We start from the raw sequence: 72089 nt of genomic DNA, 5'->3' as shown, positions 1-72089 counted from the left end.
CTTTATACCACCAGGTCTGGTTACATAACTTGCAGGATCCATTGAAAAAATAAAAATACCAGACTCCTTGTTCAAATACTACTAAGAATTTTAAGACAGTGAGAACAGAGCATTAAACAAAATGCATAGCCTTTCTAGGTACAGGTTCCTATGTGTCTGCTCAGACTGTAAGCCCATGAAGCTAGCCCTCCATAGTAGTTATTACCACTTGAAATTAACCTCTTAATCACACTTGTTTAATCTGACTCACCTGCTAGAATGTGTACTCTGTAGAGCTCAGATCACAATTGTCATAGTGACTATTATATTTCACATGTTTTGAACATCCTCCAAAACCAAAATTATTTTCTTTTCAGCAAACAAATGCAGACAGGCAGAGAGAGAAGAATTCTATCTCATTTAACCTTTTTTGTTCTATCGACAGATTAGATAAGGTCTACACACATCAGGGAGGGCGATTTGCTTTTTTCATTCTACCAATGCAAATGTTAATCTCATCCAGAAACACTCTAATTGACACACCCAGAATAGTGTTCAACCTAACATCTGGGCACCCTGTGGCCCAGTCAGCTGACACATAAAATTAACCATTGCAAACTTGTTTTTGTTCCATCACTAAGTTGTGTCTGACTCTTTGCAACCCCATGGACTGCAGTACCCCAGGCTTCCCTGTCCTTCACTATCTCCCAGAGTTTGCTCGAGGTCCATTGAGTCAGTGATGTTATCTAGCCATCTCATCCTCTGCTACACTCTTCTCCTTTGGCTTTCAATTTTTCCCAGCAACAGGGTCTTTTCCAAAGAGCTGTCTCTTCACTCAGTTGGCCAAAGTATTGGAGCTTCACTAGTCAACCATACATATCTCCTTAAGCTCCAAATAAAGATAACAACAAGAAGGGTGGTAGCCAGGTTGTTGTCTTGGTAAATGGAAGTCAGTAATGCTAAACCCATGCATAATCTCCATCCTTGTTATCATAGTCATTTTGTTCATGAGTCCATTGGATGTAATAGACGTGGCTGGGGAAAGAAATTGACTTGTATCCACAGAATTGGTGATGTTATCTACTTGATTATTAAAGTCCTTCTCTGCTGAGGTTATTCTCCAGTGACCATTCACATGAAACATAAATATCTTTACATATCTGACTGCTCAGAGGGGAATATTCACATACCTCTTTCCCAAATTTTCTTGTCATCTATTTTCCAGTCCTGAAAGAGGCATCATAACTTGACCCTAATCTTGGATTTCCAGTCATCAGAACCATGATAAGTAAATTTTTATTGTTTATAAGCCACCCAGTATGTGGTATTTTGCTACAGCAGCCCAAAGTCAACCAAGAATTCTATAATCAGTTAAACTGCATTTCAAAATGAAGGAAATCTGGTCGTGGTTTAGTCGCTAAGTCATTTTCTGACTCTTGGGACCCCATAGACTGTCGCCTGCCAGGCTCTTCTGTCCATAAGATTTTCTAGACAAAAATATTGGAATGGGTTGCCATTTCCTTCCCCAGAGGACCTTCCTGACTGAAGAATTGAACACCGGTCTCCTGTATTGCGGGCAGATTCTTTATTGACTGAGCTATGAGGAAAGCATATTCACTGATTTAAAAAAAAAAAGCATTGGGTATTAGAACAGTTATCACCCAATATCTAGAGGAAATTGGTTCCAGGAGCCTCCATGGATACCAAAATCTGCTGATACTTGAGTCACATAAAATGATGGAGTACAACGAATGGACTTGCCCGGTAGTTCAGTGGTAAAGAATCTGCTTGCCAATACAGTAGACACAAGAGGCACAGGTTAGATCCTTAGATCAGGAAGATCCCCTGGAGGAGGAAATGGCAACCCACTCCAGTATTCTTGCCTGGAAAATTACAAGCACAGAGGATCTGGTGGACTGCAGTCCATGGGGTCACAATGAGTCAGACACAACTGAATGACTGAGTGCACACATGTGTGCACACACACATGTACACACACAGAGAGACAGTAAAATGAATACATTGGGACCTTTATACCTGTGGGTTTTCATTCTAGGATTCAACGAATTGGGGTTTAAGTTTCCATTCACAATTGGCTGAATCATTGATTGATTAAATCCTTGGGTGCAAAACCCAAAGATATGAGGTAATATGTGTCAAATGGGGAGCAGAGAGGTAGTAGCATTGTTTCTTAGAAGTCTGATAACTTTTATTTAAATCAATTAATTTAAACTTCACTCGTGCCTTAATAGCCAGGCTTTAAAATTCAAATATAATACTGTCTTATAAAACTATACAAAAAGACTTTGAATATACAAGCAAAGTTGTGCTTCTTCTCACTGCAGATGGTGACTGCAGCCATTAAATTAAAAGACGCTTACTCCTTGCAAGGACAGTTATGACCAACCTAGACAGCATATTCAAAAGCAGAGACATTACTTTGCCAACAAAATCTGTCTAGTCAAAGCTATGGTTCTTCAAGTAGTCATGTAAGCTCCAACAGGAGAAGGGAAAGACAGAGGATGAGATGGCTGGATGGCATCACCAACTTGAAAGACATGAGTTTGAGTAAGCTCTGGGAGTTGGTGATGGACAGGAAAGCCTGGCATGCTGCAGTCCATGGGGTCGCAAAGAGTCAGACACGACTGAGCAAATGAATTGAACTGAGAAATCTGTTAAAGAAAATTAGAGATAACCAAGGGAACATTTCAAGCAAAGATGAGCTCAATAAAGGACCGAAGCAGGACCTACCAGAAGCAGAAGATATTAAGAAGAGGTGGCAATAATACAAAGAAGTACTGTACAAAAAAGATCTTAATGACCTCGATAACCATGATGTTGTGGTCACTCACCTAGAGCCAGATATCTTCGAGTGTGAAGTCAAGTGGGCCTTAGGAAGCTTTACTGTAAACAAAGCTAGTGGAACTGATGGAATTCCAACTGAGCTATTTCAAATCCTAAAAGATGATGCTGTGAAAGTGCTGCACTAAATGTGCCAGCAAACTGGAAAACTCAGCAGTGGCCACAGGACTGGAAAAGGTCAGTTTTCATTCCAATCCCAAAAAAGGGAACTCCAAAGAATGTTCAACATTGAGCTAATATCACATGCTAGCAAGGAAATGCTCAAAATCCTTAGAGCTAGACTTCATCAATACATGAATCCAGAACTTTCACATGTACAAGCTGGATTTAGAAAAAACAGAGGAACCAGAGGTCAAATTGCCAACATATGCTGGTAGAAAAAGTAAGAGAATTTCAGAAGAACATATACTTCTGCTTTATTGACTATGTGAAATGCTTTGACTGTGTGGATTACAATAAACTGTGGAAAGTTCTGAAAGAGAAGGGAATGCCAGACCACCTTACTTATCTCCTGAAAAACCTGTATGGAAGTCAAGAAACAACAGTTAGATCTGGACATGGAACAACAGACTGGTTCAAAATTGGGAAAGAAGTACATCAAGCCTATATATTGTCACCCTGTTTATTTAATTTCTATGAAGAGTACATCATGCAAAATACCAGGATGGATGCACAAGTGGAATCAAGATTGCTGGGAAAAATATCAACAACCTCAGACACACAGATGATACCACTCTAATGGCAGAAAGCTAAGAGGAACTAAAGAGTTTCTTAAGGAGGGTGAAAAAGGAGAGTGAGAAAGCTGGCTTAAAATGCAACATTCAAAAAACAAAGATCATGGCAACCAGTCCTATCACTTCATGGCAAATAGATGGGAAAAAAATTGAAACAATAACAGACTTTTTTTCTTGGGCTCAAAAAATCACTGCAGATAGCGACTGCAGCCATGAAATTAAAAGACACTTGCTCCTTGGAAATAAAAGCTATACCAAACACAGTGTATTAAAATGCAGAGAGACCACTTTGCCAGCAAAGATTCCTATAGTTAAAGTTATACTTTGTCCAATAGTCACCTACGGATGTGAGAGTTGGAGCATAAAGAAGGCCAAGCACTGAAGAATTGATGTTTTCAAACTGATGCTGGAGAAGACTCTTGAGAGTCCCTTGAACAAACCAGTCAATCCAAAGGAAATCAACCATGAATATTGATTGGAAGGACTGATACTGTGAAGTTGAAGCTCTAATACTTTGGCCACCTGATGCAAAGAGCTTACTCACTGGAAAAGACCCTGATGCTGGGAAAGATTGAAGGTGGGGGGAGGATGGAACAACAGAGGATGAGAGGTGGGATGGTATCACTGATTTGATGGACGTGAGTTTGAGCAAGCACTGGGAGTTGGTGATGAACAGGGAAGCCTGGCGTGCTGCAGTCCATGGGATGGCAAAAAGTCAGACACAATAGCAACTGAACAACAATTATACAAGTTGTACAAAAATTATATACATATTAGGTATTAATTTTTGTATAGCTTTTCATCATCAATGAAAGTGATTAATACAAAGAGCTAATTTACTACTTGATAAATTGGTTTGTGCCAAAAAGTAAATCATCTTTATTATTAAGCTTACACAATGTTATTTTTTCTCATAGCAAGACATTCTCAATGAAGAAGACCATGTATTTTTTTAAAAATCTTAATGGCCGAGAGGAGCTACTCCACATTCAAGGTCAGGAGGTGTGGCTGTGAGGAGATACCCCTCGTCCAAGGTAAGGAGCAGTGGCTGTGCTTTGCTGGAGCAGCCCTGAAGAGATACCCCACGTCAAAGGTAAGAGAAACCCAAGTAGGACGGTAGGTGTTGCAAGAGGGCATCAGAGGGCAGACACACAAACTATAATCTTCAGAAAACTAATCAGTCTAATCACACAGACCACAGCCTTGTCTAACTCAATGAAACTAAGCCATGCCATGTGTGACCACCCAAGATGGGTGGGTCATGGTGGAGAGGTCTGACAGAACGTGGTCCACTGGAGGAGGGAATGGCAAACCACTTCAGTATTCTTGCCTTGAGAACCCCATGAAAGTATGAAAAGGCAAAATGATAGGATACTGAAAGAGGAACACCACAGGTCGGTAGATGCCCAATATGCTACAGGAGATCAGTGGAGAAATAACTCCAGAAAGAATGAAGGGATGGAGCCAAAGCAAAAACAATACCCAGTTGTGACTGGTCTGATGCTGTAACAGCAATATTGCATAGGAACCTGGAATTTTAGGTCCATGAATCAAGGCAAATTGAAAGTAGTCAAACAGGAGATGGCAAGAGTGAATGTCGACATTCTAGGAATCAGCTAACTAAAATGGACTGGAATGGGTGAATTTAACTCAGATGACCATTATATCTACTACTGTGGGCAGGAATCCCTTAGAAGAAATGGAGTAGCCTTCATGGTCAACAAAAGAGTCTGAAATTCAATACTTGGATGCAATCTCAAAAATGACAGAATGAACTTTCTTCATTTCCAAAGCAAACCATTCAATATCACAGTAATCCAAGTCTATGCCCCAACCAGTAACCCTGAAGAAGCTGAAGTTGAATGGTTCTATGAAGACCTACAGGACCTTTTAGAACTAATACCCAAAAATGATTTCCTTTTCATTATAGGGGACTTGAATGAAAAAGTAGGAAGTCAAGAAACACCTGGAGTAACAGGCAAATTTGGCCTTGGAATATGGAATGAAGCAGGGCAAAGGCTAATAGAGTTTTTCCAGGAGAAAGCACTGGTCATAGCAAACACCCTCTTCCAACAACAGAAGAGAAGACTCTACACATGGACATCACCAGATGGTCAACACTGAAATCAGATTGATTATATCCTTTGCAGCCAAATATGGATAAGCTCTATACAGTCAGCAAAACAAGACCGGGAGCTGACTGTGGATCAGAACATGAACTCCTTATTGCCAAATTCAGACTTAAATTGAAGAAAGTAGGGAAAACCACTGGCAACCAACTCCAGTACTCTTGCCTGGAAAATCCATGGATAGAGGAGCCAGGTAGGCTGCAGTCCATGGGGTCGCTAAGAGTCGGACACGACTGAGCGACTTCACTTTCACTTTTCACTTTCTTACATTGGAGAAGGAAATGGCAACCCGCTCCAGTGTTCTTGCCTGGAGAATCTCAGGGACAGGGGAGCCTGATGGGCTGCTACATCTGGGGTCACGCAGAGTCAGACACGACTGAAATGACTTAGCAGCATTCAAGTATGACCGAAATCAAATCGCTTATGATTATACAGCGGAAGTGAGAAATATATTTAAGGGACTAGATCTGATAGATAGAGTGCCTGATGAACTATGGATGGAGGTTTGTGATATTGCACAGGAGACAGGGATCAAGACCATCCCCATGGAAAAGAAATGCAAAAAAGCAAAATGGCTGTCTGGAGAGGCCTTACAAATAGCTGTGAAAAGAAGAGAAGTGAAATGCAAAGGAGAAAAGGAAAGATATAAGCATCTGAATGCAGAGTTCCAAAGAATACAAGGAGAGAAAAGAAAGTCTTCCTCTACAATCAATGCAAAGAAATAGAGGAAAACAACAGAATGGAAAAGTCTAGAGATCCCTTCAAGAAAATTAGAGATACCATGGGAACATTTCATGCAAAGATGGGCTCGATAAAGGACAGAAATGGTATGGACCTAACAGAAGCAGAAGATATTAAGAAGAGGTAGCAAAAGAATACACAGAAGAACTGTACAAAAAAGATATTAACGACCAAGATAATCATGATGGTGAGATCACTCACCTAGAGCCAGACATTCTGGATGTGAAGTCAAGTGGGCCTTAGAAAGCATCACTACGAACAAAGCTAGTGCAGGAGATGGAATTCCAGTTGAGCTATTTCAAATCCTGAAAGATGATGCTGTGAAAGTGCTGCACTCAATATGCCACCACATTTGGAAAACTCAGCAGTAGCCACATGACTGGAAAAGGTCAGTTTTCATTCCAATCCCAAAGTAAAGCAATGCCAAAGAATGCTCAAACTACAGCACATGTGCACTCATCTCACACGCTAGTAAAGTAATGTTCAAAATTCTCCAAGCCAGGCTTCAGCAATATGTGAACCGTGAACTTCCAGCTGTTCAAGCTGGTTTTAGAAAAGGCAGAGGAACCAGAGATCACATTGCCAACATCCACTGGACCATGGAAAAAGCAAGAGAGTTACAGGAAAACATCTTTCTGCTTTATTGACTATACCAAAGCCTTTTTGTGGATCACAATAAACTGGAAAATTCAGAAAGAGATGGGAATAACAGACCACCTGACCTGCCTCTTGAGAAACCTATATGCGTGTCAGGAAGCAACAGTTAGAACTAGACGTGGAACAACAGACTGATTCCAAATAGGAAAAGGAGTATGTCAAGGCTGTATATTGTCACAATGCTTATTTAACATATATGCAGTTAAACGCTGGGCTGGAAGAAGCACAAGTTGGAATCAAGATTGCCAGGAGAAATATCAATAACCTCAGATATGCAGATGACACCACCTTTATGGCAGAAAGTGAACAGGAACTAAAAAGCCTCTTGATGAAAGTGATAGAGAAGAGTGAATAAGTTGGCTTAATTTCAACATTCAGAAAATGAAGATCATGGCATCTGGTCCCATCACTTCATGGGAAATAGATGGGGAAACAGCAGAAACAGGGTCAGACTTTATTTTGGGGGGCTCCAAAATCACTGCAGATGGTGATTGCAGTCATGAAATTAAAAGACGTTTCCTCCTTGGAAGGAAAGTTATGACCAACCTAGATAGCATATTGAAAAGCAGAGACATTACTTTGCCAACAAGGGTCCGTCTAGTCAAGGCTATGGTTTTCCCAGTAGTCATGTATGGATATGAGATTTGGACTGTGAAGAAAGCTGAGCATCGAAGAATTGATGCTTTTGAACTGTGGTGTTGGAGAATACTCTTGAGAGTCCCTTGGCCTGCAAGGAGATCCATCCAGTCCATTCTAAAGGAGATCAGTCCTGGGTGTTCTTTGGAAGGACTGATGCTAAAGCTGAAACTCCAGTACTTTGGCCACCTCATGCGAAGAGTTGACTCATTGGAAAAGACTCTGATGCTGGGAGGGATTGGGGGCAGGAGGAGAAGGGGACGACAGAGGATGAGATGTATAGATGGCATCACCGACTCAATGGACATGAGTCTGAGTGAACTCCGGGAGTTGCTGATGGACAGGGGGGCCTGGCCTGCTGCGATTCATGGGGTTGCAAAGAGTCAGACATGACTGAGTGACTGAACTGAACTGAATATAGTAATAGTCTGTGATCTGGCAGCTGGTCTTTTGACCCCACACTGAATACATGGCATGAAAGTGAAAGTGAAGTCGCTCAGTCGTGTCCAAGTTTTGCGACCCCATGGCCTGTAGCCTATGAGGCTCCTCTGTCTATGGGATTCTCCAGGCAAGTGTACTGGAGTGGGTTGCTTTTTCCTTCTCCAGGGGATCTCCCCAACCCAGGGATCGAACCCGGGTTTCCAGCATTCCAGGCAGACACTTGAACCTCTGAGCCTCCAGGGAAGCATGAATACACTGCATAGAAATCCATTTATAAAACATAAATTATATTTTAATAAATGTTAAAATTTATTATTAGAAAAACAGCATGAAAAATTAAACCATATTTATTGATTTTTTTATGTATTTACTTCTTATTTGAACAATGATAGTCTAATTAAATGGACCAAAACTGAATTTTATTTCTTCAGAAAAGTTAAAAAAAGCAATGTCATTCTATCCAGGTAAGTGAAATTTAAGCCTGAATTTTCCATTTTTTAACCTGTGATCAATTTATTTTTATATGTGAGCCCTCCATAAATTATAGGTCCTCTTGGTTCTGATCGTTCACATGTTTTATCAATGAAGGTATGAAAGTAAATACTCTCAAACCATTCTGGAACTAGCTTATATGATTTCTTACTATAATTTGACCACACATTGTTGTTGCTGTTCAGTTAACTCAGTCAAATCCAGCTCTTTATAGTACATTTTTACTGAATCATAACTATAATTCTAGTCCTAAGCTCTCTCTGGGATTTTAAAGAGGAATAATGTATGGTCTTTGGCCACAAGAGGCTATCATCAAACTCTAATTACAGAATTTTACAATAGACAATGTGGATATGGTATTGGAGAAATATGTATAAGAAGCAGTGTGACTTTAATAATTCTATAATTGTGCAGGTGTGACCAGGTGCACACATGAACGTATGTAAAGTGTGAACAGTAAATATGTGTGACACAATTAGAAAATTGAATGGTATATTAACATGCTGATTGTTACAAATGTGCTGACATTTGATAAGTTCAGTAGAGAAGCTTCCAGAAAGTGTTAAGAAATGAAGAATGCAAATTGCACTGGAAACAGAATTCAATACGAAATGTTGGGTGAATTGTGAGAAAAGAAACTGGCCTCATAGTAATGAATAAGGGCTTGTTTATGGAGTAAACACAAAAGTTGTTTTTACATTTTACTAAACAAAAACCTGGCTATTATAAATCTACCCCATTAATTTACCCAATTCTTACCAAATGCCAATACTTTATTAGATGGTTATTATTATTTCATCACTGATTTCCACTTTTTAAAAATATGCAATACTATAAAAGAAGCATGTGAAAATTGCTGTCCTACTTCCCCAAATTGGACAAGTGAAATTCTATTTTTTTGAGATTCAGAATTTAGATAAAGAAATTATTTAACAAAAATTTAAGGTCTATGGCTGCTATTTGGCATGGGACAGGTGTTGGGGGTTATGCAAACTGAACCATGTGTAAATAGAACCAAAAAAGTTTGTAGAATAAGAAAAATAAGACATACAGAGGGCTAGCATCAGAAATCAGCAGTTTTTAGAGATCTTTGGACCATAGAGAGAGACTGAGTTTTCAACTTTTTAAGATGTGTTTGTACATTTCTATTCTATTTCAACTGATACCTTCTGTGAACTGAAATAGAGCTTATAAAAATTACCTTTAATACTAAGCTACCAATTGTCTTAATACTTTTAATTTCAAAATATGTTTCAAATGTAAGCCTTCTGTTTCTTTGTATTACTTGCATTTGGGGCATTTTTACATGTTTAAAACTTTGAAGAAATATGTTGTGTTCCTTAACATTTTCTATTGTTTTTACATTTTAGAAGTGCAAAGTTATTACTCAGTTTCATTTTAATACTGAGAAAATTTCACAGAGACTGTGGATCTAGTTTGTTATACAGTCACAATTTTTATTACTATGAATAAAGAATTGAGGATTTACAGTCACACTGACCTAAAATACCATGAAACTAGACCAAGAGTCCCATTATATATGAGATATAGTAAAATATAAAGATATGCTTAAATATGATATAATATTTAATATTCAGAATTCAGATTGTCCTCAAACCATAAAAGAAGCTAGGCATCAGTGGGATCATTCAAGGTTTCAATACTAAAATAAATAAACTGCGACTCTATGTTTATGAAATATTACATATTTCACCTCTTGAACAACTTGCTGTTTCAACAGTCAGTATCAAAAGACCAATTTCTGATCTAAGCAAAACACGGGGCATATGCAAAGAAACAGTACAAAATTTCTTTAGTCATCAACTCTAAAGGAGTAATCTAAAAATGAATTAGTCTGATAAAGGGATAAAAGGAATTCTTTGTCATCATAAAGTTATTTCAAACAGGTGTGTTTTATAATCATAAGAAGCAGAAAAGCAATCTTCAATGGCAAATTCTCATTTTCACCCCAGAGGAACACGGGGCTAGAACACAAAATATAGGAATTTTGGCAGGAAGAAGTCTTATTAAAGCATCTTATGCACTTCCTGTGGTCATTATATCCCTATGACACCCTAGTTTCTTTATTTTATTATTGTTTTAAGGCACATTATAGGGACAACAAGATAAGCATTTGCAAGACTATAGCTGTCTTCTGTGTGGCAGCAAACTACATTATCAAGCAGCCACGGGTGTACACCACATGAAGTGGTAAAATGTGATTTGTAGAGATTTTATGACAAATCTGTCACCATAAGGCTCCATCCCAGGTTGTGCCCTCCATCTGTTCTACAGGCCTTCATTTGGTTGCATCTAAAGGAAAGCAAAATATCTTCATTTTGAAATCTAAAGGAGTAATCTAAAAATGAATATAGTCTGATAAAGGGAAAAAAAGATTTTTCACATTTACTGTGCTTAAAATTTTAATAAAAGCTGTTACTTATCAAATTAATTTTAATATGCTTCTACTTATATATTATAATGTAAAGACTGACTATCATTCCAAATCAAAGCCAACCTCATTGGCTGAAGCTAAGATTAGCAATATCCTCTCCACTTGATAAATCTGTGTATTTTTGTTTAAATTTCTATCCTGCTTCTTCAGTGGAAGAAAAATTGAAAGTAAATTCACCTTCAGATATTTAGGGAGATTGTTTCCTATAATATAACATATTTCCCTGCCATGATCATTGCATTGTGAAATTCTAACATTTTTAGATAGATTAAATTTTTGGTTGAATGTAATAAATAGAGAATAGATGAATGAACCAAAACAAAATCACATAGATAGACAATGAATATTAAAAAGCTAGTTATTATTCAATGGCAATTTTGTTTTCCTGGCTTTAGATATTGACTACATTTAAGGGTTAAGGTTGTTATTTGGACCTCTTCTATTTGCTGAAAATGGAGTCATATAACCAGTGATGTCTTCATCCTTTATCTCCCATCAAATTGTATTTATAGCTTAATATTTCTTTTTCCTCAGTTTACCCATAAAGTTACCATACTGAGCTAAATTTTATTTTTGAAAAGCATAAGAATTAATAGTTTCATACTCTGATGCTCATTCATTTACATGTATTATATGTATGGGAGATATCTCTTGAGATTCACCTAGATTTGGGGAGATGGTAGTTATACATAAAGGGCATGCCAGTACATTAAGCTTGAATTTGGATACCGACTTCAGAATTTTAATAGCCAAAGGCTTGATTTGCATAAGAAGATAAATATAGCTAACACTTTTAAAAATACAATTTTTCCCTAGAGAAATAAAAAGACTCAATTTATCTTACTTTAAAAGTTAAAAATGCAATATTTAATAAACATTATTATTGTCCAAGTTTTTAAATGTTATAGACAGTAATTAGATTGGAATAATAGAAATAGAAAAAATAAAGGCAAAGAAATGTCAGTAGAAATAAAAAATACAGGTACAACAAGAAATACAGTTATATATCAATTCAGAGGACAGAAATTACATCAATAATGTGGACAGGGAGAATTTAATATTAAGAATTGCTGACTAATATAAAGAGATTACTAAATAGGATAAATAAAACTTTCAGGAGTACAGAAACAGCAGATATATAAATTTGTTCCTAGCTCTAGGGCTGAGGAAAAGTAAAGAAGAAAGGAATTTAATAACTTATTTTATGGACTTTCCTGGTGGTCCAATGGTTAAAAATTCACCTTGCAATGGAGGGGACCCAGGTTCAACCCCTGGTAGGGAACTAAGATCCCGCTTGGCGTGGAACAACTAAGCCCATATAACCCAACTAGAGAGAGATTCTGAGCACTGCAACAAAGATCCCAGGTGCCACAACTAAGACCCAAGGCAGCCAAATAAATAAATATTAAAATAAAGTAAAAGAAAACTTATGATAGAGACAGACTCAAGGCTGGGCTGAAGTGTGGGAAAGGGACACAGACTCTAATGACAAGTAAACTAGCTGACAGGTGTGGGCAAACCTCCAGGTGGTGAAGAAACTTGTGCAACCGTGTGAGCTGTAGCTGGTCCACAGCAGAAGCCTGCTGGGTGCAGAGAAACCCATTAGAGTATTTAGTCTTCAGATGGCTCACAAGGGCCTCTGAGGTTAACACTACCAGGCCATTTCACCAACATCCTTACATTAACATTCCAGTCCACTGCCTGTCAGGTGGAAAACAGCTCAGCCTCTTCACTTGCTTGACCTTTGCAATTTCCCTCTAGGACCCTTTCTTGAAAAAACTGAATATCAAAATCATGTGTCAAAAGATTAATGTCCAGGTCTAGTAATCACATATGAAGCATATGAAGAAAAGATTGATCTGAAGCTGGCAGTTAATAAATTGATAACACTTACATTCTATGCTGAATTCAATATACACTTTCATACAAAAGTTTGAACTTCCATAAAGCAACAAAAGCAACTTCATGTTTCTACCTAACAACATACAGTTATTCCTTATACAAAGTATGAAATTCTCACCTTCTCCCAAAGTGAGAGGACACAAAATCCTAATTGTCATTGGATCCCATCACTGACTATATTACTTAGCACTCCAATCCAGTCATCATTTCACTGAATATTTGTTACCTAAGAAAAAATGAGAGCTTGAAAACAGAAAATAAGGTCAATGCTTTAGAAGAAGCAGTCCTGCTTATAGGTCAAGAAATTACGAATTTAAAAATTAAGTTGTCTTTAAGGTGCCATGCTGAATTTAAATGGATGTGCGTTACACCTCTACAAGTGAATGATTCAGTACATTCTTGGGAAAGCATTAGGAATCATATTTTAGGCGTCTGGAATCATTCAGATTTTAGTTATGATATTTCTAAGTTACAGGGGCTTCCCTGGTGGCTCAGAGGTTAAAGCGTCTGCCTGGAATGCGGGAGACCCAGATTCCTGGGTCAGAAAGATCCCCTGGAGAAGGAAATGGCAAACCACTCCAGTATTCTAGACTGGAGAATCCCATAGAGGGAGGAGCCTGGTAGGCTACAGTCCATGGAGTCGCAAAGAGTCGGACACGACTGAGCGACTTCACTTTCACTTTCAAACTTTCAATAATATTTCTATTTAACAATATTAGCAAAGAATAAGAAGAATATAGGCAATACATGTAGGAAAACAAATATGTATAGATAATAAGTAAAAAAAATATATCAGTTCAGTCGCTCAGTCGTGTCTGACTCTTTGTGACTGCATGAATTGCAGCACGCCAGGAGAAGGCAATGGCACCCCACTCCAGAACTCTTGCCTGGAAAATCCCATGGACGGAGGAGCCTGGTAGGCTGCAGTCCGTGGGGTCACTAAGAGTCAGACACGACTGAGCGACTTCACTTTCACTTTTCACTTTCATGCATTGGAGAAGGAAATGGCAACCCGCTCCAGTGTTCTTGCCTGGAGACTCCCAGGGATGGGGGAGCCTGGTGGGCTGCCGTCTATGGGGTTGCAGAGTCGGACACGACTGAAGCGACTTAGCAGCAGCAGCAGCAGGCCTCCCTGCCCAGCACCAACTCCCGGAGTTCACTCAGACTCATGTCCATTGAGTCGCTGATGCCATCCAGCCATTTCATCCTCTGTCGTCCCCTTCTCATCCTGCCCCCAATCCCTCCCAGTGTCAGGGTCTTTTCCAATGAGTTAACTCTTTGCATGAGGTGCCCAAAGTATTGGAGTTTCAGCTTCAGCATCAGTCCTTCCAAAGAACACCCAGGACTGATCTCCTTTAGAATGGACTGGTTGGATCTCCTTGCAGTCCAAGGGACTCTCAAGAGTCTTCTCCAACACCACACTTCAAAAGCATCAATTCTTCGAGGCTCAGCTTTCTTCACAGTCCAACTCTCACATCCATATATGACTACTGGAAAAACCATAGCCTTGACTAGATGGACCTTTGTTGGCAAAGTAATGTCTCTGCTTTTGAATATGCTGTCTAGGTTGGTCATAACTGTCCTTCCAAGGAGTAAGCGTCTTTTAAGTTCATGACGGCAATCACCATCTGCAGTGATTTTGGAGCCCCCAAAAATAAAGTCTGACACTGTTTCTGCTGTTTCCCCATCTATTTCCCATGAAATGATGGGACCAGATGCCGTGATCTTCATTTTCTGAATGTTGAGCTTTAAGCCAACTTTTTCACTCTCCTCTTTCACTTTCATTAAGAGGCTTTTTAGTTCCTCTTCACTTTCTGCCATAAGGGTGGTGTCATCTGCATATCTGAATTTATTGATATTTCTCCTGAGCAAATACTATATGGGCTAAGTAACAAGAGAATAATTTTTGGATATCAAAGACAGCCTCATAATCAATTGCATAAGTGAGAATTGGTAGCTTTAATCCTCACTTATGCAATTGATTATGAGGCTGTCTTTGATATCTGAAAATTATTCTCTTGTTACTGAGCCCATGTTGTATTTGCTTTCAGCTAGAACGTCAGTTAAGTGGTGTTCTTTACCAGCTGTGAAACTCAAAACCTTCATTTTTGCAGGATTTGGGTTCTCAATAGTTATCCTTTCTTTGGATGCTCTAGTTTTCCTTTTACCTTTACTGCTGCTGCTGCTGCTAAGTCGCTTCAGTCGTGTCCGACTCTGCGCGACCCCATAGACGGCAGCCCACCAGGCTCCCCCGTCCCTGGGATTCTCCAGGCAAGAACATTGGAGTGGGTTGCCATTTCCTTCTCCGATGCAGGAAAGTGAGAAGTGAAAGTGAAGTCGCTCAGTCGTGTCCGACTCTTAGCGACCCCATGGACTGCAGCCCACCAGGCTCCCCCGTCCATGGGATTTTCCAGGCAAGAGTACTGGACTGGGATGCCATTGCCTTCTCCGTTACTACTATACATAAAAGTCTTAAAAGTCCTCTGTGTTCCTACCATATAGAAGCAAAACCTTTATCTATTGGTAATGAGTAGTAATCACCTCAGCCATTTAGAGTAACATTTTTCTATTTGTTCAATCAATATGGAACCAAAATTGTGGGTGGCAAGTTTGTTTTCCAGTTCAATAGTATCAGTGTTGTCCTCTCATAAAGGAAGCATTCCCCACTTGAGACCTCAGTCTGTATTACAAGTGGAGCTTGAAGCTGCCAGACAAAAAGTGAAGAGTTATTGAGTATAGGAATAATAGTGAGAGAAGACAATCCCTTGATTACTCCTTGGTTTCCTGATTCCTGTATTCTGTCTAAGGGCTGAAAGTATCATACGATGGTCTCTAATTCAAAGCATAAAATACATCCTGTAAAGGATATCCCCATTCTTTTAATATATTGTCTCCCAACTAATGCCATGCTTGAGTCTTCAGTAAGCCACTCATTAGACCAGCCACTACGTGGTAATAAGTTACCTGGTAAGTTCATTAATTCCATGGGCATGTTCTAAAATCCTTGTGATAAAATTGAGTGTAGGAAACAAAAACTGAGGGTAGTGTTTTTCTCGAACACATACTCTGAACCTCTAGACCTCTTGAAACCACATTTTTAAGAACAATAGTTTTCAACAAAAACTAGATAGTCATTCTAGATCCTTTTTACTTTTTAAAAAGCATTTAAAATTCACCACCTTCAAAAACCTCTTATCCTCCTGATTTGGGATCTATACTAATAAGATGTCCATAGTGTTTCCTTTAGCATAGTTTGTAGTGTAAATGGTTCCGACACTTAACTTTATAAACTTCACTTTCTGATGTTGCATCTTCATAAGAAATAAAAATTGAAATTTGCATGCGATGGGTCTCATGTTAAGTCATTTCTTATTGGCACAAGAAATATGATTCAGTTGGTATAACCAACATACTACCAATTCCTTGAAAGACACTTGGCAGATAAAGTTACTCAATTACATTCAAAGAGGGCATTCCAACCCAGTAACTGAAAATATGTGTCTAGCATTTATAATCTAAATCCTACCATATATAGTAATTTCAGTTCTTCCATGACTTATAGATGAATAGGAAGAATAGTGTGATGTTACATACACATAGTTTTATTATATCACACATACATATTCTGCATTATACTCTTTTTAGTTCATTTCTACTAGAAAACATAATTTTTTGTAGGGATTCATGAAGTCCTAGCTACTCAAAAGTGATATTTTGATTATTTCTTTTACAGATTACTTCTACAATAGGAATGCCATTAAAATTTAATTATTTTTTCTATTCCCTCAGTAACTTGTCTAAATCTAGTTATTCTAATCAGAAATGACAGTTGTTCACAGTAGCACTGCAAGCAGTATTGTTGTTGTTGTTGTTTTTCAGTCGTTATATCCAACTCTTTGCGAGTCCATGGTCTTCACACCAGGCTCCCCTCACCTTCACTATCTCCTGAAGCTTGTCCAAATTCATGTCCAGTGAGTCAGTGATGATATTAACATATAAGCACCTCATTCTCTGCTGCCATCTTCTCCTTTTGCCTTCAATCTTTCCCAGCATCAGGATCTTTTCCAATGGGTCAGTTCTTTGCATCAGGTGGCCAAAGTATTGCAGCTTCAGGTTCAGCATCAATCCTTCAAATGAATGTTCAGGACTGATTTACTCTAGGATGGATTGGCTTGATCTCTTTGCAGTTCAAGGGACTCTCAAGAGTCTTCTCTAGCACCACAATTTGAAAGCATCAGTTTTTTGATGCTCAGCTTTCTTTATGGTCTCTCATATCCATACATGACTACTGGAAAAACTGTAGCTTTGACTATATAGAGTCTGTCAGCAAAATGATGCTTCTGCTTTTTATGCTGCATGATTAAATACATTCTTGTCCAGGATAGTGAACCAATTTTACATTGATTTTATATCCAAATTGGTCTTTGATTTTTGCCTCACTAGATGTTCAAAATATATATGCAACACTATGTCATATTTTGCTACTGTTAAACTATTTATGACATAGGTAATTTGATTTCTTTTGCCACTGAGATACCAATTCTGTCTCAATAAGGTGATTTCTGGGTTCCCCAGCAGGGTTGCTGTACTGATGAATGAATATAGATCTAATTCTTTATGAGTCATTTATATTTTGGATTGAACTTGCTTTAGTCAACAATCTTGTAAATGTTTGCCATAGCACAGTTAAGACAAGGGGAAACTTTATGGGAATGTTAGTGCTGAAGACTACTCAGTAGCATCTTCACCTTTAAGAGGATGATGTTGACCAATTATAGATGTCTTGGGAGCAACAAGCAACATTTAGAAGAATTTTTCCAGATAGAGAACATCCAGGGAAAGAGAGTTTTAAGATATTTTAAGTAGGTATTAAGGGAGAATGAAACTTCAAGATTTAGATTTAAGTGGCTTTGTAGAGTATGCTTTTGAGCTATTATCAGGAGGGAAAGTCTACCCACTCCAGTATTCTGGCCTGGAGAATTCCATGGACTGTATAGTACATGGGGTCGCAAAGAGTCGGACACAACTGAGTGACTTTCACTTTCACTTTCACTTTTCAAGCGTTTATAACTGCATCAAAGAAGAGTGTGTGCATGTGTGCTAAGTCACTTCAGTTGTCTGACTTTTTGCAACCCTATAGAACATGGCATTCCAGGCGCCTCTGCTCATGGGATTCTCCAGACAAGAATACTGGAGTGGGTTGCCATGCATTCCTCCAGTGGATCTTCCTGACCCAGGATAGAACTGTGTCTCTTACCTCTCCTGCATTGCATAGGCCACTAGGCCCATCTGGGAAGCCATCAAAGAAAAAAGAAAAAGAAAAGAAAAAAAAGTTCAATGATTAAAAAGAAAGGTGTGTGCCTGAGTTCACGCTCAGTCATGTCTGATCTTCACAACCCCATGGACTATAGCCTATCAGATTCCTCTGTCCTTGGAATTTTTCAGGCAAGATTACTAGAGTGGGTTGCTATTTTCTACTCCAGGGGATCTTGGTAACCCTAAAAGACACATGCTAAAGCTCACAAAGCATTACTATTGTGAATATCTGGGACAAACTGAACTTAAATATTTCTATGTGATTTGTTAGTCAGTCTACTGTTCATGGAATATAAACTGTGATTTCCTTCAGTTGAGTTCAGTTCAGTTGCTCAGTCGTGTCTGACTCTTTACAACCCCATGAATTTCAGCACACCACCCACTCCAGTGTTCTTGCCTGGAGAATCCCAGGGATGGAGGAGCCTTGTAGGCTGCTGTCTATGCAGTCGCGTAGAGTCAGACACGACTGAAGCGACTTGGCAGCAGCAGCAGCAGTAGCAGGCCTCCTTGTCCATCACCAACTCCCGGAGTTCACTCAAACTCATGGCCATCAAGTCGCTGATGCCATCTGGCCATCTCATCCTCTGTCATCCCCTTCTCCTCCTGCCCCCAATACCTCCCAGCATCAGAGTCTTTTCCAATGAGTCAACTCTTCGCATGAGGTGCCCAAAGTATTGGAGTTTCAGCTTTAGCATCAGTCCTTCCAAAGAACACCCAGGACTGATCTCCTTTAGAATGGACTGGTTGGATCTCCTTGCAGTCCAAGGGACTGTCAAGAGTCTTCTCCAATACCACAGTTCAGAAGCATCAATTCTTTGGCACTCAGCTTTCTTCATAGTCCAACTCTCACATCCATACATGACCACTGGAAAAACCATAGCCTTGACTAGATGGACCTTTGTTGGCAAAGTAATGTTTCTGCTTTTGAATATGCTATCTAGGTTGGTCATAAGTTTCCTTCCAAGGAGTAAGCGTCTTTTAATTTCATGGTTGCAATCACCATCTGCAGTGATTTTGGAGCCCCCAAAAATAAAGTCTGACACTGTTTCCACTGTTTCCCCATCTATTTCCCTGAAAGTGAAGTCCCATCTGAAGTGATGGGACCCAGATGCCATGATCTTAGTTTTCTGAATTTTGAGCTTTAAACTAACTTTTTCACTCTCCTCTTTCACTTTCATCAAGAGGCTTTTTAGTTCCTCTTCACTTTCTGCCATAAGGGTGGTGTCATCTGCATATCTGAGGTTATTGATATTTCTCCCGGCAATCTTGATTCCAACTTGTGCTTCTTCCAGCCCAGCGTTTAACTGCATATACATTAAATAAGCAGGGTGACAATATACAGCCTTGATGTACTCCTTCATGTGGCCTACTTAGTACTTTATTAAATTATTTTAGTTACCTATTTCAGAAAAAAGGGCAACAGAAGAGACATATGGGAATATCTGTTTTTACAAGTAGCTTGTATTAATTATTGCCAAAACAAAAGAAACAAACAAAAATATATCTTCATATCAAACTAACTCAAGAATGAGAGACTTAATCCTGCACTTAAGCATTAGGTATGAGTGGCTGACCAAGGCAGGGCTCAGTTTTGCAGCTCAGTTGATTTTAACTATGTTCCTTATGATCCTGAGAGTCAAATGGGGGTCGTCTACTTCAGAAGGGCAGTTCTGTTCCACGCTGAGGATCTATGGGTTCTGGTCTGCTTCCCAAGTCTCTTGTCCTCTTGAGTCAGCAGACCATCCAGGGCATGTTCTTGTATGCACTTGTAAGAGTACAGAGGAACACACAGAACCATGTGAGGCTTCTGAACACTTAGATTCAGAAAGGAAGAATTAGTGGCAGGTACAGTGATATTTGTCCCCAGAAAATGAATCAAGATTCTTCTCAATGATTTAAAAATATGGTTAACAGCTAAATAGCCTTTAAAAAAAAGTATCCCAAATAAGTAGCATATTTTCCTTTCAGTGGTGAGCAGACTTAATCAAAAGTCTGAGTTAAAATATTTTAATAATTCACAAATTTTGTCCTTCCTCTGCTTCAAAGATTATTCTTTAAAAGGATAACTAATAATAAGACACAGAATGTATCAAGTTTGCCCCTACTGTATTTCGGTCATGATTCTTGGAACTCAGAAAAATGAATTCACCCTTAATGGGTGGAGTGTTTGTATTGCCAACAGCACTGAACTTAGTACTTAGTCATATTACTGTCAGCTTCAAAGTACAGAATTTTCAGTGATGCAAATCATCACTTCTCTATCTCCTCTTTCACTCTCATATAACCACTAGTAGTATATTATTAGTGATTAATGTTACCTTATAGGTTTTTTAATATGTGCCTGAAATCATAATAAAACTTTATAACACATCACTCTTTCTCTATTTATATATTCTCTTTCAGACCTGGGTTCAACACTTACATTGAAAAAAGCCATAGACTTTAAGAATGTGTTTAAAAAAAGATGAAAACAAAAACTAAGTGATGTTTACAGTGAGAATATTCTACTGCAATGTTTGAAAATAGGCTTTATACATTTTTTTATGGAAACAACCTGCAGTATCAGTGTGGGTAAAGGACAGTCATTTATTCACAATGGCAGGTTTATCCTCAAGCTAACATGACATTAATCTGCCTCTTATTTTCCTAAGTTTACGAAAGCCTATTACCTTTTTGAGAACTCATCATTCATTGCTAAGTACGTGAGTTATTTCCAATCACCTTATTAAATAAAGCTAATGTCACTAAGCAAATTGTGGAGAAACTAAGGAGAGACAGGCAAGAAAATCCTCCACAGAAAACATTCATCTCTTTCCTCCCATGGGGAGGCACAGACTTTGGTAATGCCAGCATTGCTTGTTGGTCTTATTTTACACAAATAGTCACCTGTAAGACCATATTTTGTCATTAAGTCTAGTAACAGAGATTCAACTTCAGCTTGAGTTGAGAAAACAAGCATTTGAATGGCTTTTCTTTACCACTTCACTATAATTATGTTGCCCTTTGCAGGAGCCAAGGTTATAAGGAGATGGATGGAAGAAAAAAGAGAAAAGGAGAGGAGAAATGTAACAAACATGTGACAGAAAAGCACCTGGAGAAAGAGGCAGAATTAATATTGATAAGATGATTGAAAGTCTGTTTTTCTTTCTTAAATATCTGTGTCAAATTTGTCGAGGTCTAAGTTATGAGAAGAGAAGTGAAATTAATTCAGGTCTTTATCTCCTGTCCTAGCTGTAGCAAAGATCCCTCAGGGCCTTGTCTAGTACCTCCTGCTTCTAGGTATATCCATATTTTATAGTGTGCATTTAAGTTATGTATACAGGAAGCCTATGAGATTAAATATGAGAGAACAGATAAAAAGATTTATATATCAGGCTATTATTTCACAAAACTATATGCTGCCCAGACATTTAATTCTAGCTTAATTCATTCATTACAACCCCATCTTCTTCTACCAAAATTTTAGGAGTGGAAAACCCAATGTCATGTCAATGTCATATCTATATTTCATGTCATCACAAAACACATGTACTATAAATTTGGAAATATATCTATTAGAAGAATCTGTGGTAATAGTACATAAAACAAAAGAAAATGTGAATGTGGGAGTCAAAATAGCAGATAATGATAATAAGAGTTGTACCTGGTTTTGATTTTTATCTTTATGATCCATTCAAGAAAACACATACAGCAGAAAAAGTAAAAGGATGTGGAAAAGATTCAATGGATCCAAAACAAAACAAAATCTGCATCTATCACCTGTTAACAGTCAAGATTATATTTGTCATTTTTATCACCATCTGGATTTTAAATTTTTAATGCTGGTTGATACTTTATGACTCATTTATGTTTCCATGAGTAGGACTATTCATTTTCAACAAAGTTTCGATGCTAGAACTCATATAATGGGTCTGGTCTCTAGCCTTTGTGTGTGATGATGAAGTACTTTGAATAAACATCATTCACAGGTCACAAAGTGAACGTTATCAACCAATGGATTTTGTTCTGTTATGTTCATGACCGAACTGCAACCTTCAGCTTTCAGTTTCGTGTCACACCTGGTTAAGGCTCTAATGCATACAATTTTTAATTTAATTTCTGTGACAATTTATCACACATATTCTTCTCTATTTTTACATGTTCTTTAAGAAATACAATTAATTTCATTAAGAAATCAAGTGCCCTAGTGCCAATCACAAATTTATAAGCATCACAATCTCATCCCTGGCTCATGTTCAAATTCTTGTGATTCTAATCATCTGTGTCACTTTCTTCAAGTTGTGTTGTGTCCGCCTTGAAATTTCATATCACCTAGGTTGCCTGTGTTGTTTCAAAGTTCATGGAATAATGTATAGCTGAATTTAGTTATTTGATCCATTTACTTTTATATTTATTTTACTATAAGGTCTTCGAGATTACATAAGAAAATATTATTTCAAGAAACTATGCAAAAATATATGCTTATATATATATCTGTTATCATTTGATGACCATTTTAATTGTAATACTGATGCAAATTCCATTAATTGCAATGAGTTAAAATTGTAGTTCATGGCTAATGTGTAAAGAGTGCAAATACAAGTATTTTTTTTAAAATAAGTTAAAATCCAACTATGACATCAATGCTTATGATTACTTCACAATTAAATAACAAGGCTAAAGAATAAGCTACATGAAGAAGAAATAATATTATTTGTGAAAAAATACATGAGTTTCTTTAAAATTACTGAAAGAATACATATATATATATATATATATATATATATATATTCTTTTTTGACTCATCTTGCTTTTGGACTTTCTACTAAGGCAAAAAGTATTATACATTAGTCGGTTTCAAATAGATAGTTTTACATACTGTTGATTGCTTATACATGAGGAGATTTAATTCCACATCTTTATCTTCATATCTATCAATAGTGAACTGGTTCATGCTTCCAAGATGTTAATTGATTACACTATAGTCAGTCCATTTCACACTAACAGCAATACTATTCAATTTATCGCTGTCACTTCATGCAGTGTTCTATAGATGTGCTGACCTGAAAATGGGCCTGTAAAAAGATGTAGAGTGACGAGAAATGAAAGGTCATAAGCAATATGGTACATAAGCTTTGCTCTAGATTTTCTTTTCAGTTTACCTTCTGTTGCTCAAGTCCCATAACTTGTAAATATTTAGAAAGAATTATGAGGCAACAAAACTGCTATTACTTGTGGGGAGAGATTTCCCCAAGTCATAATAGTAGTTTGAATATCTGCATGATTTACCATGACTGCAGCATTGCCATCACATCACTATAATAATTTTTTTCTATCATTGAATGTATTTCTTTAAGTTTATCTTTAAATAATCCCACCCTAAGAACTCAGATCTTTAAATTTGATCTCCTCAGTCTGAGCAAAGAAGGAAGGAACTGTCTAGGTTGAGAACACTGTTTTAAGTCTGTTACAGTTGAGTGTAAATATTTATGACCCAATTCAACCATAACAAAAATAAGGGTATGATTATATTTAATATAAATTATTTATATACCAAAATCTCTACTAGTCATATTTTCAAATTTGTGATGATTCAATTATAACACTCATAATGATTCAGTCATCATAAAACTACTAACAAATAAGAAAGATAAGTAAATAACATAAACAAAAAAATGAACTAACAAGTGTGATTCAGATTATAAAGATGGTTAGATAAGCAATTTGAGTTAGAAACTACTATTACTTATAACTTTGTTTAAATATAATAAATAGTGTAACTGTAAAATTTGAAATAAATACTAAGAAGTACTTCCCCAAAACATAGAGGAATAAAATAAATACAATTGTATCAACTGAGATTAAAATTGCAGGTAATTTCCATAAAATTTTGTAAATGATCAGATTTTGTATGTGTAATTTTGTATGATAACATCTTAAGGGTATTGATTAGTTTATTAATTAATTAATCATTAATTAATTAGTTTCAGAAAAGGTGGGGAACTCTCCTCTCTCTCTCTCTCTACATATATATATATATATATATATATATACACACACATATATATATATTTATATATTTCCAATTTCCTTGGAGAAGGAAATGGCAACCCACTCCAGTACTCTTGCTTGGAAAATCCCATGGACAGAGGATCCTGGTAGGCTATAGTCCATGGGGTCACAAAGAGTTGGACAGGACTGAACCACTTCACTTTACTTCTGGAGGAGAAAATGTCAACCTGCTTCAGTATTCTTGCTGGGATAATCCCATGGACAGAAGAGCCTGGCGGGCTACAGTCCCATGAAGTTGCAAAGAGTCAACAGGACTGAGCACAAAGACACAATTTATATATAAGAAGCAGCATAGGAAAAGTAGGTACACTGTCAAACAAGAAAGAGATAAATTATTTATAAAAATTAACTACATATTTCACCTTTCTCTACATGGAACACCATGCCCAAAATCAAGTTAACAAAAAATCATGGTTTATAATAAGTGGAATTAGAAACATTTCTCCAAGAAAGACATAGGTTTTTCAGTTTATGTTAAAAATATCAAGCTTACAAAAGAAGCATCGATAACAAATGGCAAAATTGATTGACAATACATTACAAAGATGCTGTAGAAAGAAAGGAAGCATGAAAATATCAATGAAATTTGGAAAAATATGAAATGTTAACAAAATAAGGAAGAAGAAATATTCAATATTCGTAAAAGTTATAAGCCACCAAGAAAATATAACACTGATGAGTTTTACATACTGAGAAAAATTAAGCAAAATTGAGAGAATTAACAAACTAATTATTTTTAGGACATGCTATTTCTTATTTCTCTACAGTGCTCATTTTACTATCTATATAAAATTAAATAAAGCTACAAGATATTTGTAGAATACAATAAGTGATAAGTGCATCTTTTTATTAAAATAGCTGAGTTATTTGATCTTAAAGTCTCTCTGAAACATTCACTTACAAAAACTATGAATTTGTATACAGGAAGAGATATACTAAAAATTTCTAAAAATTAGAAATTGTGTAAAGGCAATATTTTCTGAACATTTTGCAATTAAATTAGTAGTTTAAATATAAAAATGAGCAGTGTTGTGTTCTGCTTTTTTTTTTTTAATGATGACTTTTTTTGAATCATATATATGAAAACAACTTGAGCCAGAAAAGAAAATAGAAACTGAAATGATAGATTATTATGAAATAAAAGCAGAAAACATTATAGTACAAACTTTTCAGAAGTCAAATAACACTCATAGATAACTTTTTGTAATAACCATAATTATAATTAAGAAAATTATTTTAAAATTTAGATAATTAATTATCAAAGTTAAAAACATGCAAAATAAATGTAAGAAACAGGATAAAGTTAACAATCATAAATTGAAGAATTAATACAACTGAAGAACAAAAAGCTCCATATCAACAACAACAACAATCTACATAGGAAGATTAATATAGATATGATTTTGCAAGACTGATCAAGAGAAACTGAAAATACTAATTAATATTAGCAACAAAACTCCAGACTGAAGGGAATATACAAATATTAAGACCATTCTTGGTAGAAAATAGTAAGAATTTTGAAAATGGACGATTAAAAAATGTAGATAATGAAAATAATAGAAAGTTTTTAAAACATAATAATCAGGCACAGTTTTGCTGCTGCTGCTGCTGCTGCTAAGTCGCTTCAGTAGTGTCCGACTCTGTGCGACCCCATAGACGGCAGCCCATCAGGCTCCCATCTCTGGGATTCTCCAGGCAAGAACACTGGAGTGGGTAGCCATTTCCTTCTCCAGTGCTTGAAAGTGAAAAGTGAAAGTGAAGTCACTCAGTCGTGTCCGACTCTTCCTGACCCCATGGACTGTAGCCTACCAGGCTCCTCCGTCCATTGGATTTCCCAGGCAAGAGTACTGGAGTGGGTTGCCATTGCCTTCTCTGGCACAGTTCTAGTCTTCATCATTTACATTCCACAGTTTTTTATACTCAAATTACAAATTGAGGAATATTTCTTAGAAATTATTTAATACAGATTAGAAAACTTCAATTAAAATAATAAAAACAATTAAAACTTTTAAATTGAATAATTTTTTCTAGTTCTTGTTCTTGGAGAGTGACTGTTTTATTCTTTTAATAAACAGGCATGCATACTATAAAATATCAACATGTAAAGCAATATGTAGAATTTTTTATTTTTTTACATTACATTCAAGTGCCATGGTTTAGGTTTTAAATCCAGTCTGTTGAACTTAACAAAGTAGTGAGACTATTATAGATTTATTAAAGGTCTAATCGTCAAATTCATTTTTAAAATATTATGCAAATAAAGTAAAGTGCTGTAGAAAAACAAAGTGGGAAATATGACTGGTAGCTCAGACCTCAAAGAATCCACCTGCAATATGGGAGACCTGGGTTTGATCCCCGGGTTGGGAACCCACTCTAGTATTCTTGCCTGGAAAATCCCCATGGACAGAGGAGCCTGATGGGCACCTCTGGGGTTGCAAAGAGTCAGACATGATGAAGCACAGCACAATTTTCAAATTCATTTTACAAATGTTATCCAAATAAAGCAAAATACACGAGTAAAACAAAGTGGGAAATATGACAATTTATATTGGTTGTTGTTCTGTCACTCAGTCATGTCTGACTCTTTGCAAAACCATAGACTGCAGCACGCCTGGCCTCCCTGTCCCTCACCATCTCCTGGAGCCCACCCATGTCCATTGAGTCAGTCATGTCATCCAACCATCACAACTTCTGTCATCCCCTCCTCCTGCCTTCAATATTTCCCTGCATCAGGGTCTTTTCTAATGAGTCAGCTCTTTGCATCAGGTGGCCAAAGTATTGGAGCTTCAGCATCAGTCCTACCAATGAATATTCAGGATTGATTTCCTTTATAATTGACTGATTTGATCTTCTCACTGTCCAAGGGACCCTCAAGAGAATTCTCCAACATCACACCTCAAAAGCATCAATTCTTTGGCGTTCAGCCTTTTTTATGGTCCAACTCTCATATTGATACATGACTACTGGAAAAACCATAGCTTTAGCAAGACAGATCTTTTTTGGCAAAGTAACGTCTGTGCTTTTTTACATATTCCACTTTCATATGTATTTTTACATATTTCACTTATATCAGTAGCTCAGTGATAAAGAATATACCTGCAATGCAGAAGTTGTAGTTGATGTAAGTTTGATCCCTGGGTTGGGAAGATTCCCTGGAGCAGGGTGTGGCAACCCACTCCAGTATTCTTGCTTGGAAAATCCCATGGACTGAGGAGCCTGGACAGCTACAGACCATAGGGTTGCAAAGAGTAGGACACAACTGAAGCAATTGACCATGCACGCATGCTCATAGTCCACAAAATGCATTATATGATTTTGTGTATGTGACCAAATGTGTTTTCTATATCCACTATCCTCTATTATAATGGATAATTTGAGCCTTTAAATATTGGGGAAATACTCATGTATATGTAGAAAAGTGAAATATTGCCTTGCAGTGTTAGAGAAAAGACAATTTTGTTATGGCAAATTGAGCTTCATTTTTAGAAAGAATAAAATCTCTCTGTAGGAGAACATGCAGAATTAATGGAGATCAATTTAACAATGGGAGAAACAACAACAACAACTACTGCCAGGGATCCTTTCTGAATTTTGTATTTTTAACTATCACTATGAAAAAGGCAAGTAAGATGGGAGAAAAGTGCAGATGATGTTGGCTCTTTTGCATTTCACAAGATGCCTCTCCATTTGCAAGTGAAGAGTAGAAGTGTTAGTACCTCAGTCCTATCAAACACTTTGCATTCCATGGACTGTAGCCCACCAGGCTCTGCTGTCCATGGAGCTCTTCAGGAAAGAATACTGGAATGGGCAGCCATTCCCAACTCAGGGTCTGAGTTGAACCAGGATCTCCTGCAGACAGATTCTTTACCATCTGAGCCACCAGGGTAGCCCAACTGATTAGTATCTATGCTCTAATTTGTGAGGAGAGAATATATTTAATGGGAAAAGGATAATGAACTGAGTGTAAAAAGATTTGAAGCATAAGCCTGGCTATGCAACTATCTAGCTTTGTACTATGAATTATTTATCTAATCCATCAGTTCCCTCTGCCAGAAGCTAGAGGATTAGTGTAAAATTACTTTTAGGATTCCTGTTAACACAAAGTCTTTAAAGTACAGTTACTTTGGCAAGTGATGATAACAATTTTCCCATTTTTCTTTTAATTATTGTTTCATTTTGTTTTTGATTATCTGATATGTTTGCAACTTATTTTGATGTATTTAAATTTAATATAAAATAATAGAATGTAAATAGGAACTAAATAGCCTCTTTATGAGGGTGAAAGAGGATAGTGAAAAAGCTGGCTTAAAATTCAACATTAAAAAAATACTAATATCACAGCATCTGGTCCCATCACTTCATGGCAAATAAAATGGGGTAAAAGTGGAAGCAGTGACAGATTTTCTTTTCTTGGGCTCCAAAATCACTGTAGATGGTGACTGCAGCCAAGAAATTAAAAGACACTTGCTCCTTGGAAGGAAAGCAATGAAAAACCTATAAAGAATATTCAAAAGCAGAAACATCACTTTGCTGACAAAGGCCTATATACCCAAAGTTATGGTTCTTCCAGTAGTCATGTATGGATATGAAAGCTGGACTATGAGAAGGCTGAACCTTAAAGACACTTTTGAACTGTACTACTGGAGAAGACTCTTGAGAGTACCTTGGACTACAATGAGATCAAACCAGTCAATCCTAAAGGAAATCAACTTTAAATATTATTTGGTCAATAACATTATATATATATATTATTATATAATATTTGATACCAAAATTGAAGGGCCAACTCATTGGAAAAGACCCTGAGTCTGGGAAAAACTGAAGTAAAAGGAGAAGGGGGTGGCAGAGGATGGAATATTCACTGACTCAATGGACATGAATTTGAGCAAACTGCAGGAGACAGTGAAGGACAGAGGAGCCTGGTGTGCTGAAGTCCATGGCATCCCAGAGAGTCAGACACAACTTAGGACTGAACAACAAAAACAAAATATAGAATATATACAAAAGTTAGAACTGGACATGGAACAACAGACTGGTTCCAAATAGGAAAAGGAGTACGTCAAGGCTGTATATTGTCACCCTGCTTATTTAACTAATATGCAGAGTACATCATGAGAAATGCTGGGCTGGAAGAAGCACAAGCTGGAATCAAGATTGCTGGGAGAAATATCCATAACCTCAGATATACAGATGATGCCACCCTTATGGCAGAAAGTAAAGAAGAACTAAAGAGCCTCTTGATGAAAGTGAAACAAGAGAGTGAAAATGTTGGTTTAAAGCTCAACATACAGAAAACTAAGATCATGGCATCTGGTCCCATCACTTTAAGGTAAATAGATGGGGAAATAGTGGAAACAGTAGCTGACTTTATTTTTCTGGGCTCCAAAATCACTGAGGATCATGACTGCAGCCATGAAATTAAAAGATGCTTACTCCTTGGAAGGAAAGTTATGACCTACCTAGATAGCATATTCAAAAGCAGAGACATTACTTTGCCAACAAATGTCTGTCTAGTCAAGGCTATGGTTTTTCCAGTGGTCATATATGGATGTGAGATTTGGACTGTGAAGAAAGCTGAACAGCAAAGAATTGATGCTTTTGAACAGTGGTGTTGGAGAAGACTCTTTAGAGTCCCTTGGACTGCAAGGAGATCCAACCAATTCATTCTAAAGGAGGTCAGTCCTGGGTGTTCTTTGGAAGGAATGATGCTAAAGCTGAAACTCCAGTACTTTGGCCACCTCATGTGAAGAGTTGACTCATTGGAAAAGACTCTGATGCTGGGAGGGATTGGGGGCAGGAGGAGAAGGGGACAACAGAGCATGAGTTGGTTGGATGGCATCACCAATTCAATGGACATGGGTTTGGGTAGACTCCGGCAGTTGGTGATGAACAGGGAGGCCTGGCATGCTGTGATTCATGGGGTTGCAAAGAGTTGGACATGTCTGAGGGACTGAACTGAACTGCCCAGATATACCTCTATTCATGGGTTTTACAAGAGGCTCAGTGAGTAAAGAATCTGCCTGCAGTACAGGAGATGCATTTTGATCCCTGGGTTAGGAAGATCCCCTGGAGGAGGGATGGCAACCCACTCCAGTATTCTTGCCTGAAAAATCCCATGGGCAGAGGAGCCTCTCAGGCTACAGTTCATTGGGTCACAGAGTCAGAGATAACTGAAGCGGCTGAACAAGCAGGCATGTTCAGTTCAGTTCAGTCTCTCAGCATGTACCTATATTTATATCTTGTGTTATTTACTCTAATATCTCCTTATCTCTGTCTTTATGTTTCTCTCTCTCTCACTCTCCCCTTCTTCTTGCTGTGTTTTTCCTTCTCATGTATGAGTTTGGCTGTATGTGTGTGTACAATTTTTTTCCTGAAACACTTGAGCATAATTTAGTGAATATTCCTTTTTATGGAACAAGGGCATTCTGTTATATATCTACAATATAGTGATTAAAATTAGGAACTGTAACCTTGTATAACACTATTATCTAATATACTGTCCATATTTGAGTTTCCTAAATTATCATTTTATAGCTATTTTTTCCCCAGTCAGATCCAAGACCAATTCTAATAGAGGGGCATTGAAGTCTCCAACCATCAGAGTAGAATATTCTATTTCTCTCTGCAATTATTTTCTTTTTTGCATTATTTGATTTGACACTCTGTTGTTAGGTACATATATGTGAAGGGTTATTTCTAGGCTTTTTTGGGAGAATTTACTCTTTCTTAATGCTCATACATATATCTAATAATGATTCATCCTTAAAAGACGGTTTTGTCTGAAATTACTATAGTCATTCATGCTTTCTTTTGATTTATGTTAGAGAATATTTTTAATTCGCACTTAATATATATGTATCCTTATATTTAAAGTGGGTTTCTTATAGACAACTTACAGTTGGCACTTGTGTTTTTATGAACTTTGAATCTCTGTCTTTTAAATGGTATATTTAGACCACTGACATTCAGTGTGATTACTGATATTGTCGAATTAATATCTACCATATTTGTAACTGTTTTCTTTTTGTTGTCATTGATTATTGTTCTTATTTTTATGTTCCACAATTTCTCTGGCTTTTTTGGTTTTATTGGAGCATGTTATGATTCTATTTTTTCTTCTTTCTCAGCATATGATTTGTGTTCTGTTTTTGTTTTTTTTTCATTTTTTACTTTTTTATTGGTTGCCCTAGAGTTTGCAGTATACATTACAAATATAATGGATCCCTGAACTAAGTGGGAATTAGAAGTGCTGATCTCCTCCTGTCCTCTCATGGTTTAAAATCTGCAGTTGGTCCTCCATATCCATGGATCCACAACTGTAGATTCAACCAGCTGTGAATTGTGGAGTACTGTGATGTGTATCAATGAAAAAAATATGTAGGTATATATGGACCCACATAGTTCAAACCCATGTTATTCAAAGGTCAACTGTAATTTAAGTCATCTTTCAAATACCACTACAACACTACACATGTAGTGTTCTTGTAACAACAAAATGAACCTAATTCCTCCCTATTGTTCCTTTTATAATGCAATTTATTTCACTTGTATTAAGCATACAGAACCATATATATGTATACAAATACACACATATATATATGAAATATACATATGTTTACTTCTCCTAATACTTTGTTGCTATTATTATTTTGAACTGTTATCTGTTTAGTAAAGAATGAGAAAAATATATATATATTTAAATTTTTCCTTCACTTATTTCTTTCTAATGCTCTTTTCTGTGGGTATTTGTTTGGACCTGAGTTTCTGACCTATATTATTTTCTTTAGTTCTAAAGGATTTCTTTTAACATTTATTGAAAAGCTGGTCTACTGGCAACTAATACCCTTAATTTTTTATCAGAGAAAGTATTTCTCCTTTACTTTTGAAATATACTTTTGAGGTACATAAATTCTGGTTGGTAGTTTTCCTGTCTGTCATTTTAAATATTACAGTCTACTCTCCTCTTGATTAAATGGTTTCTAAGAAGTAAAATATAATTCTTGGCTTTGATCTATAAGTGATGCGTTTTTTCCTAAGGCTTCTTTCAGGATTTTTTTTCTTTCTCTCTGATATTATGTATTATGAAAATGATAGGCTAAGTATAGTTTTTTTGTTTGTTTGTTTTTTAAGTATTTATCTGAATTGGATGTTACTTTTCTTCTAGGTCAGTTAGGCTCTGATAACACCTGAGTAGAATTAACTCAGATTTTTCCACAGTAAACCTCCAGCTATTCATCAATTACTATTCAGGTTTTCCTACCCAGACACTCGTTCCTACAGAAGCTTCCACTCATATATCTCTGATTCAGTAACTGTGACTCCCAGTATTCACCTATCTTTCTAGTCTTGGTGCCAGCAGTTTGCCCTCTTAAGGATGCAAGAAGAGTCATACTCCTTGAAACTTTCTCTCTTTTTACTTATTTTTAATTGTTGGATATTGTGGGTATTTGAATGGTTTGCCTTGGAAATGAACAGAGATCATTCTATCATTTTTCAGAGTGCATCCAAGTACTGCATTTCAGAATCTTTTGTTGACAATGATGGTTACTCCATTTCTTCTAAGGGAATCCTGCCCACAGTAGTAGATATAATGGTCATCTGAGTTAAATTCACCCATTCCAGTCCATTTTAATTTGCTGATTCCTAGAATGTCGATGTTCACTCTTGCCATCTCCTGTATGACCACTTCCAATTTGCCTTGATTCTCAGAGGGTAAAGCATCTGCCTACAATGCGGGAGACCCAGGTTTGATCCCTGGGTTGGGAAGATCCCCTGGAGAAGTAAATGGCAACCCACTCCAGTATTCTTGCCTGAAAAATCCCATGGACTGAGAAGCCTGGTGGGCTACAGTCAAAGGGGTTGCAAAGAATCGGACATGACTGAGCGACTTCACTTCACTTCTTCATGGACTTAACATTCCAGGTTCCTATGCAATATTGCTCTTTACACCACTGGACCTTGCTTCTATCACCAGTCACATCCACAACTGGGTATTGTTTTTGCTTTAGCTCCATCCCTTCATTCTTTCTGGAGTTATTTCTCCACTGGTGTCCTGTAGCATATTGGGCACCTACCGACCTGAGGAGTTCCTCTTTCAGTATCCTATCATTTTGCATTTTCATACTGTTCATGGGGTTCTCAAGGCAAGAATACTGAAGTGGTTTGTCATTCCCTTCTTCAGTGGACCACATTCTGTCAGACCTCTCCAACATGACCCATCTGTCTTGGGTGGCCCCACATGGTATGGCTTTAGTTTCATTGAGTTAGACAAGGCTGTAGTCCATGTGATCAGATTGGCTAGTTTTCTGTGATTATGGTTTCAGTTTGTCTGCCTTCTGATGTCCTCTCACAAAACCTACCATCTCAGTTGGGTTTCTCTTACCTTGGAGGTGGGGTATCTCTTCACGACAGAATGATCTCTGTTCATTTCTAAGGCAAACCATTCAATATGATGGTAATCCAAGCCTATGCCTCAACCAATAATGCTGAAGAAGTTGAAGTTGAGTGGTTCTATGAAGACGTAGAAGACATTTTAGAACTGACACCCGAAAATGATGTCCTTTTCATTGTAGGAGACTGGAATGCAAAAGTAGGAAGTCAAGAAACACCTGGAGTAACAGGCAAATTTGTCCTTGGAATATGGAATGAAGCAGGGCAAAGGTTAATAGAGTTTTGCCAAGAGAACACACTGGTCATAGCAAACACCCTCTTCCAACAACACAAGAGAAGACTCTACACATGGACATCACCAGATGGTCAACACCAAAATCAGATTGATTATATCTTTTGCAGCCAAAGTGGAGAAGCTCTATACAGTCAGCAAAAACAAGAGTGGGAGTTGACTGTGGCTCAGACCATGAACTCCCTATTGCCAAATTCAGACAGAAATTGAAGAAAGTAGGGAAAACCACTAGACCATTCAGGTATAACTTAAATCAAATCCCTTATGATTATACAGTGGAAGTGAGAAAAATATTTAAGGAACTAGATCTGATAGAGTAACTGATGAACTATGGATGGAGGCTCGTGACATTGTACAGGAGACAGGGATCAAGACAATCCCCATGGAAAAGAAATGTAAAAAAATAAAATGGCTGTCTGAGGAGGGCTCACAAAGAGCTGTGAAAAGAAGAGAAGCAAAAAGCAAAGGAGAATAGGAAAGGCACACCCATTTGAATGCAGAGTTCCAAAGAATAGCAAAGAGAATTAAGAAAACCTTCCTCAGCGATCAATGCAAAGAAATAGAGGAAAATAACAGAATGGGAAAGACTAGAGATCTCTTCAAGCAAATTAGAGATACCAAGGGAACATTTCATGCGAAGATGGGCTCGATAAAGGACAGAAATGGTATGGACCTAACAGAAGCAGAGGATTAGAAGACCTAACGGAAGCAGAAGATTAGAAGATTAAGAAGGGGCGGCAAGAATACACGGAACTATACAAAAAAATCTTCATGAACCAGGTAATCACGATGGTGTGATCATTCACCTAGAGCCAGACATCCTGGGATGTGAAGTCAAGTGGGCCTTAGAAAGCATTACTACAAACAAAGCTAGTGGAGGTGATGGAATTCCAGTTGAGCTATTTCAAATCCTGAAAGATGATGCTGTGAAAGTGCTGCTCTCAATATGTCAGCAAATTCAGAAAACTCAGCAATGGCCACAGGACTGGAAAAGGTCAGTTTTCATTCCAATCCCAAAGAAAGGTAATGCCAAAGAATGCTCAAACTATCGCACAATTGCACTCATCTAACATGCTAGTAAAGTAATGCTCAAAATCTCCAAGCCAGGCTTCAATACATGAACCGTGAACTTCCAGATGTTCAAGCTGGCTTTAGAAAAGGCAGAGGAACCAGAGATCAAATTGCCAACACCTGCTGGATCATTGAAAAAGCAAGAGAGTTCCAGAAAAACATCTATTTCTGCTTTATTGACTATGCCAAAGCCTTTGACTGTGTGGATCACAATAAACTGGGGAAAATTCTTCAAGAAATGGGAATACCAGACCACCTGACCTGCCTCTTGAAAAATCTATATGCAGGTCAGGAAGTAACAGTTAGAACTGGACATGGAACAACAGACTGGTTCCAAATAGGGAAAGGAGGACCTCAAGGCTGTATATTGTCACCCTGCTTATTTAACGTCTATGCAGAGTACATCATGAGAAACACTGGGCTGGAAGAAGCACAAGCTGGAATCAAGATTGCCAAGAGAAAATCAATAACCTCAGATATGCACATGACAGCATCCTTCTGGCAGAAAATAAAGAGGAACTAAAAAGCCTGTTGATGAAAGTGAAAGAGGAGTGGGAAAATTGGCTTAAAGCTCAATATTCAGAAAACTAAGATCATGGTATCTGGTCCCATCACTTCATGGGAAATAGACGGGGAAACAGTGTCAGACTTTATTGTTTTGGGCTCCAATATCACTGCAGATGGGGATTGCAGCCATGAAATTAAAAGACACTCCTTGAAAGGAAAGTTATGACCAACCTAGATAGCATATTCAAAAGCAGACAGAGATATTACTTTGCCAACAAAGGTCCATCTAGTCAAGGCTATGGTTTTTCCAGTGGTCATGTATGGATGTGAGAGTTGGATTGTGAAGAAAGCTGAGGGCCAAAGAATTGATGCTTTTGAACTGTGGTGTTGGAGAAGACTCTTGAGAGTCCCTTGGACTGCAATGAGATCCAACCAGTCCATCTTAAAGGAGATCAGTCCTGGGTGTTCATTGGAAGGACTGATGCTGAGGCTGAAACTCTAATACTTTGCCTACCTCTGTGCTGCGATTCATGGGGTTGCAAAGAGTTGGACACGACTGAGCGACTGAACTGAACTGTGGTTATTTTGAGTCTCCTTAATACGTATTTTAACTCACAGGCAGTTCCTGTATCAGATACATCTTTTTAAAAAGCTTAAGTTATCTTAAGGCAGATACAAAATATAAAAAACTAGACTAGCTCTTTTCATAAAGGATGACTCTATTGTATGTAAATTGATTGTCTTGAACGTGCAATAAGCTTTCTTTTGTCTAGCTATATAGAAGTTCTGTGTCTCTTATACACATATGACCTGTAGAGTCTCCAGCCAACTCACAGATCAATAACTCCTGTGTCCCACCAGGCCCACAGAATCTTGGCTGGTATAAGCACAGCTTAATAGTTGTCCAAAGACTTAATGTAACATTATTACATTTGGGAAATTTCTTTTTTATGTAACTTTCTTCTTTTTCATACTCTGTCATTTGAATTCTTGCTCCCACAGTGGATTCACATGCTAGTTCTCTCTCTATTCATGGTATTTGTATCTTCTTCTTGGACTGAACACCCTCACACCTCATTCTGACTGGACTTCCATGCCGAAGCCAATGCAAGCCTAAATCTCATCTTGCATGTGTTGACCTGAAACAATAGACCGCCAGATATTTCCCCAGCAAAGATGGGTTTATTTAGGATCAAAAGAGAATTGCAATTTGGGGTAAGCAACAATGCCAAGCCACTTCGAAGTCCTTGTATGGCAGGGGAAGAAGAATATGTACATAGAAAGGAAAAGGAAGTTGGGAAGGTTATGATAAACAGAGAGTCCATGGCTTTTCATTAGCTGAGTCCTTGCCAGGAAAGAAGAGGTGACTTTCTTGTTCCTGATGAGCTCTATTATCATTGCAGGGCATGAAAGCATTCCTTCCTGGTCTGCTGATTCTGTTTAATTGAGGTTTCTGTGTATTAATTTTTTACACAATTTCCTGTTAGAAGAGATCACAACTTTGTGCTGAGCTGATGGTTGCACAATGTCTGAAAATTGGTTCTCATATAATTTATCTGGTTTTCTAATTTACTATAAAAGTCAGTCCTTACTGGTTGCCGTATTATGGCAAGGAGAATAATTAAGCTATTTCACTGATCTGATAGCTATTTCTAACCTTTATTATTGGAAATTGACTAATACACAATATGCTTTAAAGTGTACTACAATACAGCTAAAATTCTATTTTGTGATGAAATATTTACAATGACATCAAAATCACAGCAAATCTTTTAATATAGATCAAAATATTACTTGCAAAAGAACCAGTAAACAACCGCAAAACAAGTCAATTTGAAAGCCTGTTCTAGTAATACTTGTCTCAAGGCTTTATTGATATTAGTTCTCAAGAGATCAATCTCTTCTAAGACAGTTCATTCTTCTTTGATTGATTTTTAAAATCCCCTCTATATAGGGGGAGAAAAAGGATATTTCCAGAGAAAATTGTTGAAGTTTATATTAATGTAGCCACCTCCGAGATCATACAATCTCTTCATTTTGCCAGAGAAATCTCTTGTTATGGTTAAATTATTAGTGCCAAGACCAATTTAAAAAGCTATTTCCAAAATGAATGTATTGGTATGCAATTATCTTCTAAATTAGATCATTCCAATATTTTAAACCACATGGATGAGATCATTAAAAAATCACTGATAGAGGAAAATGTCAGGCTTGAAACAGGATTTATATTTGTCCTTACACATTCCTTAAATCTTGATTTTCAATGTCAACTCCCAACTAATCTACACACAGGCAGGACGAAAATGTCAATCACTTTCATTTGTTCATTTTTAAATCTCTATACAAGCAGGGATACAAGATATCCAATTTTGATAATATAAGACATTACATTAAGGTTAAAATAAGAATATATAAGTTGAATCTGCAAGAGTATTACCCTGTAATTTTAGGATTATTTGGAAATATGGTTTTATTTTTTTTATAAAGCAATTTCTAATCTCTTAGAGAATTATAAAATAGCAGTATGGAGGAGAGAAAAAATAATTTCTTCCTCTACCCTTCTGAGTTCTTGGTTATGATAATTTAATAAAAGATAAGTTAACAAGGAAAAAAAACAAACAGAAGTTTATTAACATGTATACTTTATCTATACATGGAAGATACCCAAGAAAAATGAACAGCTCTCCCAGGTGGCCTAAGCCACCACCTTAAATACCATCTTTAATTAGAAACAAAAAAAAAGTTGTATGTGGGGGAGTGGGGGAGTGCAGTTACGGGGTAATACTAGATAAAACAAGGAAGATAGGATAAGGTCTGTTATGTAAAATTAACTCTATACTTTCTTCATTATGATAAGAGTCCCTGGTGATATACAGCATCCTTCTCTTTCTGAGAAAGAGTGACAACATGAGAGATAGAGTTTTCCTTTATAAATGTAAATGCACAAGACAGGTAACTTCTACTCTGTTTTCTGAGCATCTCCTGAGTCTGCTGTTTTTCAAGATAATCCAGTTAAAATAATTCTTATGCCAAAGAGACATATTTTAGGACTGCATACTCTTCTACCCTTCAAATAAAACACAAAGCAAAAATGACTTCATCTATAAATACCCTATATCTCATACTATATTAATATTGTTAATTAAGAAAAAAGATGAAAAAAAGAAAAAGACAAAAATTAATTGAGAATGTTATTGATGGCACAGTACTGAGTATTTTAATGGATGATCCCTTTGTCTTTCTACCTATGCTTATTATAGATGATAAGCAGTAAGACCTTCTCAAAAGGTTTATTCTCGTCTTATTATTGCTTTCTCTTTTTCAGCCAGGAATTATTTTTCCTTTCTTCATTCAGAGGAATTGGAAATGTCTACAACAGCACATATGCAAAGCAATATAAGCACAGTAAAGACTCCTGGAAATATTCCTTCTATGGCTCATTGACTTTGTTAGAAGATAAAATGAGGCATATTAAAATTTTTAAGAGTTTGAGAAAAAGTCGATTTGAATTGGGCAGCAGCTAATCTATCAGGTAGAAAAGAAACTCTGAGGAGATGTACAAAATGAAAGAAATTAATAGGTGGAAGGGTGTAGAAACAAGGAAGTTATACTAGGCAAAAAAGTGGGTTAGTTATTGCAAAGTTACTTTTCATCAGGGAATGGCAGAGGTATATTAGACAGATGACCTATCTAATGCTAATCAGGTGATTCCTGATTGACTGGCTTAAGATTCCACTTCTGAAAGAGCCAAAACTAATTAAACCTTGATATGGTAATGTCAGGCTTAGTATAAGCAACTCAGTGTTGGATCTGTTGTCTTATTTTTAACAATTTACATCTAGTCCACAACTGTATTTGTTTAAGCATTTAGAATATCTACTTTTCTTTGAGTAGTTTTCTTTATGGGGCTTGATATATAAATATCTCAGATCAAGATATAGGACCATGCTGCTCTAGAAGCAAGTAAGCAGTTGATAACTTTTATGTAACCTTGTTACAACACTTGTATGCCATGGCCTTGGTTTCAGGAAGTATGTAGAGGGGCATCACTCAGTCAAACTCTGAGTACCCATTTTATAAATGACTAAAATGTTCCTCTGAAACTATCTTTCTGGCTATCCTTTCACAGATGATTTATTTCTTTTCTAATGCATGTAAAACTCAATTCAGGGCAATGACTAAAACTTTTTACTTTCTCCGCTCATGGATGTGTCACAATCTCCCCTTTTAAATTTCTCCACAACTTAGTTTTCCCCAGAAATGCTCTTGATCATTAGAATACACACAGTACATCTGAGAGAGGCAGAAGGAATGTGGGGCAGAATTGCCCTGTCAGGGAGGGCAACTCCTCTGCCCTTCTAGGTTCTTCTGGCTGGCCTAGAAATTAAATTGATATGAAATATATGAAGAGGATAAAATCAAACAAAAGTTCAATGACATACACATATGAGAGAAACCTAGAAAAACTGAATAACTTACCAAAATGACTGAAGCCCTCAACTCGTATACCATCTTCAGTGAAAAATAGAGAAATACAAAAGAGGATGTCAGGGTAGTAACTTGGGACTTAGAAGAGGCAAATAATTCACATAAAGATAGAAAAGCAGATGCTTGGTCAACAAATATCTAAATGCAGCAGCATAAAGAGACCAAGGGACACAGAGAAGAATTTTTAACAAATAGATATTACTAGGTTTCTTTCTCTCCTCCAAAATTAGTTCATACCATACTGTAGCTATTTCTGAGAGATCACTACCCTGAAAAGGGTCCTCTACCTAATTTGTTCCAGTATAGTCTAATAGCTTTTCCTGCTCAAAATTAAAGAACAATGACAACAGGAAAGGGTAATGAAGCCTTCCTAAGTCACATGAAAAAAACATTCCTGCCAGAGATAACAAGGGACATTTTTAGGATTGTGCTCCAAAGGGAAAATTAAAAATGGAGATAGAATCCCAAAAGAGATCAAAAGAATATAGAAACAATAAATGATGAAAATGAAAGAGCTGTGCTTTTACTTCCTACATGAAGCTTTCTCCAAGTTACAATAGGTAGTTCTTTCTGAATTACCACAACACATTGCTTTTCTCTTTCATATATTTCACTAATTCCAGTTTGGTTTATGGTAAGGTTATTTTTATATTCCTTTACCTATTAGAATGTAATTTTAAATGTTATATGCACAGTATTAGTATGTTATATGCCTCTGTTAGTATTAGTATGTATTAGTATTAGTTACACTATTAGTATAACTATTAGTATTAGTATGTCATATGCTTCTTTTCCCAATTCACATGACTGAATTCAACAAATTAACACAATACTGTAAAGCAAATATCCCTCAATTAAAAATAAATAAATAAAAAAATATTTTAATAGAACTCAGTAATAAAAAAAAGTTACATGCTTAAAACAAAATAGTCAGAGATGATGCCTCCACCAGGTCTTGTAATATCACTAATGTTTTGGTATATATTTTTTCAGATCAGATGCTAAAAAAAGATAAATTATACATACAAATATGCCTTTTAGGATTTAGACAGTCCAGTAATAATATTGATGATTTATTAGAGCCACATGATAACTCTTATTATCAGACACATAAGTTCTTCCTCTAAAAAATATTTTTTTTAGACTTTTCCCTTTATGACAATTAGGGATCTGATCTTCCTGTTTCCTTTTATTTTTTAAATCTTTTCCTCACTTATACTAATTTCACATCCAATATCCCAGTGATACCTTATTTTCCTCCATTTTTTATCCTTTCCTTTATGACTTTATTTTTTCTAGTCAATAATGATTTATCACAAACATTCATCACACAATTTGTGTCAAAGAAATGTTAGGTAGGTAGAATAGGGAAAAGGAGTCCAAAATGGCGGTGGCTAAAAGACAAGGAAGGTCAAAGGAAGGTCCGAGGACCAGAGTGAAGACTTCAGGCAGAACAAACAGCACTCCTGGCTAAGCCCAATTTGCATAGGGCAGGCCCAGGTGGAGGAAAAAACATAAAAGGAGGAGCCAACATGCTTTCTCTCTCTCTCTCTCTCTCTCTCTCTCCCTCTCCCTCTCCCTCTCCCTCTCCCTCTCCCCACCCCCACTCCCTGCATGTGTGTGCTCTCTCTCTCCCTCCCTCCCTGTGCACTCCTCCACTCTCTTCTCTTCTCCACTCTCTTCTCTTCGAGTCTTTGGGTTGGCATGCCCTCCCACTTTGAGGATGGATTCTCGTGCTATTTTCAAAATAAAATAGAGCTGTAACACTGAGCTGTAACACTGATTTGTCTAAGAGCTATAACATGGTCCATTTGAGACCTGAGAGCTATAACACGGTCTATCCAAGACCTGAGAGCTGTGACCTGCCAAGGGGGCTTTAATGTCCGTCATTCCAAATCTTTGTTGTGATGAGACAAAGAACCGAGGAATGTACACTCGCATGACAGAAACAAAACACTTTCTTCTCCTCCATATTTCTTTAATTTTATTTGCATGAAACCATGCAGGGGTCTGTGGTGCTCCTAGCGACAGAAGTTGTTTCTGTTTTGTTCTGTTTCTTTGTCTCTTGTTTCTTGACATCAGCCTCCATGACATTCCATGAGTTCCAAAGGACAGATCTGAACAGTTAACTTGAGAAGGGAAGGAATGCAAAGACAAGGGAGCAGTAGCCAGGAAACCATAGTGCAAGCAGGGTCCTAGTTCCATCTCAAGGGATACATATAACCATATCTTTAAGCTCTTTAAGATGCCAGCACTCTTCACACCAGAGAAAGTTCACCTGAGGCTACATTGAAAGAACCAGAGAAGTTCATCAAGATTACCTAGAAAAAGATTAGACAAGTGGAGGCAGTGTACACACCCTAATATTATCAACCACCCCACCCTTGAATCATTGCTAGAAAACTCCTCATCAAATCCTCCCAGGTTGGAACACATAGTTTTTCAAGACAGGAGCCTGTGTTCCTCTTTGTTTGGCAAACAATAAAACTACTCTTTCCTTCTTCATCCAAAACTCTACTCTCAGATTTGACTTGCCACAGTACACAGAAGCTTAGCTTTCAGCATCATGTAGGGATAAGTCAATATAGATGCCTCAAAAATATTTTATAAAATCCTGGCAATAATTTTATGCAGTAAAAATTATGTCACATTTTGTAAATAAGAGATGTAAGAATTTTTATCTAGACTTCTCAATATGTCCTGTAAACCCTGAAATTCAAATCCAAATTGTTTCATATTTCAATTCTTATATAGTTCCTAATATATATTTCATTTTCAGTACTCAAATACCATGCTAATTCTCTTCACTTTCAAATGTCTCAAAGACCATAAATCTTTCTGTTATTAATTTCCTGAATGATTTTACTCCTAATTCTGCATATTATGAAATTACTACCTATTATTCCTTCCTCACATATATTTTCTATCAAAACTCATGCCTTTGCTACTTTTTAGTATTAAACTCAAAAGAAGGGCTCTAAATTCCTTTCCTTTCTTTCTATATTGTAGCCATGCTATGGTAACTAATTTTAATAACTAAATCTGCCTTTTCTCTTCTTATATCAATATACGTAGTCTCCACCATTCACTTCATGGCAAACAGATGGGGAAACAATGGAAACAGTGACAGACTTTATTTTCTTGGGCTCCAAAATCACTGCAGATGCTGATTGAAACCATGAAATTAAAAGACACTTGTTCGTTGGAAGAAAAGCTATGACCAACCTAGACAGTATATTAAAAAGCAGACACATTACTTTGCCAACAAGGGTTTATCTAGTCAAAGCTATAGGTTTTCCAGTAGTCATGTATAGATGTGAGAGTTCGACTATAAAGAAAGCTGAGCACAGAAAAATTGATGCTTTTGTACTGTAGTGCTGGAGAAGACTCTTGAGAGTCCCTGGGACAGCAAGGAGATCAAACCAATCAATTCTAAAGGAAACCAACCCTGACTATTCATTGGAAAGACTGATACTGAGGCTGAAGCGCCAATACTTTGGCCACCTGATGTGAAAAGCTGATTCATTGAAAAAAATCCTGATGCTAGGAAAGATAGAAGAAGGCAAGAGGAAAAAGGGATGATAGAGGATGAGACAGTTGGATGGCATCACCAATTCAATGGACATAAGTTTGCGCAAACTCTGGTAGATAGTGAAGGACATAGAACCCTGGTGTGCTGCAGTCCACAAAGCCATAAAAAGTAAGACATGACTGAACAACCACCACCATGAAACTTCATTTTCCTCTTAATTTCCCCTTACATTTACCATCATACTTTAAGGAAAATTTGTAATTACTCACTCTTCCTCCTTATTTCCAGTTTTGCTAAGAAGGTGTTCCTCAATATACTCCACTGAATTGACTCAACAGAAAGTCAGAAATTATTTTTTTACTTGCCAATTCTTGTGGTCTCTTAGAACTTATCTCACTGAAATTACAAGTCCAATGTCAGAGAGTTGACCAGTCTCTCCCTGATAAGCTCCCTTGCCTTGTGTGAGTGATGCTGTATTCGCTTATTTTCCCTTTCTAATCAATGTAGTCTTTCTCTTACTTCCTCTTTCACTTCATTTCTCTACTCACACTTTAAAATTTATGATTCCTTAAAGCTATTCCTTTGTCTCTCTTTGTTCACCTTAAACACATTGTTTCTGAAATATAATTTACTTCTATTTCTCTAATTATAGTTCCTCTAAAAATGGCATTAAAATTTATTTTTTCCCTCAACCACTTATAGGTGTTTTAGAAGTAAATTCCAGTTGTTCACATTTTTTATGCACTACTCTCATGTCTGTTCCTCAAACACGGCAGTTCAAAATGAGTTCCTTATTTCCAAATGAGTTCCTATTTTATCCTGGATGCCATATTTCTTCTCAGTTTCTGCTTAGTTGATGGTCCACTACTCAGGGATCAAGCTCATGCTCACTCATGTATATATTCCCTCTGTAAGTGCTTATACCAGATGAGACAGGAAGAGAGAAGGGCACAACATTTAAAAGATCATAGCCCATGGACATGACATAAACTGATTAGAACCAGCTAGGTCCAAGATGGCAGATGAGCAAACTTCCACTTGACTTTGAGCCTCAGTATACACTCATTGTAACACATCAGTAGTCTAAATGACATGGGATTGAAGTAGAAATTACTGAGCAGTCAGTGCAAGTCTCTGAGACCTCTGTCTTATTTTCAATAAGCATCTTGCTCCATTAATCTAAAATTATACCCTTTGTCTGGAAATCCTGGAATGTGTCCTTGGTCTGATAAAGTATCAGCCACTGTATCTAGGAAAGGACAGAAATTAACTTCTGTTCTATATGACTGAGGGAAAAACAACTGGTTGTCATTAGTCTTTAGCCCATACATCTCTTCCACTGTAAAATAGCCAGGGAGCATGAAAAAAGGTGGTGACATAATCCAAAGATCAAGAGAAGCCATAAAGATGTTAAGTTAAATATTGTGACCTTTAAACTGATTAGTTAGAAATGACATAGGTTAAGGACAGGAGTCAATCAAAAATATACAGATCAATACTAGTAAGGATATAAACTGCTGTTAAGTCCAGCCTTTTGGGGAACACTTCACCCCTCTCCATGTCTATGCTGAGAACTTTGTACTTCTCTTTTCTCTAAAACAAATCCAATTTGCTTGCTAATGTGAGTGTTTGTATGTTCATGAAGTTCATTCTTCGGTTCTGTGAACAAGGACTCAGATTCCCATTTACAATGATGATAAAGGATTCTAAGAGAGTTAATTCTTAGGTAGGTTGAAAAGGAGTTCAGGAGGAGAACCCTTTGTTTTTCTCTTTCCCTACATTCTTTCATCTTAGTCACATAAGAATTTTTTTTTTCTTAAGCTCTAAATTGCTATGGCAACAATCTATTTCATAAAAAAAGTCTTTCTTTAAACCCAGAGCTAATGATTACACAACAAATTAAGGCATCTTGCTCAAAGTTATGTTTTTTCTTGAACTCTGTACTAAGGATTATATAACAACAATGTGTTTTACTCAAGGACATGTTTCTCTTTCTTAACATAAACCTTCTGACTAATCCTATTAATTTAAGATGTATGTTGCCTTGAGAACCCCATGAACAGTATGAAAAGGCAAAATGATAGGATACAAAAAGAGGAACTCCCCAGGTCAGTAGGTGCCCAATATACTACTGGAGATCAGTGGAGAAATAACTCCAGAAAGAATGAAGGGATGGAGCCAAAGCAAAAACAATACCCAGCTGTGGATGTGACTGGTGATAGAAGCAAGGTCTGATGCTGTAAAGACCAATATTGCATAGGAACCTGGAATGTCAGGTCCATGAATCAAGGCAAATTGGAAGTGGTCAAACAGGAGATGGCAAGAGTGAATGTCGACATTCTAGGAATCAGCGAACTGAAATGGACTGGAATGGGTGAATTTAACTCAGATGACCATTATATCTACTACTGTGGGCAGGAATCCCTCAGAAGAAATGGAGTAGCCATCATGGTCAACAAAAGGGTCCGAAATGCAGTACTTGGATGCAATCTCAAAAACAACAGAATGATCTCTGTTTGTTTCCAAGGCAAACCATTCAATATCACAGTAATCCAAGTCTATGCCCCAACCAGGAACGCTGAAGAAGCTGAAGTTGAATGGTTTTATGAAGACCTACAAGACCTTTTAGAACTAACACCCAAAAAAGATGTCCTTTTCATTTTAGGGGAATGGAATGAAAAAGTAGGAAGCAAGCAACACCTGGAGTAACAGGCAAATTTGGCCTTGGAATATGGAATGAAGCAGGACAAAGACTCATAGAGTTTTACCAAGAAAATGCACTGGTCATAACAAACACCCTCTTCCAACAACACAAGAGAAGACTCTACACATGGACATCACCAGATGGTCAACACTGAAATCAGACCGATTATATTCTTTGCAGCCAAAGATGGAGGAGCTCTATACAGTCAGCAAAAACAAGACCAGGAGCTGACTATGGCTCCAATCATGAACTCCTTATTGCCAAATTCAGACTGAAATTGAAGAAAGTAGGGAAAACCACTAGACCATTCAGGTATGACCTAAATCAAATCCCTTATGATTATACAGTGGAAGTGAGAAATAGATTTAAGGGCCTCGATCTGATAGATAGAGTGCCTGATGAACTATGGAAGGAGGTTCGTGACATTGTACAGGAGACAGGGATCAAGACCATCCCCATGGAAAAGAAATGAAAAAAGCAAAATGGCTGTCTGGGGAGGCCTTACAAATAGCTGTGAAAAGAAGAGAAGCGAAAAACAGAGGAGAAAAGGAAAGATATAAGCATCTGAATGCAGAGTTCCAAAGAATAGCAAAGAGAGATAAGAAAGCCTTCTTCAGCGATCAATGCAAAGAAATAGAGGAAAACAACAGAATGGCAAAGACTAGAGATATCTTCAAGAAAATTAGAGATACCAAAGGAACATTTCATGCAAAGATGGGCTCAATAAAGGACAGAAATGGTATGGACCTAACAGAAACAGAAGATATCAAGAAGAGGTGGCAAGAATACACAGAAAACTGTACAAAAAAGATATTCATGTCCCAGATAATCACTATGGTGTGATCATTGACCTAGAGCCAGATATCCTGGAATGTGAAGTCAAGTGGGCCTTAGAAAGCATCACTATGAACAAAGCTAGTGGAGGTGATGGAATTCCAGTTGAACTATTTATTTCAAATCCTTAAAGATGATGCTGTGAAAGTGCTGCACTCAATATGCCAGAAAATTTGGAAAACTCAGCAGTGACCACAGGACTGGAAAAGGTCAGTTTTCATTCCAATCCCAAAGAAAGGCAATGCCAAAGAGTGCTCAAACTACTGCACAATTGCACTCATCTCTCACGCTAGTAAAGTAATGCTCAAAATTCTCCAAGCCAGGCTTCAGCAATATGTGAACCGTGAACTTCCTGATGTTCAAGCTGGTTTTAGAAAAGGCAGAGGAACCAGAGATCAAATTGCCAACATCCACTGCATCATGGAAAAAGCAAGAGAGTTCCAGAAAAACATCTATTTCTGCTTTATTGACTATGCCAAAGTCTTTAACTGTGTGGATCACAATAAACTGTGGGAAATTCTGAAAGAGATGGGAATACCAGACCACCTGACCTGCCTCTTGAGAAACCTGAATGCAGGTCAGGAACAAGAGTTAGAACTAGACATGGAACAACAGACTGGTTCCAAATAGGAAAACAAAAAGTAGTATGTCAGGGCTGTGTATTGTAACCCCACTTATTTCACTTATATGCAGAGTACATCATGAGAAACGCTGGACTGGAAGAAGCACAAGCTGGAATCAAGATTGCCCGGAGAAATATCAATAACCGCAGATATGCAGATGACACCACCCTTATGGCAGAAAGTGAAGAGGAACTAAAAAGCCTCTTGATGAAAGTGAAAGATGACAATGAAAAAGTTGGCTTAAAGCTCAACATTCAGAAAACGAAGATCATGGCATCCGGTCCCATCACTTAATGGGAAATAGATGGGGAAACAGTGGAAACGGTGTCAGACTTTAATTTTTGGGCTCCAAAATCACTTCAGGTGGTGACTGCAGCCATGAAATTAAAAGACGCTTACTCCTTGGACGGAAAGTTATGTCCAACCTAGATAGCATATTCAAAAGCAGAGACATTACTTTGCCAACAAAGGTGCTGGCTAGTCAAGGCTATGGTTTTTCCTGTGGTCATGTATGGATGTGAGAGTTGGACTGTAAAGAAGGCTGAGCACCGAAGAATTGATGCTTATGAACTGTGGTGTTGGAGAAGACTCTTGAGAGTCCCTTAAACTGCAAGGAGATCAGCCCTGGGATTTCTTTGGAAGGACTGATGCTAAAGCTGAAACTCCAGTACTTTGGCCACCTCATGCAAAGAGTTGACTCATTGGAAAAGACTCTGATGCTGGGTGGGATTGGGGACAAGAGGAGAAGGGGATGACAGAGAATGAGATGGCTAGATGGCATCACTGACTCGGATGTGAGTCTGAGTGAACTCCGGGAGTTGGTGATGGACAGGGAGGCCTGGCGTGCTGCGATTCATGGGGTCGCAAAGAGTCAGACACGGCTGAGCGACTGAACTGAACTGAACTGTGGGAGTGGGTCTGGTAAGACCTTTAAAACCTTGAGACATTCTTTTAACCTATTCTTAGTAACCAATTGAAAAAGTATATAAATCCCACCCAAACCAGTGAGTGGGGCACTCTCTGCCTCCTTCTGATGTCTATGTCAGAAGCTTTCAGTCCTTTTTTCACTTTATTAAAACTTTTGCCACACAATGCTCTGAGTGCCTGAAGCCTTGTCTCTGGTCCCGAAGCTAAATTCTCTTCTTCAGTCATCATAAATCTGACACTGTTCACTGTAAGCTATCAGTTCCAAGGATGACCAAATATGGTAAAAATCTAGGCTGTGGTCCAATTCCTAGAAATCTTTACCCTTTTCCCAAAATAGCTGGAGTACTCCTCCCACTCATCACCCTATGAAATTACCCACCCTATAAAAACTGACAACTCCATATCATGGAACCTCTCAACTTCTGAGATGGTCCACACTCTGTCCAGGGAGTGTATTTCTCCCTGAATAAATCTTCTTTCACTTTACTTTGGCTCACTCTTGAACTCTTTCTTGTGCAAAGTCAAAAACCCACACTAGACAGCCATCCTAGGGACTTGCCTAAGACCTGGGACATGACCATCCTTTGGGTTGCACTGTCTTTCCTGAAACACAGGCACTAACAAAAGAGCCATAAATGTACATATGAGTGAAAGGGTACTTTCTTTCAAGATAAAATATTGCAATGGTTAATTGTAATACAGTGTATGCTTTAAAGTAAACTGAAAGACAAAGTGCTATTGTAGGAAAGCAATAACAAAGTGATTTTAAATGTTAGTGTGAAGGGACATATTATCTTTAATACAGCTTTGGTAGAAACACTGTCAGCTAATTAACATAAATATTTATAATTGATACTTTCTATTTACTGGTTACTGAATGACAGAACTCTAATAGCTGTTTTGCAAATAACATCATTTAATCTTCAAAACAATCTTTGGATTAAGTAGTACCCCTTTTATTCTATAGATGAGGATTTAGAAATTAGAAATATTAAATAACATGTTCTCAGATGTCTTAGGTTTTTATTAGCAAAATTAAAGGAAACGTCCAAATTTGTCTGACAGTAAACCTATGATCTATACTCATTTGTCTCCCTGAGTAATAAAAATTGCCTTATTTAGTTACACAGATTACTTTTTATTAAAGACCAAATTATAAATAAATGTCAAAGGAAAACATTTTGTTCTTTTACTTACAATACATGAAGTGGATATAGGGCATATATATAATCATGCTGGATTTAAGGCTGGATATAATAATATACAGCAATTAATTTAAAAAACAATACTTAAATCACTTGTGTAAAAATATATTAAAAGTTTACCTGAATTCAGTTCAAAATATTAAATAAATAAATGTTTGGTTTTGCACTGTAAAATATTTACAAATTTAAAATGTTCCATATTGAATATGAGGCAACTATAAGTAGTTGCTGAGTATTGATAAAAAATTTTTTGTACCTTCTAAGCTGTAAGATATATTGCAGTCAATACAAATGTTTTTCCACTTCCTGTTTTTAATATTTAAGAAGGAATGTTAGGAAAATATAAGTAACTAAGCAAAAATAAAATGGAAAATAGAGACTGCATTAATAGACACTTTTTCAAAACCTTAAGAGGATAAAACATAATGAAAATATCTGCTTTTCATTTAGGGTAAGGAAATTTCACTGCCCATGGCCATAGAAATAATAGAAAAAAAATATTACTTGGTGAGAAATACCAATGACCTACTATATTTAGCAAATGATTTCTAATTATAAAATGTGTCACTTGTTGGGTATAAAGTTTTATCATAGTACAGAATGAACTGTCAATGATCTACCCCTATGTAATCACGTAAATTAAAATTGTTATACATATATAAACAAGATATATACAAAACAGCTGAACTAATTAGTTTAATAAGGGAAATTGTAAGTAAGCAACATTTGCCACATCAAAATATGTTCTCTTTGGCATGAGAATTATTTTAGGCTGTTTATTTTCAAGAAACAGAAAACTTAGGAAAACTTCTTTTTTACCACTCTCCCTCCTCTGCAAGATATCTAAAGAGTTTAGCTAAAGAACCTGATATAGGTGGAGCATCTCTACTATCAGTAAAGATATCTGCAAAGAATATGGGCTATGTGTGGTATGGAAACACAGGAGGCCTTGGAACTCAAAGTCCCACTGTGTCTCTGCAGGGCCCATCAAACATTTATTATCAAACATTTGCCTTTCCATCTCCATGTCAATAGCCTTACTCCTCTTTGAAGTTCCAAGGTATTACTCCCAACATTCTCTTTCCTCTTTAGCTGAAGACGGTATTTAAGGCAAAGGCTTCAGCCATTTTGGAAAATGACTAAGTTTTCCAGAGTTTCTGTCACATAAGGTGGCACTAGTGGTAAAGAACTTGTCTGCCAATGCAGGAGATGCAATAGAAGCAGATTCGATGTCTGGATTACAAAGATGCCCTAATGAGGGCATGGCAACCAACTCCAGTATTCTTGCGTAGAGAAGCTCATGGACGGAAGAGCCTGGTGGGCTACAGTCCATAAGGTTGCAAAGAGTTGAACACAACTGAAGCAACTTAGCACACACAAGTGCATGCAGAAGACATACATGTCACTAAAATTTTGTTTTTCTCCTGTTAATATATCTAATTCTCAGACCAGTAAGAAGAACAGAAGGGTAGAGGAAAGATATTTTTGCTCCTGAGAGCAAATATTGGTAAACAAACATTTGATAGGCCATAAAGGAAATAGTCAGCTACAAATTGGCACTTGCCAAGAGCATTTGCCAGTGACCGAACAGCAACAAGGGTGTTTGCCACCTGCCTCTGCAGAGACTGAACACTGTGCTGCTACAGCTACTGACTTTCAACACCTCCTGAGGGGAATTCAGGGGGGAGAGTGAGGCGGCACTCTCCAGGAAGCTGGTGAGACAGGTGGTTAGATAGTTAGATATTTTCAGGAAGTAATTTTATGATCCCAATCCTTGTATCTCTTCATATCTAGAAAAGCACTAAATCCCATCATGGTGACATCAGCTCCTGTTGACTAGCAGAAAACCGTTTGTAAAGTAAAGAGCATGCTACTGCTGCTAAGTCGCTTCAGTCGTGTCCGACTCTGTGCGACCCCATAAATGGCTGCCACCAGACTCCCCCATCCCTGGGATTCTCCAGGCAAGAACACTGGAGTGGGTTGCCATTTCCTTCTCCAATGCACGAAAGTGAAAAGTGAAAGTGAAGTCTCTCAGTCATGTCCGACACTGCATTGAAATTCCCCTTCACCAAATCTTATATATTGACCTTCCGCCACATCCTCTTGGAGCAGTCTCTAGGAGCTATCTGAGGTGCTGTCTCCCAGCTTGCAGTCCTCATTTTGCCCCAAATAAAACTCAATTTGCAACTCTCAAGTTGTGTATCTTTTAGTCAACAAAACAATGGGACAGAGAGAGAAATTTTAACAGACTTTGCTAGGTTCCTCCCTGTCTACCCTATCTACCATATCATGCTATAGCTATGATAGCTCCATTCCAGGAACAGGTCCTCTGTCTAAATTTCTTTAAGCAGTTGGGGAAGATCAAAGGTGCTTTCTGAGTCTTTCAAGCCTTGATTGTTTTCAAATTAAAATACTCTACATGCCTGAGAGACACATTTCAGCAGTGGCAAATTTTACTCCTGGGCTCCCCAAGGGACTCAGAGGTAAAGAATCCACCTGTGCAGTCAACTGGTTCAATCCCTGGGTAAGAAAGAACCCCTGGAGGAGGAAATGGTAACCTGTTCCAGTATTCTTACCTGAAAAATTGAAAGGACAGAGGTGCCTGGCAGGTTAAAGTCCATGGGGTCGCAAAGAGTCAGACATGACTGAGCCACTGAGGACTCGGCACTCAAATTTTGCTCTAGTACAGTTCTGCCTTTGAAACTTCTCCAAGAAGTTTCATGGTACAAAAGTTGAGTTGATAGATTATTGTGTATCTCATTGAGCCCCTCTCTTAGTCCTGACAATAGATTAGTTCAGTCAATCTTATTTCAAAAGGTAGTGAGGTAGGTAGGCTCTCAAAGTTTTGCTTATAGGGTAAAAACAATCAGGTATTTAATAAGAGGAATTTCTATGTAAACAAAAGAAAAGCAATGCTTAGTGATTAGAGTGAATTATAATCACAGTTGCTGAGTTCTTAAGGCAGTCAGTCAAGAAAAATTTTAGATGTCTGGTTTAAAGCATCATCAGATGGAGTGAGGGTAAGTGGTGGCAAACTGAGAGATTTTCCTGGTCTGCAGTTTGAATGTCTCTGGTAATCATTCTAAGTGGCCCATTTAGCAACAATCATGAAGACTGTCTGTATATGATCTATTGGGTGATTTCTATTTTTATATCAAGTTGTAAAATTTTAGCTTGCATAGCTTTGGCAAAGGGCAATTTTAGTTCTTAATGATCCCAAGAAAAAAGGATGGAAGATAAGATTAAAAACACTAGCTTGAAGAGTTGTAGCCAAATATTGGAGGAAACCAGGGGAATTCAGGATTCAGTCAAGTTTATCGGTAGAAAACAAAACCTTAGAAGACAATGAACAGCACTAGAATCTACTATCCATGAAGACGTATTACTGAAACTATTTTCTGTCTAAAATCACTCATTTCTACCAAAGATAATCAACTTAAGACTAGTTTGTTTCTAAAATGAGTTTTGTTTAATTAAACTTGGCCCAATTGTTTACACAAGTACAGTAAAAATAGAAATTGATCATAAAGTCTCTTTTGAGTCTCCTGTGATGGAACTTTTCATCCAGAATCTTTAGACTGAACTTCCCAATGCCTCTTCAAGCCAGAAAACCAAGCCAAGAACCTGCCAACAGACTCAACTATAATACTTAGTTGAGTACATTCATTTCTTCTCTAGGACTCCAATGCATCTTGAGGTTCCTGTACCTACCAGGAAGTGGCTTTCCTTACTCACCTGGTAAGGCTGCTGAAAACCGTGTAAGCAAAGTGCAAGGCTATTTTTTCCAGGGGGTGTATTGGCTATACAAAGCCAGCCTCAGTTCCTTAAAGCTATATGGTCATATTTGAGTCAATGTATGACTTTTCTTAAATAAAAGCTGGATACCTACATTATATCCACTACCAATAACTCTTAAAACATAGCTATTTTAATTAAGCTGACAAATTTAATTTGTTAATTACAGATTATTATATATCACATTAACTTGAAAAAAACCTGGATTAGTTTCTATTACATCTCTGAGAATTTTTACATGAGGACTTGCTTATGTAAGCCAATTAAATGAAGTTCTTTTGTAAACTAATTATAGTAATATCACTCTGAGGTAAAAAAAAAAAATCATGCATCCACACCTTACATACATAGATAAACATACAAATGTTTATAGGTTTTATATAGGTCTAATAGCTTTTGCTTAAAAAAAAAAAAAGTCAGGAGATGGGTCAAACAGTACAAAACTCACTAGTTTATAATTTAATAGTTAGATACAAGTTCAGTTCTGGCAATTGGAAAAAGTCAAGATTATCTCTTAACATGGCCAAAGAATTTTTACTTATATTTGTAGGTAAGATTTTAAAGATTTCTCATTTGTCCAATTTTCAAATAACCCACCCCCCCATCTTTTTTTTTTTTTTTTTTTTTCTTTCCTCTGATGGGAAAGATCTTAAAATCTGCCTTTCAAAGGTCTCTTAAGTCCTAGAAAAGATGGAGGTAGAAAATCTCCACCACAAAGACACAGTTCTTACAACCCAATATCTACAAGCATTTTGAGATTAGTAGGGGAAGTTTGAGATGGTAAAGACTGGTGAGCTTTTGAATTGCTCCTAAAGCTACATTTTTCATTTTGTAGAGATATGCAAGACTAAAACAAGCCCATTCTAATACTCCACTTTTCACATAAACTTTCAGCTTAATTTCATTTACTCATGTCTCTAACCACAGTTTTCCCTTTGGTGGTTGTTTTTCAGTCACTAAGTTGTGCCCTACTTTTTTTGACCTGGTGAACTGCGGCATGCCAGGCTCTTCTGTCCTCCCCTATCTCCTGGAGTTTGATCAACTTCTTGTCCTTTGAATCAGTGACGCTATCAAACTATCTCATCCTTTGCTACCCTCTTCTTATTTTGTCTTCATTTTTTCTCAGTATCAAGGTCTTTTACAATGAGTCAGCTATTCACATTGAGTGGCCAAAGTATTGGAGCTTCAGTTTCAGCAACAATCTTTCCTATGAAAATTCAGGGTTGATTTCTTTTAGGATTGACATGTTCAATCCCCTTGCAGTCCAAGGGATTCTTGAGAATCTTCTCCCAGAACCATATTTCAAATGAATCAATTCTTTGGGGCTCAGCTTCCTTCATGGCCCAACTCTCACACCTGTATGTGACTACTGGAAATACCATAGCTCTGACTATATGGACAGATCTTTGTCTGCAGAGTGATGTCTCTGCTTTTTCATACGCTGTCTTGGTTTGTCATAGCTTTCCTTCCAAGGGGCAAGACCCTTAATTTCATGTCTGCAGTCGTCATCCACAGTGATTTTGAAGCCTGTGAAAATCAAATCTGTCACTGCTTCCACTTTTCCCTCTTCTATTTTCCATGAAGTGATGGGACCAATTGCCATGATCTTAGTTTTTATTGGGGCTTCCCTGATAGATCAGTTGGTAAAGAATCCACCTGCAAGTACAGGAGACCCCAGTTCTATTCCTGGGTTGGAAAGATCTTCTCAAGAAGGGAGATAGCTACTCATTCCAATATTATAGCCTGGACAACTCCATGGACTGTATAGTCCATGGGGTCACAAAGAGTTGGCCAGAACTAAGGGAATTTCCTCGGAGAAGGCAATGGCACCCCACTCCAGTACTCTTGCTTGGAAAATCCCATGGATGGAGGAGCCTGGAGGGCTGCAGTCCATGGGGTCGCTAAGAGTCGGACACTACTGAGCGACTTCACTTTCACTTTTCACTTTCATGCATTGGAGAAGGAAATGGCAACCCACTCCAGTGTTCTTGCCTGGAGAATCCCAGGGACGGGGGAGCCTGGTAGGCTGCTGTCTATGGGGTCGCACAGAGTCGGACATGACTGAAGTGACTTAGCATAGCATAGCATAAGGGAATTTTACTTTCATTTCTGGGCTTCCCTTGTGGCTCATCTGGTAAAGAAGCCACCTGCAATATGGGAGACCTGTGTTTGATCCCTGGGTTGGGAAGATCCCCTGGAAAAGGGGAAGGCTACCTACTCCAGTATTCTGGCCTGGAGAATTCCATGGACTGTATAGTCCATGGGGTTGCAAAGAGTCGGACAGGACTGAGTGATTTTCACTTTCACTGTCTTTAGTTTTTATAATGTTGAGTTTCAAGCCATCTTTTTTCCTCTCCTCTTTCACCCTCATCAAGAGGTTCTTCAGTTCCTCTTCACTTTCTGCCATTAGAGCAGTATCATCTGCATATCTGGAGTTTATATTTCTTCTGTCAATCTTAATTCTACCTTATGCTTCATCCTGCTAGCATTTCTCATGTACTCTGCACAAAAGTTAAAGAAGCAGGGTGACAATATACAGCCTTGATGTACTCCTTTCCCAGTTTTGAACCAGTACATTGTTCCATGTCTGGTTCTAACTGTTGCTTCATGACCTGCATACAGGTTTCTCAGGAGGCAGGTAAGGTGATCTTAAAATTCACATCTTAAGAATTTTCCACAGTTTGCTGTGATCCACACAGTTAGTGTAGTCAATGAAGCAGAAGTAGATGGATTTCTGGAATTCCCTTGCTTTCTCCATGATCCTTCAAAGGCTGGCAATTTGATCTGTAGTTCCTCTCCATTTTCTAAACCCAGGTTGTACATGTGGAAGTTCTTGGTTCACATACTGCTGAAGCCTAGCCTGAAGGATTTTGAGCATAATCTTGCTAGCATGTAAAATGAGTGTGATTGTGTGGTAATGTGAACATTCTTTGGCATTCCTTTTCTTTAGGATATGAATGAAAACTGATCTTTTCCAGTCCTATGGCCATTGTTGAGTTTTCCAAATTTGCTGACATATTGAGTGCAGTGCTTTAAGAGTATCATTTTGGGGATTATAAAAAGTTCAGATAGAATTCTATCACCTCCACTAACTTTTTTCTTAGTAATGCTTCCTAAGGCCCACTAGAATTCACACTGTAGGATTTCCAGTTCTAGGTGAGTGACCACACCAAAGTGGTTATCTGCGTCATAAAGACCTTTCTTGTTTAGTAGTTTTGTGTATTTTTGCCACCTCTTCTTAATCTGTTCTGCTTCTGTTAGGTCCTTACCATTTCTGTCCTTTATTGTGCCCATCCTTGCATGAAATTCTTCTTTGATATCTCCATCTTTGCCAGTCTATTGTTTTCCTCTATTTCTTTGCATCGTTCATTTAGTTAGGCTTTCTTACCTCTCCTTGTTATTCTCTGGAACTCTGCATTCAGTTGGATATATCTTTCCTTCCCCCTTGTCTTTTGTCTTTCTTTCCTCAGCTATTTGTAAAACCTCATCAGACAACCACTTCGCCTTCTTGCATTTCTTTCTCCTGGGGATTGTTTTGATCACTGCCTTCTGTACAATATCATGAACCTCAGTCCATAGTTCTTCAGGCACTGTGTCTACTAGATCTAATCCTGTGAATCTACTCATCACCTTCATTGTATAATTAAAAGGGATTTGATTTAGGTCATAACTGAATGGACTAGTGGTTTTCACTACTTTCTTCAATTTATGTCTATGGTTTACCTTGGAAGCAAACCAAGATCATTCTATTGTTTTAGAGATTACAGCCAAGTACTGCATTTCAGACTCTTTTGTTGACTATGAAGGCTATTTCATTTCTTCTAAGGAATTCTTTCCCACAGTAGTAGATATAATGTTAATTTTTTTTTATTTCAATATATTATTATTATTGTTAATTTGAATTAAAATTTCATTTTAGTTCATTGATTCCTATAATATAGATGTTCAATCTTGCCATCTTCTGCTTGACCATGTCCAGTTTATCTTGATTCATGGGCCTAACATTTCAGGTTCCTATTCAATATTGTTCTTTATAGCATCAGACTTTACTTTCACTACCAGACACTTTCACAGCTGAGCATCATTTCTGCTTTGACCCAGCCACTTTATTCTTTCTGGAGCTATTAGTAATTGCCCTCTGCTTTTCCTCAGTAGTACGTTGGAGCCCTTGTCACCTGGCAGACTCATCTTCTGGTGTCATATGTTTTTGCCTTTTCATTTTCTAGGTCAAGAATATTGGAGTGGGTTGCCATTTCCTTCTCCCATGGACTACATTTTGTCAGAACTCTCCAGTGTGATTTGTCCATCTTGGGTGGCCCTGCACAGCATGACTCATCCTTCATTGAGTTATGCAAGCCCTTTTACCAAGACAGGACTGTATTCATGAAGGGGATAGACTTCCTAGGACCCCATCATCAACCCCGCAATTCTGGGTTGAGAAAGCATTCCCAGAGAGACATAAGACTTATTCCTATAAAACACTTGGGCAACACTGACATAACCTATTCGTATAATACCTGCTCGAATATCGCATCAATCCTTAGACTTTTACACTTTTTTCAATATCCCCAAGTCAGGGCCCCACCAGTGGATTTTAGTATCAACCTCATGCTCCCACATAAAGGAGTCCTGGAAACTACTTCTCTCCACATGCTCCCCACCTTTCCCAACCCTCCCCCCACCATTTTTGTGCAAAAGGCCTTGGATTTCCAGAGGGGTTAAACCAAGGGACTCAGGCACTTTTGTCAATTTTAAACCTGAAATTGTCTTGCTAGCCCAAGCAATAGCTGGTCAGATTTCTCACTAATTGTTGATGAAAATTAGTCTGTTGATGGAAGAAAGAAATGGAAAATTTTATTTGAGCCAAATTTGAGGATTATAGCTCAGGAAGAGCATCTCAGAATGCTCTAAGAACTATTCTGCTCATGAGAAATCAAGGCACGGTTATGTAAGTTTCAAGACAGTGGACTTTACATGAAATGACATATTATTGACAGTTTACACAATGCTGATGGAAGCATCATCATGACCTCCTACAAGATCAAGAAGGAATGTGATCTTTTAAGAAGTTGTTTTGTTGATGCTAGGAGAACATTGTTCTTTTTGGTTAAGTAGTATTTCTGCCAAAAAGGGAGATTCAACTGATGTATAAAATAAATACACAATGCACAGTAGGGGGGATCAGGGAGGTCAAAGGGCAGAGAGAGAATTTTATGTTTATTGATTTATTTTTATTTTTTGGCTGTGCCTCACAGCACACAGGATCTTAGTTCCCTGACCAGTAATTGAACCTGTTCCCCATGAAATAGAAGCACCTAGTTTTAACCACTTCCAGGGAAGTCTTAAAATTTTATGTTTAAATTTTGCTTGTCTTGCCAAAAAAAGTGAATTTTATTGTGCATAATTTTTGCCTTTTGGATTGTTTTAAAATTACCATAAATCAGATAAATAGAGCAGACTGATTTGAGGCCCTTTAATGTTAAAAGACCAATAGGGGTCCACTTAGCCCACCCAACCTTAGATAGTGTTGTATTAAAATTTTAACTCCATCATTTGGTATTTTATTTATCTCATTTATTTAAAAAAATAAAAAATTAAGGGGCCCAGAGTGGGTAGCATCCTCTGTCTGAGAGCAAAGTGTGAATCCTCAGAGCAAGTGGCTCCTAGGTTAGGTGGCCCTAGTCATCAGCCCAGGTGGCTGGGAGTGAGACAGTGTGGCTAAGCCCTCCAGCAAACCACGAGCTTCTCATTGCCTCTCACTGCTGCAGAGAATCTGGGAGATCCAGCTGGCCATCCCACATCCTCATCCCATTTCTTTTTTTTTTTTTTTTTTCCCCTAATTTATTTACTTCAGGCTGTGCAGAGAGTTCATTGCAGTAATGAGTTTTTTTCCCAGTTGTGAAGAGGGGGGTGGTACTCTTCATTACTGGGTGTGGGTTTCTCTTTGTGGTGGCTTCTCTCGTTGTGCAGCAAGGGCTTCACAGCACACTGTTGCAGCACACAGGCTCAGCTGCTTTGTGGCATGTGGGATCTTCCCATACCAGGGGTTGAACCTGTGTCTCCTGCATTGTTAGGCAGATTCTTTACCACTGAACCATCAGGAAAGCCCCATCCCATTTCTTAAAAATCATCTAAAGATTTGCATCATTCTGGGACAAGTCCTATGGCTCTTCCTTGCCAATTCCTCATCTGTCTCTTTCAACATTTATTTACATTATTTCAGTACTTTTTTTTTTTTTTTGGCTGCACCATGTCCCATGGTCTAAGAAAGCAAAGAATTTCATCACACAAGTGGTAAGGATGTTGCCACTAAAAGAGACAATACAGTTTGAGACAATGAAGACCGCTTATGGACTGAGAACCCTATGATAAATTTTCCTGATGGCTGGCATAGGGAAGACAAAGAGATGCCAGTCAAAAGTTCAGGTTGTTTTGTTTGGACTTCTGACAAACTGGTTACAGCTGCTTCGATTCCCAGTCTAGTCAACTGATGGCCAAATGCACCCTGGTAAGTATATTTTCTAGATGGTAGTTAGCAGATAGAATATTCCCACTGGTCATAACATCAAGCTCTCAGGACATAGAACAAGACAAATGACACAACAGAGACAAAGAAAAACTGTGACCCTCTCTAGAAGGCAGTGGATCAATAAAACCAATAAAACACTACCAAATTTACCAGAGTAACTAAGCCTAAGAAACTAGCTCTTCACATGTTTCTCCTGATAATATAAATTTAGAAAAGAGAAAAAGGGCTGTTACCAATGATACCTCCAACAGATCCTGCAGGCAGAAATCTGGAAGACTGATGTGGTAAGAATTCCTACCTTTTGTGGACTCTTATAAGATGTCTCAGGATCTCTCAGCTGCAGCAGGGTTCATCCAGAGATGTTAATCCTACCAACCATACCATCTGTGGAGGAATGACATGAGGTAAATTAACAGGAGACAATGAAGTTTAATTATGTACATCTGGTGGGGGGTTGAATAAGAATATGGAGCCTAAGAATAAGCAAAGCAATTGAAGTTTATATGTCATCTGAGAGAGGAAAAGATTGGGGATTTGGCACTTCAAAGTTAAGGAAATCAATTCACAGGAAGCAGAAAAAGAGAAAATGTTTGATGTATGAATTTTTGCTGAGCCATAAATAAATAAGGGGACACTGAGAAAAACTTTACTAGACTTTGCTAGGCTCCTCCCTGTCTACCAAACCTAGTTCATATCATACTCAAGCTATTCATGCTGAGAACTCCTTTTCTGGAATAGGTCCTTTATCCAAACTCCTTTAGGCAGTTAGGGGAAAAGTCAATGGATCTTTCTTAATCTTTTGGGCCTTCATTGCAACAGGCTGCATACCAAAGAGACATCTTATGGGGTAACAAATTTTGGTCCCCTATACTCTCCCACTGGTACCAAAAAAAAAAATATATATATATATATATATCTCCTTTTCATCACTGGGGACTGGAATGTAATTGTTAGAAGTCCAGAGATACTGGAGTAACAGGCAAGTTTGGCCTTGGAATACAAAATGAAGCAGAGCAAAGGATAACAGAATTTTGCCAAGAGAACTCACTGATCATAGCAAACACCCTCTTCCAAAAACACAAGAGAAGACTCTACACATGGACATCACCAGATGGCCAATATTGAAATGAGATTGATTATATTCTTTGCAGCAGAAAATGAAGAAGCTGTATAGAGTTGGCAAAAACAGGACCAGGAGCTGAGTGTGGCTCAGATCATGAATGCCTTATTGCCAAATTCAGACTTAAACTGAAGAAAGTAGGGAAAACCACTAGGCCATTCAGGTATGACCTAAACCAAATCCTTAACAATTATATGGTGAAAGTGACAAAAAGATTCAAGGGATTAGATCTGATAGACAGATTGCCAGAATAACTATGGGTGAAAGTTTCTAACATTGTACAGGAGGTGGTGATCAAAACCATCCCCAAGAAGAAATGCAAAAAGACAAAATGGTTGTCTTAAGAGGACTTACAAATAGCTGAGGAAAGAAGAGAAACAAAAGGGAAAGGAGAAAGGAGAGATATACCCATCTAAATGCAGAGTTCCAAAGAATAGCAATAAGAAAGCATTCCTAATGGATCAATTCAAAGAAATTAGAGGAAAACAACAGAATGGGAAAGATTAGAGATCTCGTCAAGAAAATTAGAGATACAAAGGAAATATTTCAGGCAAAGATGGGCACAATAAAGGACAGAAATGGTATGGACCTAACAGAAGCAGAAGCTATTAAGAAGAGGTGGCAAGAATACACAGAAGAACTATATAAAGAGACCTTAATGGCCCAAATAACCATGATGGTGTGATCACTCACCTAGTGCCAGGTATTCTGGAATGTGAAGTCAAGTGGGCCTTAGGAAACATCACTACGAACAAAGCTAGTGGAGGTGATAAAATTTCAGTTGAGTTCTTTCAAGTCCTAAAAGATGATGCTTTGAAAGTGCTACACTCAGTATCCCAGCAAATTTGGAAAACTCAGCAGTGGCCACAGAACTTGAAAAGGTCAGTTTTCTTTCCAATACCAAAGAAGGGAAATGCCAAAGAACATTCAAAATACTCAACAATTGCACTTATTTTACATGCCAGCAAAGTAATGCCAAAGACTGTTGAAGCTAGGTTTCAACAATACATGAATCAAGAAATTTCAGATGTTTAAGCTGGATTTAGAAAAGGCAGAGGGACCAGAGATCAAATTGACAACATCCACTGAATCATAGAAAAAGCAAGACAATTCTAGGAAACCATCTATCTCTGCTTCATTGGCTATGCTAAAGCCTTAGGCTGTTTGGGATAAAAAAAAAAAAAAGTGGAAAATTCTTAAAGAGATGGGAAAGCCTGACTACCTTACCTGCCCTCTGAGAAACCAGTATGCAGGTCAAGAACCATCAGTTAGAATCAGACAAGGAACACCAGAATGGTTTAAAATTGGCAAAAGAATATGTCAAGGCTGTATGTTGTCACCCTGCTCATCTAACTTCTATGCAGAATACACCATGCAAAATGCCAGACTGAATGAAGCACAGGCTGGAATTAAGATTGCTAGGAGAAATATCAGTAACCTCAGATATGCAGATGACACTACCTTTATGGCAGAAAGCAAAAAAAAAAAAAAAAAAAAACTAAAGAGACTTTTGATGAAGGTGAAAGAGGAGAGTGAAATAGCTGACTTATAACTCAACATTCAAAAAAGGAAGATCATGGCATCCAGTCCCATCACTTCATGGCAAATATATGGGGAAACAATGGAAGCAGTGACAGATATTATATTCTTGGACTCCAAAATCACTTCAGATGATGACTGCAGCCATGAAATTAAAACACTCTTGCTCCTTGGAAGAAAAGCTATGGCAAACCTAGACAGTGTATTAAAAAGCAGAAACATTACCTTGCTGACAAGTGTTTATCTAGTCAAAGCTATGTTTTTTCCAGTAGTCATGTATGGATGTGAGAGTTGGACCATAAAGAAGGCTGAGCACTGAAGAACTGATGCTTTTGAACTGTGGTATTGGAGAAGACTCTTGAGAGTCCCTTCAACTACGAGGAGATCCTAAAGGAAATCAATCCTGAATATCTATTTGAAGGACTGATGCTAAAGCTGAAGCTCCAATACTTTGACCACCTATGTGAAGAGCTGACTTATTTGAAAAGACCCTGATTCTGGGAAAGATTGATGACTGAAGGAGTAGGGGATGACAGAGGACAAGATGGTTGGATGGCATTACCGACTCAATGAACAGGAGTTTGAGCAAGCTCCGGGAAGTGGTGAAGGACAGGGAAGCCTGGTGTGTTACAGTCCACGGGGTCACAAAGAGTCAAGCATGACTGAGCAACTGAACAACAGTACTAGACATCTAAACTAATTGCAGTATTGATTTCATGTATTATAGTTAGACAATACATGAATGAAAATAGTCAATGTAAGATAAAAACACAAAGAATCACAGTTGGACAAGACTGAGTGACTGAGTACACACACAAGATAAAAACACAAAATCCCCAATTTACAACACTTCAAAGTAAAAGAATACCTTTGAACTGTGGCAGGATTGGTTCAAAGTAGTTAAATACAAAAAAGTAATATTTTAGTGCCTTAGAGAAAGTGCTTTTAATGTTCTCTTCCACACAGGTCCTATGTTTTCAAAATATGTACTTACCAAAAAAACACCAAAACACACACAAACACACATACATGTAGACACATATATTATTTTCTCTCTTTGATCAAACACCCTAATATCATGTCTTCAGAAATTATATTAAATTTATAAAATTTTAGCTTGAAGTAATGATATCATATTTTTCTTTCTTAGAATACTTTAAAATATTGAAAATTGCTCAAGATTCTCATGAGTACAGCATCAATTTCTGAAAGAAGTTTGCAGATGAGGAGACTAGTTTAGCCCAAAGCTTTCAAGCTATAGATAAGAAAACAAAGGCTGGAAGAATTTAAATAATCTTTCAAGGTCATGTGGTGAATTAGAGACTGTATTTGTATTAAAGCCTAAATTTTCTTGATGCTTAGTAGACAGATCTTTCTATTGTATAACAGTACTCTTTCTTCTCATGTCTGAGAATTTGAAGGATTAGCAAGGCATATATATATATATATATATATATATATATATATATATATATCTGTGACAAACTCAGGAGGTCTTCATCTTATTAAAAACATTTATAATTTTTATTGTGGGAAAATGACATTAAGTAAAGTAGTATATGAAATGTAATATTCTATTTAAATTCAATGAAATATAACTGTATTTGATCTCTCCTGCTACTTTGTTAAATACATCAATATTTGCTTTTTTTTTTGCCATACATTGGTTATTTCTTGTCTTTTTAAAATAATACTCGAACTTGTGGCTTTGCTGATAATTTCAAAGTGCATTAACATTAAAAAATTAAATCAAATTACATTGAATTTTAATAAAAAATGTAGTCTAATTTGTAATTATTACTTTAAGAAATGCTAGTATGGTTAATTTAATGAGAAAAAATGTTATGTACCAGCCTGGATGGGAGGGGCCTTGGTGGGAGAATGGATATTTGTATATGTATGGCTGAGTCCCTTCAGAGTTCACCTGAAACTATCACAACATTGTTAATTGGCTGTTCCTCAATCCAGATTATTTTGTTGTTAAAGAAGTTAATAAAAATAAAATTATTTTTTAGAAAAGAAAAATTTGTATGGTGTGATAGAATTTTGTTGCTATTTTCAAGTAGTTTGTACATGAGATTATGGATAGCTATCAAGCTCTCTTCTCAATTTTTTTTAATTCATTGTGTCCTCTTCATTGAAGGTCAGTAATGGTGAAATTGTGGATATTGGCACAACTTGCAAAAACAAGTTCTAGCATGAGGAATTTCCCCTTTGACCTTCAGCTTCTCCCTTCTCCCCTGCTGTGATACGCATGTCTTGCTTTGGAAAGTTCAGAATTGCATTTTGGTTTCAATTTTAAAATATATTCATCAAAGTAACAGTTGATAAAGCAGTCATCTCACTAAAAGGGACAAATTTATTTCGTAGGGCAAGTAGTTAAAAGGAAGTAGTTTTCTTCATCCCCCAAATGCCACACCACTTATAGACAACTCTGTGGCTAAATTTCTTCTTAATATGACATCTGTTTTATTTTGTATTTTATTTTTATTTACTTTATAACCCTCTCCCCTTTTTTGGAGGAGGCTGGGTTTTGTTTATTCATAAGACCTATATATTATTCACCATGGCCACAAAATTTTGAAAATTTCTTGATATTTTTATATTTGAATAATTAGAAGAAAGAGGAAACCCAAAGGATAACTACCTATAAGTAGACCTTCATAATACAAACAATAAGAAAGGGCCTCCAAATATAACCTTGGCTTCTCATCTCTCAGTCAATCTATACTAACTGAATTTTAATGTGCCTATGGCTAAACATGTCCATTCACCTCTAATGATCACACGTAGTACAAAATTTGAGATATATGAGATCTCACAGCCCTAACTCTTATGACCTATAACTATCATAAACTCTTAGTGACATTATGAAGCAATCAGGAAATAACTCTAGGTTATGGCTCTGCTTGATGAGTTCACTAGAATTATTCTAAAAGGGAATTTTTCCCATCAGAAATAATAAACAAAATCAAAGTACTGGTCAAAGTATAGTGAATTTGCAGAAGAAAAAACTCATCATGAATACATACACATATAAATATTATATATTAGGAGAGGTAAACTGGCCATAGCAAAAACCCTTTTCCAACAACACAAGAGAAGACTCTACACACGGACATCATTAGATGGTCAATACTGAAATCAGATTGATTATATTTCTTGAAGGCAAAGATGGAGAAGTTCTATGCAGTCAGCAAAAACAAGACCAGGAGCTGACTGTGGCACAGACCATGAACTCTTTATTGCCAAATTCAGACTAAAATTGAAGTAAGGAAAACCACTAGGGCATTCAGGTATGACCTAAATCAAATCCCTTACGATTATTTAGTGGAAGTGACAAATAGATTCAAAGGATTAGATCTGATAGACAGAGTGCCTGAAGAACCATGGACAGAGGTTCATGACGTTGTAGAGGAGGCAGGGATCAAGAACATCCCTAAGGGAAAGAAATGCAAAAAGGCAAAATGGTTGTCTGAAGAGGCCTTACAAATAGCTGTGAATAGAAGAGAAGCCAAAGGCAAAGAAGGAAAGGAAAGATACAGCCATTTGAAATGCAGACTTCCAAAGAATATCAAGGAGAGATAAGAAAGCCTTCCTCAGTGATCAGTGCAAAGAAATACAGGAAAACAATAGAATGGGAAAATCTAGAGATCTCTTCAAGAAAATGTGAAGTCAAGTGGGCCTTAGGAAGCATCACTACGAACAAAGCTAGTGGAGGTGATGGAATCCAGTTGAGCTATTTAAAATCCTAAAAGATGATGCTGTGAAAGTGCCTCACTCAATATGCCAGCAAATTTGGAAAATTCTACAGTGGCCACAGGACTGGAAAAGGTCAGTTTTCATTTCAATCCTTAAGAAAGGCAATGCCAAAGAATGTTCAAACTACCATACAATTGCACTCATCTCACCTACAAGTAAAGTAATGCTCAAAATTCTCCAAGTCAGGCTTGAGCAATATGTGAACCATGAACTTCCAGATGTTCAAGCTGGATTTAGAAACTCAGAGGAACCAGAGATCAAATTGCCAATATCCATTGGATCATTGAAAGAGCAAGAGAGTTCCAGAAAAAAACATCTTTCTGCTTTATTGATTATGCCAAAGCCTTTGACTGTGTGGACCATAACAAACTCTGGAAAATTCTTAAAGAGATGGGAATACCAGACCACCTGACCTGCCTCTTGAGAAATCCGTATGCAGGTCAGGAAGCAACAGTTAGAACTGGACATGGAACAACAGACTGGAACCCAATAGGGAAAGGAGTATGTCAAGGCTGTATATTGTCACCCTGCTTATTTAACTTCTATGCAGAGTACATCATGAGAAATGCTGGGCTGGAAGAAGCACAAGCTGGAATCAAGATTGCTGGGGGAAATATCAATAACCTCAGATATGCAGATGACACTACCCTTATGGCAGAAAGCGAAGAAGAACTAAAGAGGCTCTTGATGAAAGTGAAAGAGGAGAGTGAAAAAGTTGGCTTAAAGCTCAACATTCAGAAAACTAAGATCATGGCATCTGGTCCCATCATTTCATGCTAAGTAGATGGGGAAACAGTGGAAAGAGTGACAGACTTTATATTTTGCGGCTCCAAAATCACTGCAGATGGTGACTGCAGCCATGAAATTAAAAGACGCTTGCTCCTTGGAAGGAAAGTTATGACCAACCTAGACAGCATATTAAAAGGCAGAGACATTACTTTTACTACAAAGGCCCATCTAGTCAAAGCTATGGCTTTTCCAGTAGTCATATATGGATGTGAGAGTTGGGCTATAAAGAAAGATGAGCACTGAAGAATTGATGCTTTTGAACTGTGATGTTGGAGAAGACGACTCTTGAGAGTCCCTTGGACTTCAAGGAGTTCCAACCAGTCCATCTTAAAGGAAATTAGTCCTGAATATTCATTGGAAGGACTGATGCTGAAGCTCTCATTTCTACATTTCTCCATATTTCCATAACAGCTGCATATATCTTATAATAAATTGATTTATCAGGATGAAGAATACAGATGATAACAAAGTATTTCCCATATGTAGTACCTGTAATATGTACCACATATGTTCATTCTCACATACCATACTATGAAAGCCACTGTCTTGGGATTTCACAAGTATGGATAATAAAGATGTTGGGAAGATTCAGGAACTTTTCAAGACCTCTGAGTTTTTACCAGGAAACTCATAACTAAGCATGTGCTGTGTACTTACCAGGGCTTAGGTAAACCCCAGCTGTGAGCAAATACAAAACTTAGGATCTGAGTTTCAATAACAGTTCCCTTGATTTCACAAGTACAAAAATACACATCATTTCCAAAGAAAACTGCCACATATGGTCTTCATTTAATATGTGCATCAGAACATCCAAGGTCAACATATCAACATCAGCAGTCATTGGATTTCATTAAAAGGTGTACCTTCAGAAGCAATAGATATTAAAAAAAAAAGAAAAAGACAGAGAGAGAGAATGTTTTGACTCCACCTTGTAAGAGATAATGCAAAACCGGGTTTAATGGTCCTGTTTAAATAAACATACTCCATCTGATTTCCTGGGATCAATGAGAACAATCTGGCTTAATGGTAAAGCCATGCTAAATTAACTGGCATATAAATATTCCCTAAGCCTACATTTAGGAAATAAAATCAAATCCAAGACCTATGGTTCATTCTGACTTTTGATGTTTTCAATAATATGGCTTTATCTTTTCTTTCCAACTTTCTCTGCCACTATTGTCCAGTATTAAACTTTCAATTTAGTCAGGCAGAATTTCACATTGTCATTCTAAACTGGGCATTGTCACATTGTAATTTACTGGCCATATCTGGCCCATTGAATATTTAGGTTACAGTCCTCCAGCAGAGAGCATTTTTTTTTTCCTACACATTTTTATATGGTTGAGGAGAAAAAAGAAGGAAAATACATGACAATAAAGGCTGTCTGTAGCCTACAAACCTAAACTAATTGTCTTCTGGCTCTTTACCTTTCATGCATATTTCTATACCTTCTTTATTGTCCTTTCTACAAATCTGAGGTTCTCTCCACTATTTTCCATGCTTGCTCTAATCCCAGTCATCATTTAAGACCAATCTCCATAATTCACTTTTAAGAATGAAGAGGGTATAAAGTGTATATGACTGACTCCTGTTGCACTAATCACTAGTGTTAGTGTTAGTCTCTCAGTTGTGGCCGACTCTTTGCGACCCCATGGACTGCAGCCCACCAGGCTCCACTGTCCATGAGATTTTCCAGACAAGGATACTGGAGTGGGTTGCCATTTCCTTCTCCAGGCGATCTTCCCCACCCAGGGATGGAATCCAGGTCTCCTGCACTGCAGGCAGATTCTTTACCAACTGAGCTACAAGGGAAGCCCTGTTTCAATCACAGACCAGAGGTCAATTCTTTAAAAAAAAAAAAAAAACCCTCTGATCTGGGGCTCTCACTTCACCCCTCCTGCCTCCAGCTCTTTTAGCACCTTAGTATTATGTTCCGCTTTTTACACATATTAGTCTTGATTTTCCAAACAACCTCATGGGATACATAAGGTCCTCATGGGATAGGAATGTACTTTCAGCCAAGCAAACAGCAAGAATTTCTTGAATACTAACTCGTGAGTACTCACTGCCTTTTAGAACAGTGCCTTTGTGTCAGCATATAATCTTATTCTATATATGCTTAACCTCTATCTTGTTTACTCTAGAACTAAAAGCATTGGCCTTTCTAGTCGAGGGATAGCCCAAAATGTTAAATATATCTCAAGAAAATGTCAAATCCATCATTTCTCCTTTACTCAGTGAAGGTATTAAGCATGGTATATTTATGTAGAAGATATCAATTCAAGCTTTTAACTCAGTGGATAGCTCTTATCTATTTTCTAGAGATAAGATATGATATTGATAATAGAAACAAATAATCCCCATTTCATTCTCAGGAGTTTGTATTTCATTGGACTCTTTTATTTTTAATTTCAAATTATATCTTCTTTATGATATTTAGATGATGATAAGATGGCATTCTTTATGTGCATTTCATCATATCAAGAGATATGTGAAGAGAGTTAAAAGACTGGAAACAACTTTCTTTTTTACATTTAAATATTTGACATTTATAGCTGAAAGGCAATATAGCACAGTTATTAAAAGTAAAGACTTTGAAGTTAAACAGCCTGACTTCAAATCCTGGCTCTTCTTAGTAGCTATGTAAGCTATAGAGATTACCTAACCTGTCCACATATCAGCTTCCTTTTTGTATATTGAGGATAATAAAAAAACCTACATCACCAGATGGCTATGAGGATTAAATTAATATATACAATCCTTAAAATGGTATCTGTCACATATTAAATGTGAAAAAGATAAACCAACGGCCAGGTATACATATCACAAAATAAGATTTAATAACGGTTTCTTTTTTTTGGAGAGCATAAATGATATTTTTACTTTTATTTTTATGGAACGTGAGTAGTGGGGGGAAAGGGAGATTAGAAATGATGATGTAGATGCTTATTAATTTTATAGGGTATACCTTTATCATGTATGATATCATTTATGATCTAGGGTGTTCTCAATAGGCCTTATACCCTAAATTAACATTACTATTATTGACCTTTCAACAACATGAGTTTGAACTGCATGGGTTTACTTATACAAGGATTTTTTTTTTTTCAATAGTAAATACTATCGTACTATAGGATCCAAGGTAGGTTTCATATGTGATATGGAACCAAGGATACGGAGAGTTGACTATAAGTTATACATGGATTTCCAACTGTGCAGAGAGTGAGCACTCCTAACCCCCATGTTATTCAAGGGTTATCTGTATTTGCATACATTTTAGCAAACCAATTAATCTTCCTTGAGTTGTTTCCTCATCCAACTATTGTGAACATGAACTGCATACTTTGGAAAAGGAAATACGTTTTGACTTACAAATCATATCTGAGTTATAAGTTCTAATTATGTAATAAAATCTCTTTTTGTTCCTGAACATGTCACCTGAACTAGACTGCTATTTCTTCAACTCTGAAATAAGACTCTAATAAGACTACAGTATAAGGCTGTATGGTGAGAAGTGAAAGGACTAGGTTGAAAAGTATCCATGAAGAAATGGACACTTACAAACGCTGGAACTGGAGGTGAGGAAAATGCACATAATTGCTGTCTTTTTTTCTTACAAAGTCAGTGAGAATTTAAGAACATTTTTCTCATAGGTAGGCAATATGTAATATGTAAGAAAGATAGTGAGAGCAAAGTTATGCAGTAACCAGAAAGGCCATCACCAGGAAAAATAAAACCAGAGCTTCTTTGAAAAGAACTTCACTGAAATAAAAATTGCTGGTCACTTCCAAAGCATAGAACGTAAAATGGAAGATGAAAAGCTAAACATGGAAGTAAGTGGAACTCAAAGTTATGTGCATTTTCCCAGATAAAGGAATACTATCAATGAGTCAGAAGAAGCAAGATATATATATATTTTTTTCAGACAAGCAATTCAGCCACTCATATGGATTTTATCCGGCCTGTTGATGTAAAGCTGATTATTCACTCCTTTGTTAACTTAATCATGCATACATTCATACAACAAAATATTTAATCTCAATGTATTTCATTTTGTTTGTTGTTCTCAGATTGCTCTTTTTTTCTTTTTTTTGCAGACACTTTTTGATTTTGCAAGCATTATACACCCCTCAAATCTCTACCAATGACAAAATCTGCTTTTAATATCTACTTTTAGAATTAGATCACTTTCCTTTGAAAGCATTTTGGTTGCCTTTCTCTTCTTGGTTATCTTGATCCTCCTGCTTTCCTCATAAATATGAATGAAGTACTCTGTTGGAACAGGCTAGCTAACAATCACAATGTTGATGAGCTTAAATGGTTCATAGAAGACATGCCCAATTCCCTTCCCTAGATAGAATCCTTGTTGTTCTTTTGCTAAACTCATCTCTCTTCCAATCAACCATATCAAAATTTATCACATATTCAACTGCCTTCTGGGCAGCAACATATATATGTCTAAAATCACATGCAACTCAGTTCAGTTCAATTCAATTCAGTCACTCAGTCATGTCTTACCCATTGAGACCCCATGGACTGCAGTATGACAGGCCTCCCTGTCCATCACCAACTCCCAGAGTTTACTCA

General features: G+C 37.3%; 1 long non-coding RNA gene across 3 annotated transcripts; it reads right to left on the bottom strand.

Annotated features, from left to right (window-relative positions):
- Positions 1–19812: 19812 nt before the first annotated feature.
- Positions 19813–60676, bottom strand: LOC129644813 (uncharacterized). 3 transcript variants are annotated; one of them, XR_008710992.1, is made up of 3 exons: positions 60591–60676; positions 23203–23386; positions 19813–20109 (listed from the first exon to the last, which is right to left on the bottom strand). It is a non-coding gene; the product is annotated as an uncharacterized LOC129644813 (long non-coding RNA). The 3 variants fall into 3 exon arrangements; XR_008710991.1 differs by having other exon boundaries at positions 60526–60597; XR_008710993.1 differs by lacking the exon at positions 60591–60676 and adding an exon at positions 60526–60578 and having other exon boundaries at positions 23203–23398.
- Positions 60677–72089: the final 11413 nt, after the last annotated feature.

This window comes from Bubalus kerabau, chromosome 2 (assembly GCF_029407905.1).
Source record: "Bubalus kerabau isolate K-KA32 ecotype Philippines breed swamp buffalo chromosome 2, PCC_UOA_SB_1v2, whole genome shotgun sequence".
In the NCBI taxonomy this organism is placed as follows: Eukaryota; Metazoa; Chordata; class Mammalia; order Artiodactyla; family Bovidae; genus Bubalus; species Bubalus kerabau.
Note: the sequence above shows the minus strand (reverse complement) of the source record. Positions and strands in the feature narration are given on the sequence as shown.